At 39.9% G+C, this 72,089-nt stretch overlaps 1 protein-coding gene and 2 pseudogenes across 1 annotated transcript; 1 reads left to right on the top strand and 2 right to left on the bottom strand.

Annotated features, from left to right (window-relative positions):
- Positions 1 to 10,315: 10,315 nt before the first annotated feature.
- On the bottom strand, positions 10,316 to 10,938 carry LOC110286424 (ras-related protein Rab-7a pseudogene; annotated as a pseudogene).
- Positions 10,939 to 12,169: 1,231 nt separating this feature from the next.
- Cldn34 (claudin 34) lies at positions 12,170 to 49,564 on the bottom strand. Its single transcript, XM_021152666.2, has 2 exons — positions 49,450 to 49,564; positions 12,170 to 12,819 (listed from the first exon to the last, which is right to left on the bottom strand). Exons 1-2 carry the CDS (start codon positions 49,562 to 49,564, stop codon positions 12,170 to 12,172), a joined length of 765 nt encoding a protein of 254 aa, XP_021008325.2.
- LOC110287421 (cyclin-dependent kinase 4 pseudogene) lies at positions 41,708 to 42,618 on the top strand (annotated as a pseudogene).
- Positions 49,565 to 72,089: the final 22,525 nt, after the last annotated feature.

A 72,089-nucleotide genomic window follows, 5' to 3' on the forward strand; every position in this document is an offset into this window, starting at 1 on the left:
AACCTATAGAACTCCAAATAGACTGGACCAGAAAAGAAATTCCTCCTGTCACATAATAATGAAAACAACAAATGCACTAAACAAAGAAAGAATACTAAAAGCAGTAAGGGAAAAAGGTCAAGTAACATATAAAGGCAGACCTATCAAAAGTATATCAGACTTCTCATGAGAGACTACAAAAGCCAGAAGATCCTGGGCAGATGTCATTCAGACCCTAAGAGAACACAAATGCTAGCTCAGGCTACTATATCCAGCAAAACTCTCAATTACCATAGATAGATAAACCAAGACTTTCCATGACAAAACCAAATTTACACAATATCTTTCCACAAATCTAGCCCTACAAAGGATAATAAATGGAAAATTCCAACACAAGGAGGGAAACTACATCCTAGAAAAAGGAAGAAATTCATCTTCCAACAAACCCCAAAGTAGATAGCCACACAAACATAATTTCACCTCCAACAAGAAACATAACAGGAAGTAGCAATCACTTTTCCTTAATATCTCTTAATATTAATGGACTCAATTCTTCAATAAAAAGACATGGACTAATAGACTGAGTACATAGACAGGACCCAGCATTGAGCTGAATATAGGAAATGCACCTCAGTGACAAAGACAGGTACTACCTCAGAGTAAAAGGTTGGAAAGCAATTTTCCAAGCAAATGGTCCCAAGAAACAAGCTGGAATAGCCATTCTAATATCAAATAAAATCAACTTTCAACCAAAAATTATTTTAAAAGATAAGGAAAGACATTTCATACTGGTCAAAGGAAAAATCTACCACGATGAACTCTCAGTTCTGAACATCTATGCTCCAAATGCAAGGCCACCCACATTCATAAAAGAAACTTTACCAAAGCTCAAAGCACACATCGCACCCCACACAATAACAGTGAGAGACTTCAACACCCCACTCTCAGCAATGAAAATATCATAGAAACAAAACCATCAATGGAAAGAGAGGCCCATTGGACTTGCAAACTTTATATGCCCCAATATAGGGGAATGCCAGGGCCAAAAGAATGGGAATGGGTGGGTAGGGAAGTGGGGGGCGCTATGGGGGACTTTTGGGATAGCATTGGAAATGTAATTGAGGAAAATATGTAATAAAAATATTAAAAATCAAAAAAAAAAAAAAGGAATAGACAAACCCCTCAAACACCAGAAAGGCACCCAGGGGGTTGCCTGATAAAAATAAAAAAAAAAAAAAAAAGAAACAAAAACTAAACAGAGACACAGTAAAACTAACAGAAGTTATGAACCAAATGGATATAACAAATATTTATAGAACATTTCATCCTAAAGCAAAAGAATATAACTTCCTCTCAGCACTTCATGGTACCTTCTCCAAAACTGACCATATGGTTGGTCACAAAACAGGCCTCAACAGATACAAGAAGATTGAAATAATCCTATGCACCCTATCAGGTCACCACGAACTAAGGCTGGTCTTAATTACCAACAAAAACAATGGAAAGCACACATACACATGGAAGCTGAACTCAATGATAACTTTGTCAAGGGAGAAATAAAGAAATAAATTAAAGGCTTGATAGAATTTAAAGAAAATGAAGATACATCATACCCAAACTTATGGGACACAATGAAAGCAGTGGTAAGAAGAGAACTCATAGCTCTAAGTGCCTCCAAAAAGAAACTGGAGAGAGCTTACACTAACAGCTTGACAGCACACCTGAAAGCTCTAGAACAAAAAGAAGCAAATACACCCAAGAGGAGTAGATGTCAGGAAATAATCAAACCCAGGTCTTAAATTAACCAAATAGAAACAAAAAGAACTATACAAACAATCAACAAAACCAGGAGCTGGTTCTTTGAGAAAATCAACAAGATAGATAAACCCTTAGCCAGACTAACCAGAGGGCACAGAGTCAGTATCCAAATTAATAAAATCAGAAATGAAAAGAGAGACATAATAATGAAATATATCTTAAAATAATTATTCTGTCTGTTGAATAGTATCAGTTGAAAATATTAAAATCATGTTCTACAAAATAAGAAAGAAAGCCCTTTGCAAGTTAAGATGATAATCATAACTATATGTTTATGGTAATGACTAAAACAGGAACTAGATGATTAAAATATGTCTAAATTCTACTGTGATGTAAAACCTAAGACTTTCCAGGAAGGTATGATAGTTAACAGACCTACAGGTCAATATGTAAAATCCAAACACTTGCCTAGTCTTCATGTAAATTTATTATAGAAAAATGTACTATTTCATTTAGTAAAAGATGTATTTAAGCAAGTAACATTGGAAAAATTCCTTTTGGAAAAGGGTAGTTTCCTATATAAATGTTATAGTAAATTGAAGTGTAAACATATAAAACATTACATAATGAAATAATGTATTGGAGAATAATTTTCTTTTTTGGAGAATAATTTTCTAATCTTGGAATATGAAATTTCTTTATAATTATGACACAGAAAATAAATGCTAAGGGAATAAAACTGCCAACCAACAAATGAGCAAGTTTTCAAAAATAATAAAATAGGTAGTTTTCAAAAATAATAAAAGATATCAAATGAACAATAACCAATTTCAAATGGGTCAATATCTCCAGATACCATGGAAATGCAAATTAAAAGTGCTCTAAGTTGCCACCTCAGAATGGATGTCATCAGCAAATCTGAGGGCAAGTGTTAAAGAGGGTATAGAGAGAAAGGTAAACTTGCTCACTCTTTCTGAGGGTGCAAATTAATACAGCCAATGTGGAAATATGTTTATATATTTCTAAAGAAATTAAAGATAGAATAACCATGTGACCACACTATTTAATGTTTTCACATATACCCAGGAAACTCCACACCATATCATAGAGATATATGCACCTTGTCCCACATTTATTTACTATAGAAAAATACTAGAATCAACCTAGTTGTTCACCAACAGGTGAGTTGATATGAAAAAGCACATATGAGTACTGGTGAACACAGAGAAAAAGTAAGCTTTACAAATTCGCAGGAAAGTGGACAGTTTTAGAATGTATGACATTCAATGTTCTCCATCATGTTTGGAATCTAGACAGATTCAGAATGTATAATATTAAATGTTCTCCTTTGTGTGTGGGACCTAGCTGATAGCTTGTATTTGTGTGTAAATAAGTGTACAAGTGAGTGCAGAATAGCATGATGAGAGAGAACAAGAAAGGCAAATACAAGGGAATGAGGAAGTACTGGATACAGGTTACAGATGCAAGTTATGAAAGGATATAAAACTAATTGTTTTTCTAGATCTAATTCTGTCGTGGAATTTGGGGAGGGGGATGTTGGTGGTTAAAATTGAATGTGAAGCTCCAGATTGTCCACTCCAGATTCCAATTCTAATTGTATAGAACTTCATTGAGTTGCACATGCTTTGGATCCAGTTAATATTGAGCTATGATATGTTATTTGCAAGTTTTTATAATAAATTTTATTTGTGACACGCACACACACACACACACACACACACAAAAGGATTATTTCAATAACTCACTGAAAGAAATACAGGAAAACACAGGTAAACAGGTGAAGGAATTGAATAAAGCAATCCATGACCTAAAAGTGGAAGCAGAAACAATAAAGAAAACACAAATGGATGCAAACCTGGAAATGGAAAACTTAGGAAAGTGGCCAGGAATTACAGATGTAAGTATCACCAACAGAATACAAGATATAGAAGAGAGAAAATCAGGTGTAGAAGATACCATAGAAGAGATTGACACAACTGACCTGAAAATGTCTTCAACAAAATCATAGAAGAAAACTTCCCCAACCTAAAGAAAGAGATGGCCATAAAGGTACAAGAAGCCTATAGAATACTAAATAAATGGGATCAGAAAAGAAAATCCTCTCGTCACATAATAATCAAAACACTAAACGCACAGAACAAAGAAAGAATATTAAAATCTGCAAGGGAAAGGGGACAAGTTACATACAAAGGTAGACCTATAAGATTTACACCAGACTTCTCAATGGAGACTATGAAAGCCAGAAGAGCCTGGTTGGAGGTCATGCAGACTCTAAGAGAACACAAATGCCAGCCCAGGCTACTATACCCAGCAAAACTCTCAATCAACATAGATGGAGAAACCAAAATATTCCAGGACAAAACCATATTCAAACAGTATCTATCTACCAATCCAGCCCTACAGAGGATCCTATAAGGAAAACTCCAACACAAGGAAGGTACTTGCACCAAAGAAAGGACAAGATATTAAGCATCTCACAAGAGAGCCAAAAGGAGAGAACCACAAGCACATACAGCCACCTACAAAACAAACATATCAGGAACCAACAGTCATCTCTCTTTAATATCTCTGAATATTAATGGACTCAACTCACCTATAAAAAGACATAAGTTAACAGACTGGATATGCAAACAAGATCCAGCATTTTGCTAAATTCAATAACAAAGACAGGCACTATCTTAGAGTAAAAGGATGGAAAAAGGTCTTCCAAGCAAATGGTCCCAGGAAACAATCAGGAGTTGTCATCCTAATAGCCAATAAAATAGACTTTCAACCAAAAGTTATCAAGTGTGATGAAGGACACTTCATATTCATCAAGGGGAAAATCCACCAAGAGAAACTCTCAATTCTGAACATCTATGCCCCAGATGCAAGAGCACCCATATTCATAAATGTAACTTCACTAAAGCTCAAAACACACATTGAACCACAAGCAATAATAGTGGAGAGACTTCAACACCCCACTCTCACCAATGGACAGTTCATTGAAACAGAAACTAAACAGAGACACAGAGAAACTAAGAGGAGTTATGAACCAAATGGATTTAACAGATATCTACAGAACATTTCACCCTAAAACAAAAGAATACACCTTCTTCTTAGCAGCTCATGGTACCTTATCCAAATTTGACCATATAATTGGTCACAAAACAACCCTCAACCAATATAAGAAGATTGAAATAATACCATGCATCTCATCAGATCACCATGGCCTAAGGCTGGTCTTCAAGAACAGCAAAAACTACAGAAAGCCCATATACATGTGGAAACTGAAAAACTTCTTAGTCAATGATAACTTGGTCAGATAAATAAAGAAAGAAATTAAATACTTCCAGGAATTTAATGAAAATGTTGACACATCATACCCAAATTTATGGGACACAATGAAAGCAGCGCTAAGAGGAAAATTCATAGCACTAAGTGCCCTGGTAAAGAAACTGGAGAGATCCTACACTAACAACTTAACAGCTTATCTGAGAGCTCTAGAACAAACAGAAGCAAACTCACCCAAGAGGAGTAGAAGGCAGGAAATAGTCAAACTCAGGACTGAACTCAACCAAATCGAAACAAAGAGAACAATACAAAGAGTCAACAAAACCAGAAGCTGGTTCTTTGAGAGAATCAACAAGATAGATAATCCCCTAGCCAAATGAAATAAAGGGCCCAGAGGCAGTATCAAATTTAATAACATCATAAATGAAAAGTGAGACAGAACAACAGAAACAGAGGAAATTAAAAAAATAATCAGACCCTACTATAAAAGCCTATAGTCAACACAACTGGAAAATCTAGATGAAATGGATGGTTTTCTAGATAGATGCCACATACCAAAGTTAAATCAAGAGCAGGTAAACTATTGAAACAGGCCCATATCACACAAGGAAATTGAAGAAGTCATTAAAAACCTCACAACCAAAAACAAACAAACAAACAAACAAACAAACAAAAAAACCCAGGGCCAGAGTGGTTTAGTGCAGAATTCTACCAGGCCTTCAAAGAAGACCTGATACCAATTTTCCTCAAACTATTCCATGAAATATAAAGGGAAGGAACACTACCTAACTTATTCTACGAAGCCACAATTACTCTGATACCTAAACCACACGAGGACCCAACCAAAAAAGAGAACTTCAGACCAATATCGCTTATGAATATCGATGCAAAAATACTCAATAAAATTCTTTCAAACTGAATCCAAGAACACATTAAAACCTCATTCACCACGATCAAGTAGGCTTCATCCCAGAGATGTAAGGTTGATTTAATATACAAAAATCCATTAACATAATCCACTATATAAACAAACTCAAAGAAAAATATCACATGATCATCTCCTTAGATGCAGAAAAAGCATATGACAAAATACAACACCCCTTCATGTTAAACGTACTGGAGAGAACAGGAATTCAAGGTCTATACCTAAACACAATAAAAGCAATTTACTACAAACCAACAGCCAATATCAAATTAAATGGAAACATACTTGAAGTAACCCACTGAAATCAGGAACAAGACAAGGATGCCCACTCTCCCCATATCTATTCAATATAGTACTCAAAGTGCTAACTAGGCAAAAGAGAGAGAGAGAGAGAGAGAGAGAGAGAGAGAGAGAGAGAGAGAGAGAGAGAGAGAGAGAGAGAGAGAGAGAGAGAGATCAAGGGGATACAAATTGGCAAAAAAGAAATAAAGGTATCACTATTTGCAGATGATATGATAGCATACAAAAGCTACCACAAAAATTCTACCAGAGAACTTCTCCAGCTGATAAACAACTTCAGCAAGTGGCCAGATATAAAATTAACTCAAATGAATCAGTAGCCTTCCTTTATAAAAATGATAAACAGGATGAGAAAGATATTAGAGAAACAACTCCCTTCACAATAGCCACAAATAGTATAAAATATCTCGGGTAACTCTAACCAAACAAGTGAAAGACCTGTATGACAATAACTTCAAGTCTCTCAAGAAAGAAATTGAAGAAGATCTCAGAAAATGGAGAGATCCCCCATGCTCATGGATTGGCAGAATTAACATAGTAAAAGTGGCCATCCTACCAAAGGCAATCTGTAGATTTAATGCAATCCCCTTCAAAATTCCAACACAATACTTCAAAGACATGGAAAGAGCAATTCTCAAATTCATCTGTAAAGGCAGAAAACCTAGAATAGTGAAAACAATTCTTAACAATAAAAGAACAGTTGGATAAATCACCATCCCTGACCTCAAGCTTTACTACAGAGCAATAGTGATGAAAACTGCATGGTATTGGTACAGAGACAGATATGTTGATCAATGGAATGGAATTGAAGACCCAGAAATAAAACCACACACTTATGGACACTTGATCTTTGACAAAGAATCCAAAAATATACAATGAAAAAAAAAGAAAGCATGTTCAATAAATGGTGCTGGTCTAACTGGTTGTCTGTATGTAGAAAAATTAATATAGACCCATATTTGTCACCTGGCACAAATCTCAAGTCCAAGTGGATTGAGGACCTCAACATAAAACGAGATAAACTATCTCTAGTAGAAAGAAAGTGGGAAAGAGCCTTGAACTCATTGAAACAGGGGGAAATTTCCTAAATAGAACTCCAGTAGCTCATGCTCTAAGATCAAGAATTGATAAATGTGACCTCATGAAAGTGGAAACATTTTGTAAGGCAAAGGACATAGTCAATAAGACAAATTGGCAACCTACAGATTGGGGAAAAAAAACTTCATTAACCACACATCCAATAGAGGGCTAATATCCAAAATATATAAAGAACTCAAAAAACTAATCACCAAAAAACCAAACAATCCCCCCCCAAAATGGGGTATAGAACTAAAGTGAGATTTCACAACTGGGGAATCTCAAATGGCCGAGAAGCACCTAAAGAAATGTTCAAAGTTCTTAGTGATCAGAGAAATGCAAATCAAAATGACCCTGAGATTCCACCTTTCACCAATCCAAATGGCTAAGATCAAAACCACAGGTGACAACACATGTTGGAGAGGATGTGGAGAAAGAGGAACAGTCCTCGATTGCTGCTGGGATTGCAAACTGGTACAACCACTCTGGAAATCAATCTGAAAGTTCCTCAGAAATTGGAAATAGATCTACCCTGAAGACCCAGCTATACCACTCTTGGCAATATACCCCATAGATTCCATACCACACCACAGGAGCACATGTTTCCACTATGTTCAAAGCGGCCTTATTTGTGATAGCCAGAAGCTGGAAACAACCCAGATGTCACACAACAGAAGAATGGATACAGAAAATGTGGTCCATTTACCCAATGGAATTACTACTCAGCTATTAAGAATGAGAACATCCTGAGTTTTGCTGGCAAATGGATGGAACTAGAAAATATCATCCTGAGTGAGGTAACTCAGACCCCAAAGGACATGCATGGTATGTACTCACTAATAAGTGGGTATTAGCTAAAAGAAAAAAAAAGTACAGAATTCCCAAGACACAGTCCACAGAACTCTAAAAGGTCAACAAGTTGAAGTCCCCAAGTAAGGATGCCTCAGTCCCATTTGGGAGAGAGAAGAAAGCAATCACAAATGGGGAGGGAGGGAGGAACCTGGGAGGCAAATTGGATGGGGGTGGGAATGAGAGGGGAGGGGAACCTGATCAGGTAAGGGAAAAGGACTGAAGCCCTGAGCAATCTTGGTAGATAGGAAGTTGGGGGGACCATCCAGAATGTTCCAGAGAACTGGGAGGTGAGAGATTCTCAGGTCTCAAAGGGAGGGACCATACTGCCCGACAGTATGGAGAGGGAACATATAGATCCTACTTCCAGCTGGAAGACAGGGCATCAAATGAGGGAGAGGGGGGCCATCTCACAGTCACAACTCTGACCCATAATTGTTCCTGTCTGAAATACAGGGATGGAAAAGGAGAGGAGCCTGAGGAAAAGAAGGTCCAGCAATGGGCCCAAAGTGGGATCCAGCTCAAGGGGAGGTCCCAAGGCCTGACACTATTACTGAAGCTATGGCAAGCTCACAAAAAGGGACCTAGCATGACCACACTCCAGAACCCAACATGCAGCTGAAAGAGTCAGATGCAGATATTTGCAGCTGACCCCTGTTGTTGAATTAGGGAAGGCAAGAATATGAGGAGCAGGGCAACCTTGTAAAAGGACCAGCAGTCTCAATTAATCTGGACCCCCAAGATCTCTCAAACACTAGACCACCAAACAGGAAGCATACACCAGCTGATATGAGGCCCCCAACACACATACAGTAGAGGACTGCTGGGTCTGTGTACATTCAGAGATGATGCACCTAACCCTCAGGAGACTGGAGGCCACAGAGAGTTTAGAGGTCAGGTGGGGTGGGGGTGGGGACATCCATGTGGAGACAGAGAGGTGGGGAGGAGGTATGGGATGTGGAACAGGATGGAAAGGATGGACAGGGGAAGGAATGAAATGTGGAGTGTAAAAAAATAATTAATTAATTAATTAATTAAAAGAACTCACACTACCTAAGTTTAAAACTGAACCTCTAAATTGATTTTAATATACCAAGGGCTATTGTGAGGAGGAAGTGAGGTAAAAGGACATGGAATATAACAAGTTCATAAGTATTAATTTTGATACCTATCTGATGAGATTCAGACTTGTTTGTCAGAATCACCAGTATAGAAAAATGAATGATATATTATCCCTTCCTAATTACTTTTTGTATTATTTATCTAGAGAATAATTATCTTAAGTGCAGTCAACCAAGAGGTCATGTGTTTATGTACAGGCACCACATGCCATAACTACCAAGTGAATATAAAATGAAATAATAAAATTTGCCTCCATGTGGTGAAAAACAGTAGTACATAATTTTTTGTATCTACAGAATACTGCTATTAGTTGGACTTCCAAATTTGAGTCTCTAGCACTCTGTAATCCAGACAAGGTTTAACCCTACATCTTGCATGCCTTCATTAAAGGACTTAAACACACAATCCAGGAATTCCTTATGCAAATTTATACATTTTTAATTGGTTGCACATATTAACATTATAAGATTCTTTTCTAAGAAACATTACATAATAAATGGATGCTGTTACAAAAAAGTTCTAATTAGTTAAAATTAACAATTATTAACAGATACATACAAAATAGCCTGTTCAGAATGGAGCGTGGGCACCAGCCTTCCCACAGGATCTTCAAGGAGGGGTAGGGGTAAATAAAACACAAGATTCTTCAAAAATCAGAGAAGAAGATACATATGAACTGTAAACTATTCCTTCAGCCTCCAGAGGACAAAACAGTAATCCTTCCATGCCCACTGCACCTCAGGATGCCCAGGGTCTCCATCATATGCCATAAAAAGGATTCATGGTGAGCAGCTCTCTCTCTCTCTCTCTCTCTCTCTGTGTGTGTGTGTGTGTGTGTGTGTGTGTGTGTGTGTGTGTGTGTGTGTGTGTGTGTGTGTGTGTGTGTGAGTTAGATAACTGTGTTTGGCAGAGTTTCTTTTGGCAGCTGTTGTTCTGTTTGGAGAAGGGAGGGATGCAGATTGAAGGCCTAGGCGTGTGTTCTTGGCCTGTAAAGAACTTTATGCTCTGTGCTCACTGCCCCTTCAATAACTTCAGCTCTTCAAAGGCCTTGGCTTGGTCATTCTTGTCCAGCTTGATGGATTCAGGGAATTCATTGTACAGCTCCACTTCTGATTACTGCTTAAGGATATTCTGAGCAATTGTCTGAAAGGCCTGCTCCACATTGGCACTGGTCTTGAAGTCTTGAATGTTGTTTGCTTGTTTTTGTAGCACCAAGCCTGTGCTCTCTTTGTGGCCACTTGCCTTGTCTTTGAGGCTGATCTTGTTTCCAAACACAACAAAAGGGAAGTTCTTGGGATCCCAGGGGCTGGCCTGAATAAGAAGTTTGTCTCTCTAGCTGTCAAGGGTTGTGAATGTGTTGGAGGCAGTCACATCAAACACCAGAATGCGTCAATCTGAACCTCTGTAGAAGGCCACACCAAGAAATTGGAACCATTTTTTACCAGAACTGCCCCAGATATGCATGGTAACCATTCTGTAATCCACCATCACCTCCTTGGTGAGAAAGTATGTGGCTATGTGGCTTTGTACTGGCTACTGAGCTTATTCACATGCTGGTTCATGAGATATGCCTTTCCAATACCATAATCTCCCAGAATCATGCCCTTCAGCAGCACTTTCTTCCTAGAGGTCATTCTTTAAGTGTGGGGTCCACAGCAGCAAGCAGAGACACAGAAATCTAACTCCAGTTCCAGTGAGCTCCTTGGAGCTTCCCAGTCCCAACAATAGACAATGCCACTCCATCAGGCTTTATCATTAGTCTTTTAATTATCTTGGAGTTTAAGTGTATTAGGGACTTCAGGGAAACTGATTAGGGTCCTTACGAGTAATTGTGACAGAAATGGCTGTTAGTGAGTGCTCAGGAATGGAAAAATTCGAGAATTTAGAAAGAATTTTTTGGATGATGAATGGGTCTATACACAGACTATAGGGTGATGTTGTCTGAGTCTCCAGTCAACTCTAGACCATTATAGGATAGAGCACTGAAAGACAAGAACATCATAAGAATCACTGGATTATCAATGAGATTTAATGGGCCTGAACTTTAGACATGATATCCCTATTAGAAGATAAATAGGGCAACAATGTAGAACAAGAAATGAATGAGTGAAAGGATATTTGTTTATCATATATAAAGTTTTAATAGTTACTCATGAAGCTTTTATGGTTAAGGAATAAAATGAAGTCATAATCTAAGGCATTTTTTCAATGCACGTGTGAATATTAGGTAGTTGAATTACAGCGAAGTGGGAAAATCTCTGCTATTGATTTCATGTTATCAGATAATATTCTTGATTTTCAGTTAGTGGTACCTAGTGGCCTGCTAGCATGATAGGTCTGTTAGGTCAGACACAGAGGGAAATGATTGCTTATTAAAGGAAATATAGACATATTCAGACTCTTGAGTTTCATAATATCCAGGGGATGTTTCTAACACTGATCTGTCAACTTGATACATTTGGTAAACTTCATATGTCAGAGATGCTATTATTATGACATGGTAAATATGTCAGCTTTTGATTTTAGACTTGAAATCAGAGGATAATATGAAAGATTAATGTGATCTAACATTCATTTTCATATATGCTATGTTTATTAATTATTTTCCTCCACTGAAATCAATTAAAACTGAAATTTCATAGGATCAATTGACAAGTGGGTAAGTTTATTTTAATGTAAGTCCATAATCTGACCATTGAAGTAATAAAACAAATGCGACAGAAAAGATAATAAAGAGGCATTTGCCATTTTCTGTCACAGGCCATTTGGGCATTGTTGAGTCCCTTAGTTTTCAGATAATCTCAAAAATCCTTGCTGTAACAACATGAAGTTTTGGATTTTTTTCAAGGTGGTGCACATTCACTTTCAGATTTTATGAAGGACTTGTATGTTTAAGGGAAAGGAGTAAGAGATGAAAATCACACCACTACACAAGAACAGGATGGCTGCTAGAAATGCCAGTATCATAGCAATGCCAACCTGCTGAGTATGTGGGTAAAAGGGCATATGGAAAGATGGTGGAAAAGCAATCCCCTCCTTGTTTATGATGGAGAAATAATTGCACAAGACAGCAAGGAAGACAAAGCTACTGCCAATGATGTTCAGAACTGCTGAAAGGCCAAAGGCATTGTAGGTGACACTCTTCTCTTGTCTTCCCGTGTACACATTTCTAAGAGCATAAACAGCAGCCGCTTTTGCAACCAGCAAGAAAAGGCTGGTAATCAACATCAGGTGCTGAGAAACACGAATATCCAAAGGAATGAAGGTGTCATGGTAGCTGTAATGGTAACACATTCTAATATTGCTGACGTTGTCATAGTGGTAGATGCAGGTTTTCCACACTCCAACAAAGGCCATACTAGGATAAGAGATCACAGGTTCCTTTGCATACCACACTCGCCATTGTGGGAGGCCCATGGAGGTGATGCAAATAATCCATCCTATGGTGGACATAGCAAAACCTCCTACCTGGCGACTGGAACCTTTGTTGAACAATATCATGATGACAGTGAACACTGGACACCTGCAAAGAAATACAAGATAAAATAAGGACAGGCTCCTCAAGCCTGGGGCATTGTCAGTTGGGTGACTAGTAACAGGAAGGAATAAGTGTTTATGTTTGAGAAAATGGGCCTTTGTTCTAGAAATTGCTATTGGGAATGTGGCCTGAGCAAATTATGAGAAGATCCTTCTAGGAATATTTACTATGGCTTGACAGTAAATTCTAACAGCTCCATTTCTGACTGCTGGTTCAAATAGACAATGAAATTTGAATATAGATATTCAGCTGCAAAGATGATCACCAATTTGTAATATTGGGAAGTGTCAAGACTAGTATAACTTATGTTTTAAGTTCCAGGCCAGCCAGAGCTTCATAGTGATATATATATATCACCATATATTAATATATATTAATATATAATATATATTAATATAATATATTAATATAATAATATATATTAATAAATGATGGATTAGTTAATAATTAATTCATTAACAAAAAATAATAGAAGATTCTGGTAAACAAATACAATTTACTGCTCAGTGTATATTATCTTGGAGCAAGCCGGAGCAAGCCAATTCACTAGAATACTTACCACATGTCAAAAGAGATGAGAATTTAGGAACCTAAGAAAATGTTCACCTTGAAGCAAATCTAGAATACATAGAAACCAGTATGTGGTTAGAGCTCCATCTTCCCTCCAGTCTGCATATACACCTGCAGCAGTGATGAATCAGCACACTGTGCCCCACCCCACAGCTCTGCCTGCCTCCCAAGAGGCTGACTCTACAGGTTATACACATGCTCCACTCCAAACCCCCACTCCTGCTGTAACCCCAGCAAGCCTAGCATCCCTGGGCTCTGTTGGAGCTCCATCTTCCTTCCATCCTCACCTACACCTGGAGGAGTCTTGGATCAGCACAGTGCACCCCATCCCACAGTTCTGCCTACCTCCCAGGAGGGCTGCTCTAACCTGACACACACAACTTCAACTGCCTCCTAGGAGTCCTGCTCCAACCTAGGATACCCAGGCTAACCAACACCAGAGACAACCAGAAGGTGAAAGGCACATGCAAGAACATAATCAATAGTAGCCAATACAATATGGCACCATTAAAACCCAGCACTCCTAGAATATCCAGTAAGCCCTGGATATTCTAACACAGCTGAAGAGCAAGACTGTAACCTTAAATCCCATCTCATGAAGATGATAGAGGCCTTTAAAGAGGATATAAATAATTCCCTAAAGAAATACAGGAAAATTCAATCAAACAGGCAAGGGAGATGAATAAAATGGTCCAATACCTAAAAAGTAAATAGAAGCAGTAAAGAAAACACAAATGGAGGCAACCATGGGGTGGAAAGCCTAGGGAAGAGAACAGGAACTACAGATGCAAGGCATCACCAAGAGAATACAAGAGTTGGAAGAGAGAATCTCAGGTGTAGAAGATACCATAGAAGAAATGAATACATCAATCAAAGAAGATACCAAATGTGAAAAGTTCTTAACTCCCTTCTCTGATCTCTGATTGGGTTAAAGACTAGATAGTTATAGTCTCACAAATTCAACCTAAGTTGTTTAGCATTTAAGAAGATGTCCTAGGTTTGAAAAGATGTTTTTTTTTTTATTAGACATTTTTTTTTATTTGCGTTTCAAATGTTATCCCCATTCCTGGTTTCCCCTCCGAAAACCCCCTATCCCATCTCCCCTCCCCCTGCTTCTATGAGGGTGTTCCCTCCACCCATTCACCCACACCTGATTCCCCATCCTGACATTCCCCTACACTGGGGCATCGAGCCTTCACAGGACCAAGGGCCTCTCCTCCCATTGATAACCGACAAGGCCATCCTCTGCTACATATGGAGCCATAGGTGGCTCCATGTGTACTCTTTGGTTGGTGGTTTAGTCCCTGGAAGCTCTGGAGGGTCTGGTTGGGAGGTATCGTTGTTCCTTCTATGGGGCTGCAAAACCCTTCAGCTCCTTGGGTCCTTTTTCTAACTCCTCCATTGGGGACCCCATGCTCAGTCCAATGGTTGGCTTTGAGCATCCACCTCTGTATTAGTCAGGCTCTGGCAGAGCCTCTCAGGAGACAGCTATATCAGGCTCCTGTCAGCAAAAAGGATGTTTTAGGATGAAAATATAAGTTAGGATAGAAAATGATTTAGACACAAAACTCTAAACTCACCAAGAGAGGATGGATGATAGAATACTTTATTTAAGCTGCCAAATATAAGTGGACTGGACATTGTGAATGTATATCATATCTTATCATTTTCAAATCTTTCAAAATTATTATAATTGTTTTCAATTTATATTTGAAAGGAAAGGAGCCTTTTATTGAACTAAAATGGAGAATTGTATAGAGAAAAAACTAATCATAAAAGACTGGCCTGGGTAACACTTAATGATTCACTGGCAACTGAAAATCAAATGAAAGAGCTATAACCCTACTCATTTGTCACACTGACCTCATCACTGCTTGGAAAACTCTCCTAGGAATTCAAACTTTGTAGTTTAGATTAGATCATTTAATTGTACATAAGAATCTCAAGGAAAACATTCCTAATAAAGGGGGATACTTTAAGAATATACTGATCCATGGTTTCCAACTGGAAACTTGAAAATGGTTGTTATTATTTTTTCTACTTGTTTTAAAGGACATTTCAACTTTCAAAAATTAAATGAGTCAGATGTAGTGGTGCACAACTATAAACACTTGAGAGGCAGAGGTCATAGGATCATGGCTTGAGTCCAGCCTGGGATAGTGAATATTGAAGTATTGTAAGACATATTTCAAAATTAAAAACAATGGCAACAACAATAAAGCCAAATGAAGGCTTACTATATAGCTCAACTGGTTGACCTTTATATGCAAAGACTTTAGATTTTTATAACACTGTAAAAATAGTAAATTATGCTTAGTATATTCATAAAATAGAAATTTGATACTGTATTCACTTCAAAGTAAATAAACAATTGGCAATATTGCCAAAATACAATGCTCATTAATATAAAAAAAAATGGTCCTAACTCAAAACAGTCTGGAAATTTAGGACACTATGAAAAGATCAAACCTAAGAATAAGAGGAATAGAAGAGGATGAAGATTCAATTTCGAAAGGGCCAGAAAACATCTTTAAAAAAAATCATAGGAGAAAATGTTCCTAACCTAAATAAAGAGATGGCAATAAATGTACAAGAAGCTTACAGAACATCAAATAGATTGGACTAGAAGAGGAAATCCTCTTGCCACATAATAATTAAAACACTAAATGTACAGAAGAAAGAAAGAATATTAAGACCTGCAAGGTAAAACTATCAAGTGATATATAAAGGCAGACCTATCTGAATTACACCTGACTTCTCAACAGAGACTCTAAAAGCGAGAAGATCTTGGACAGATATCTTGCAGACCCTAAGAGACTGCAGATGCCAACCCAACTACTATACTCAGCAAGCCTCTCAATCAACATAGATGGAGAAACCAAGATATTCCATGACAAAACCAAATTTAAACAATGTATTTCTACTAATCTAGCCCTACAGAGGATACTAGAAAGAAAGCTCCAACACAAGGAAGATAACTACACTCAAGAAGACACAAGTAATTGATCATCTCACAGTAAAACCAAAAAAGAGAATCAAACACACACACGCAGCAGGCATACACATGCACAGCCATCAGTGGGAGGAGAGGCCCTTGGTCTGTGAAGGTTCTATGCCCCAGTATAGGGGAATGCCAGGGCCAGGAGGTGGGAGTGGGTAGGTTGGGGAGCAGGGCGAGAGGGAAGGGGATAGGTGATTTTTGGAGAGGCAACTAGGAAAGGGGATAACATGTAAATGATGAAATGTAAATAAAGAAGATATCTAATTGAAAGAAAGAGAGAGAGAGAGAGAGAGAGAGAGAGAGAGAGAGAGAGAGAGAGAGAGAGAGAGAGAACTCTCTACTCAATGATCCTTTGGTCAGAGAAGAAATAAAGAAAATGAAGACTTTCTAGAATTCAATGAAAATGAAGGCACAACATGCCCAAATTTATGGGACACAATGAAAGCAGTGCTAAGAGGAAAAGTCAGAGAACCAAGTGCCCTCATAAAGAAATTGGAGAGATCTCATAGTAGCAAATTAACAGCACACCTTAAAGCTCTAGAACCAAAAGAAGCAAACATACCCAAGAGAAATATTATGGGAGAAAATAGTCAAACTTGGGGCTGAAACAAACCAATTAGATACAAAGAGAACAACACAAAGAATCAACAAAATAAGCCAGGCGTTAATCCCAGCACTCGGGAGGCAGATGCAGGCTGATTTCTGAGTTCAAGGCCAGCCTGGTCTACAAAGTGAGTTCCAGGACAGTCAGGGCTATACAGAGAAACGCTGTCTCGAAAAACCAAAAAAAAAAAGAAAAAAAAAAAAGAAAAGAAAAGAAAAGAAAAAGAAAAAAAAAAGAATCAACAAACCAAGAGCTGTTTTTTTGACAAAAATCAACAAGATAGACAAACCCTTAGCTAAACTAACTAAAGGCAGAGACATCCAAATTAACAATATCAGAAATGAAAATGGAGACATTACAATAGAAACTGAGGAAATTTAAAAAGTCATTAGGTCTTACTTCAAAAGCTGTACTCCACAAAACTGGAAAATCTAAATGAAATGGATATATTTCCAGACAGATACCACATACAAAAATTAAATCAAGATGAGGCAAACTATCTGAACAATCCCATAACCCCCCAAGGAAATAGAAGAAACCATTAAAATCCACCCCCCCAAAAAAAGCCCAGGGCCATATGGTTTAAGTACAGAATTCTACCAGACTCCAAAGAATAATACAAATACAAATAGAAACAGAAGGAATGCTACTTAATGCATTCTATGGTGCCACAGTTACCCTGACACCTAAACCATAGAAACACTCAACAAAAAGAGAATTTCAGACCAATTTCTCTCAAACCAAATCCAAGGACACATAAAAAACATCATTCATCACAATCAAGTAGGCTTCATCCAAGGGAAGCAGGCATGGTTCAATATACAAAAATCCATCAACATAATCTACTACATAAACAAACTGAAAGAGAAAAAAAATCACATGATTATTTCATTAGATGCTGAAAAATCCTTTGACAAAATCAAACACACATTCATGTTAAAATTTTGGAGAGATCAAAATTTTGGTTTCAAAGCACATACATAAACATAATAAAAGCAATATATAGCAAAGCAACAGCCAACATCAAATTAAATGGAGAAAAACTTGTAGCAATCCCACTAAAATCAGAGACTCTCTATTTATTCAATATAGTACTTGAAGTTCTAGCTAGAGCAATAAGACATCAAAAGGAGATCAAGGAGACATAAGAAAAGGAAGAGTCGGCCTTAGGCGAGAACTTGGCAGACATCCCACAATCCCCAGAGGACTCTCCACGAAGCAGGCGCCCTAGCACACCCAGGATCTTGGGATCACTGGTGAGTGGAATGCAACATCTGTTCCAAAGCAAGGGGAGGGGCCTGTGCCAGCAGGAACAGGGACACAGGAAATCCACCCAACCAGTGACTAGGTTCATTCAGGTCGGCACCAGTCCCAGGCCACCTTGGGCATGAACTTAGTGGATGGTCCCCAGAGGACTCTCTATGCTGCATGCGTCCTAGAACACCCAGGATCTTAGGATCAGTGAGGAGAGTCAGCCTCCTAAGAGGGTTCTGACCCCAGGACTCAGGTGAGAGCGCCTGTATCTTTTATCCCAGGTCTCTCAGAGACCAGTCCACTCAGGAGACCACACAGGCCTGCCACAAACACAACTGAGCTTCTTGGACAAGATCCCTTCAGGCCTTCATCTTCAGCCAGAAGGCAGATCTGAGCGTCAGACCTCTGTGCACCTTCCTTGCAAGAGAGCTTGCCTGCAGAGAGTGCTCTTACCACTGGGATTCAGGACAGAGTTGTACTCCCAGGAGTGCTGACAGAGGCTAACTGAATCACAGGAGGATCAAGCTTCAGCCAGAGACAGCTAGAACATCTTACAGCACAGATTACCAGATGACAAAAGGCAAACGTAAGAATTTACTAACAGAAACCAAGACCACTCAGCATCATCAGAAACCAATACTACCATCACAGCAGGTCCTGGATACCCCAACACACCGAAAAGAAAGATTCGGATTTAAAATCATATCTCATGATGCTGGTAGAGAACTTTTAAAAGGGCATTAATAAATCACTTAAAGAAATACAGGAGAACATTGCTAAAAAGGTATAAGTCCTTAAAGAGGAAAAACAAAAATTTCTTAAAGAATTACAGGAAAACACAACCAAACCATCCAGTGATGGAATTGAACAAAAGCATCTAAGATCTAAAAATGGAAGTAGAAACAATAAAGAAAACCCAAAGAGAAACAATTCTGGAGATAGAAATCCTAGGAAAGAAATCAGGAACCATAGATGTGAGCATCAGCAACAGAATACAAGAGATGAAAGAGAGAATCTCAGTTGCAGAAGATTCCATAGAAAACATGGACACAACATTCAAAGAAAATGCAAAATGCAAAAAGACCCTAACTCAAAACATCCAGTAAATCTAGGATACAATGAGAAGACCGAACTAAGATATAGATGAGAATGAAGATTTTCAACTTAAAGGGCCAGCAAATACCTTCAACAAAATTATAGAAGAAAACTTCCCTAAACTAAAGAAAGAGATGCCCATGAACATACAAGAAGCCTACAGAACTCCAAATAGACTGGACCAGAAAAGAAATTCCTCCCAACACATAATAATGCACTAAATAAAGACAGAATATTAAAAGCAATAAGGGAAAAAATGGACAAGTAACATATAAAGGCAGACCTAACAGAATTACACCAGAATTCTCACCAGAGACTATGAAAGCCAGAAGATCCTGGACAGATGTTATACAGACCCTAAGAGAACACAAATACCAGCCCAGGCTACTATACCCAGAAAAATTCTCAATTACCATAGATGGAGAAAGAAAAGTATTCCATGACAAAACCAAATTCACACATGATCTTTCCATGAATCCAGCCCTTCAAAGGATAATAAAGGGAGAACTCCAATACAAGGAGGGAAATTATGTCTTAGAAAAAGCAAGAAAGTAATCCTTCAACAAACCTAAAAGAAGACAGCCACAAGAACAGAATCCCAACTCTAACAACAAAAATAGCAGGAAGCAACAATTACTTTTCCTTAATATCTCTAAATATCAATGGACTCAATTCCCCAATAAAAAGACATAGACTAACAGACTGGCTACATAAACAGGACCCAACATTTCCTGCTTACAGGAAACCCACATCAGGGACAAAGACAGACACTACCTCAGGGTAAAAGGTTGGAAAACAATTTTCCAAGCAAATGGTCCGAAGAAACAAACTAGAGTAGCAATTCGAATATCGAATAAAATGGATTTCCAGCCAAAAGTTATCAAAAAAGACAAGGAGGGGCACTCAAAGGTAAAATCTTCCAAGATGAACTCTCAATTCTGAATATCTATGCTACAATTGCAAGGGCATCCACATGCATTAAGGAAACTATAGTAAACCTCAAAGCACACACTACATCTCACACAAAAATAGTAGAAGACTTCAGCACCCCACTCTCATCAATGGACAGATCCTGGAAACAAAAATTAAACAGAGACAAATTGAAACTAACAGAAGTTATGAAACAAATGGATTTAACAGATATCTATACAACATTTTTATCATAAAACAAAAGGATATACCTTCTTCTCAGCATCTCATGGTATTTTCTACAAAACAGACCATAAAATTGGTCACAAAACAAGCCTCAACAGATACAAAAATATTGAAATTATCCTGTGCATCCTGTCAGATCACCACGGACTAAGGCTGATCATCAATAACAACATAAATAATAGAAAGCCAACATTCACATGGAAATTGAACAACACTCTGAGACTCAATGATAGATTGATCAAGGAAGAAAAGAAGAAAGAAATTAGAGTTTAACAAAAATGAAGCCATAACATACCCAAACTTATGGGACACAATGAAAGCACTCCTAAAAGGAAAGCTCATTGCTCTGAGTGCAGCCAAAAAGAAACTAGAGAGAACATACACTAGCAGCTTGACAGCACATCTAAAAGCTCTGGAACAAAAGGAGGCAAATTCACTCAAGAGGAGTAGACAGCAGGAAATAATCAAACTCAGGGCTGAAATCAACAAGTGGAAACAAAAGAAACTATACAAAGAATCAACCAAAACAGGAGCTTTTTTTTTTTGTTTTTTTTTTTTTGTTTGTTTGTTTTTTGTTTTTTGGTTTTTGGTTTTTTGAGAAAATCAACAAGATAGATAAACCCTTAGCCAGACTAACTAAAGGGCACAGGGACAGCATCCTAATTAACAAAAAAAGAAATGAAAAGGGATCATAACAACAGACCCTGAGGAAATCCAAAACACCATCAGATCCTACTACAAAAGGCTATACTCAATAAAACTAGAAAACCTGGATGAAATGGACACCTTCCTAGACAGATACCAGGTACCAAAATTAAATCAGGATCAGATTAACGATCTAAACAGTCCCATTTCCCCTAAAGAAATAGAAGCAGTCATCAATAGTCTCCCAACCAGAAAAAGCAGATGACCAGATGGGTTTAGTCCAGAGTTCTATCAGACCTTCAAACTATTCCACAAAATAGAAACAGAAGGTACTCCACCCAATTGGTTCTATGAAGTCACAATTACTCTGATACTTAAAACACCTAAAGACCCAAAAAAGAAAGAGAACTTCAGAGCAATTTCCCTTATAAATATCAATGCAAAAATAATAAAATCCTTGCAAACCAAATCCAAGAACACATCATAACGATCATCCATCATGACCAAGTAGGCTTCATCCCAGGGATGCAGGGATGGTTTAATATATGGAAATCCATCAACGTAATCCACTATATAAACAAACTCAAAGACAAAATCACATGATCATCTCGTTAGATGCTGCGAAAGCACTTCACAAAATCCAACCCATTCATGATAAAAGTCTTAGAAGGATCAGGAATTCAAGGCCCGTACCTAAACATAATGAAAGCAATCTACAGCAAACCAGTAGCCAACATCAAACTAAATGGAGAGAAACTCAAAGCAATCCCACTAAAATCAGGAACTAGACAAGGCTGCCCACTTTCTCCCTACTTATTCAATATAGTACTTGAAGTCCTAATCAGAGCATTTTGACAACAAATGGAGATCAATGGGACACAAATTGGAAAGGAAGAAGTCAAAATATCACTATTTGCAGATGATATGATAGTATATATAAGTGACCCTAAAAATTCCACCAGAGAACTCCTAAACCTGATAAACAGCTTCAGTGCAGTAACTGAATATAAAATCTACTCAAACAAATCAGTGGCCTTTCTCTACACAAAGGATAAACAGGCTAAGAAAAAACTTAGGGAAACAACACCCTTCACAATAGTCACAAATAATATAAAATACCTTGGTGTGACTCTAACTAAGGAAGTGAAAGATGTGTATGATAGGAACTTCAAGTCTCTGAAGAAAGAAATTGAAAAAGATCTCATAAGGTGGTAAGATGTCCCATGCTCATGGATTGGCAGGATTAATATAGTCAAAATGTAGATTGCCAAATGCAACCTTCAGGTTCAATGCAATCCTCATCAAAATTCCAACTAAATTCTTCACTGAGTTAGAAAGGGCAATTTGCAAGTTTATCTGGAATAACAAACACCCAGGAGACCTGACCTCAAGGTGTACTACCAAGCAATTGTGATAAAAAAAACTGCATAGTACTACTACAGCAACAGACAGGTAGAACGATGGAATAGAATTGAAGACCTAGAAATGAACCCACACACCTATGGTCACTTGATCTTTGACAAAGGAGCTAAAATCATCCAGTGGAAAAAACAGATTTTTCAACAAATGGTGCTGGCACAACTGGTGTATCATGTAGAAGAGTGCAAATTGATCCATTCTTATTGCCTTGTACTAAGGTCAAATCTAAGTGGATCAAGGAACTCCACATAAAACCAGAGACACTGAAATTATAGAGGAGAAAGTAGGGAAAAGCCTCGAAGATATGGGCACAGGGAAAAAAAATCCTGAGAAGAACAGCAATGGATTGCACTGTAAGATCAAGAATCGACAAATGGGGAGCATCTGCGGGTGATATTTTGGATCCCGGACTCCACCGAGACTACTCTGCACAGGTGAAAGTGTGGACTACAGAAGCTAATAGCTTTTTGGACAGGTGGGAGCAACAGAGCTTCTGAGGCAGCCCCCTATTCGGGCTCCAGACATCCAGGCACCTTCCCTGCCAGAGGATAGGTGTCCGCCCGGCCCGGAAGGGCTTTGCCTGAGCATCTGCAGGAGACGTCTTGGATCCCGGACTCCACCAAGACTACTCTGCACAGGTGAGAGTGTGGACTACAAAAGCTAACAGCTTCTGGGACAGGTCCTGTTTTGGGCCTTCATCTTCTGCCAGGAGGCAAGTCTGAATGCCAGATATCTGTGCACCTTCCCTGAAAGAGGAGAGCCTGCCTGCAGAGAGTGCTCTGACCACTGAAATTCAGGAGAGAGCTAGTTCCCCCAGTCTGCTGGTAGACAATAACAGAATCAGGAGAGGAATAAGCTCTAACCAGAGACAACTATAACAACTGACTCCAGAGATTACCACATGGTGAAAGGCAGACGTAAGAATCTTACTAACAAAAACCAAGACCACTCAACATAATCAGAACCCAATACTCCCACTTCAGACAGTCCAGGGCACCCCAACACACCTGAAAAGCTAGACCCAGATTTAAAGGCATATCTCATGATGATGGTAGAAGACATCGAGAAGGTCTTGAATAACTCACTTAAAGATATACAGGAGAACACTGCTAAAGAGTTTCAAGTCCTTATAGAAAAAGAGGAAAACACATCCAAACAGATAATGGAAATGAACAAAACCATACTAGACCTAAAAAGGGAACTAGACACAATAAAGAAAACCCAAAATGAGGCAATGCTGGAGATAGAAACTCTAGGAAAGAAATCTAGAACCATAGATGTGAGCATCAGCAACAGAATACAAGAGATGGAAGAGAGAATCTCAGGTGCAGAAGATTCCATAGAGAACATCGGCACAACAATCAAAGAAAATGCAAAAAGATCCTAACTCAAAACATCCAGGAAATCCAGGACACAATGAGAAGACCAAACCTACAGATAATAGGAGTAAATGAGAATCAAGATTCTCAACTTAAAGGGCCAGTAAATATCTTCAACAAAATTATAGAAGAAAACTTCCCAAACCTAAAGAAAGAGATGCCCATGAACATACAAGAAGCTTACAGAACTCCAAATAGACTGGACCAGAAAAGAAATTCCTCCCGACAAATAATAATCAGAACAAAAAATGCACTAAATAAAAATAGAATATTAAAAGCATTAAGGGAAAAAGGTCAAGTAACATATAAAGGCAAGCCTATCAGAATTACACCAGATTTTTCACCAGAGACTATGAAAGCCAGAAGATCCTGGACAGATGTAATACAGGCATTAAGAGAACACAAATTCCAGCCCAGGCTACTATACCCAGCCAAACTTTCAAGTACTGTAGATGGAGAAACCAAAGTATTCCACGACCGAACCAAATTGACACATTATCTTTCCATGAATCCAGCCCTTCAAAGGATAACAGAAAAGAACCAATAGAAGGACGGAAACCACGTCCTAGAAAAAACAAGAAAGTAATCCTTCAACTAACCTAAAAGAAGACAGCCACAAGAACAGAATGCCAATGTTAACAACAAAAAATAATAGGAAGCAACGATTACTTTTCATTAATATACTTAATATCAACGGATTCAACTCCCCAATAAAAAGACATAGACTAACAGACTGGCTACACAAACAGGACCCAACATTTTGCTGCTTACAGGAAACCCATATCAGGGAAAAACCCATATCAGACACTACCTCAGAATGAAAGGCTGGAAAACAATTTTCCAAGCAAATGGTCTGAAGAAACAAGCTGGAGTAGCCATTCTAATATCTAATAAAATCGACTTCCAACCCAAAGTCATCAAAAAAGACAAGGAGGGGCACTTCATACTTATCAAAGGTAAAATCTTCCAAGAGAAACTTTCAATTCTGAATATCTATGCTCCAAATACAAGGGCAGCCACATTCATTAAAGAAACTTTAGTAAAGCTCAAAGCACACATTGCACCTCACACAATAATAGTGGGAGACTTCAACACACCACTTTCGCCAATGGGCAGATCTTGAAAACAGAAACTAAACAGGGACACAGTGAAACTAACAGAAGTTATGAAACAAATGGATCTAACAGATATCTACAGAACATTTTATCCTAAAACAAAAGTATATACCTTCTTCTCAGCACCTCATGGTACCTTCTTCAAAATTGACCACATAATTGGTCACAAAACAAGCCTCAACAGATACAAAAATATTGAAATTGTCCCATGCATCCTATCAGATCACCATGGATTAAGGCTGAACTTCAATAACAAAATAAATAATAGAAAGCCAACATTCACGTGGAAACTGAACAACACTCTTCTTAATGATACCTTAATCAAGGAAGGAATAAAGAAAGAAATTAAAGACTTTTTGGAGTTTCATGAAAACGAAGCCACAACATGCCCAAACTTATGGGACACAATGAAAGCATTTCTAAGAGGGAAACTCATAACTCTGAGTGCCTCCAAAAAAAAAACTAGAGAGAGCACACATTAGCATCTTGACAGCACACCTAAAAGCTCTAGAACAAAAGTAAGCAAATTCACCCAAGAGGAGTAGACAGCAGGAAATAATCAAACTCAGGTCTGAAATCAACCAAGTGTAAACAAGAACTACTCTAAGAATCAACCAAACGAGGAGCTGGTTCTTTGAGAAAATCAACAAGATAGTTAAACCCTTAGCCAGACTCACTAGAGGGCACAGGAAAAGCATCCTAATGAAGACAATCAGAAATGAAAAGGGAGACATAACAACAGATCTTGAAGAAATCCAAAACACCATCAGATTCTTCTACAAAAGGCTATACTCAACAAAACTGGAGAACCTGAATGAAATGGACAAGTTTCTAGACAGATACCAGGTACTAAATTAAACCAAGATCAGGTTAATGATCTAAACAGTCCTATATCCCCTAAAGAAATAGAAGCAGTCATTAATAGTCTCCCAACCAAAAAAAGCCCAGGACCAGATGGGTTTAGTGCAGAGTTCTATCAGACCTTCAAAGAAGATCTAATCCCAGTTCTTCACAAACTATTCCACAAAATAGAAGCAGAATATACTCTACCCATCTCATTCTATAAAGCCACAATTACCCTGATACCTAAACCACAAAAAGACCCAACAATGATAGAGAACTTCAGACCAATTTCCCTTAAAATATCGATGCAAAAATCCTCAATAAAGTTCTTGCTAACCAAATCCAAGAACACATCAAAACAATCATCCATCTTGACTAAGTAGGTTTCATCCCAGGGATGCAGGGATGGTTCAATATACAGAAATCCATCAACGTAATCCAGTATATAAACAAACTCAAAGACAAAAAACCACATGCTCATCTCGTTAGATGCGGAGAAAGCATTTGACAAAATCCAACACCAATTCATGATAAAAAGTCTTAGAAAGATCAAGAATTCAAGGCCCATACCTAAACATGATAAAAGCAATCTACAGCAATCCAGTAGCCAACATCAAAGTAAATGGTGAGAAGCTTGAAGCAATCCCACTAAATTCAGGGACTAGACAAGGTTGCCCACTTTCTTCCTACCTATTCAACATTTTACTTGAAGTCCTAGCCAGAGCAATTAGACAACAAAAGGAGATCAAGGGGATACAAATTGGAAAGGAAGAAGTCAAAATATCACTTTTGGCAGATGATATGATAGTATATATAAGTGACCCTAAAATTTCCACCAGAGAACTCCTAAGCCTGATAAACACCTTCAATGAAGTAGCTGGATATAAAATTAACTCAAACACGTTAATGGCCTTTCTTTACACAAAGGATAAACAGGCTGAGAAAGAAATTAGAGAAACAACACCCTTCTCAAGAGTCACAAATAATATAAAATATCTTGGTGTGACTCCAACTAAGGAAGTGAAAGATCTGTATGATAAGAACATCAAGCATCTGAAGAAAGAAATTAAAGAAGATCTCAGAAGGTGGAAAGATCTCCCATGCTCATGGATTGGCAGGATCAATATAGTAAAAAATGGCTATCTTGCCAAAAACAATGTACAGATTCAATGCAATCCCCATCAAAATTCCAACTCAATTCTTCAAGGAATTAGAAAGGGCAATCTGTAAATTCATCTGGAATAACAAAAAAACTAGGATAGCAAAATCTCTTCTCAAGGATAAAAGAACCTCTGGTGAAATCACCATGCCTGACCTAAAGCTGTACTACAGAGCAATTGTGATTAAAAAAAAAAAAAAAACTGCATGGTACTGGTATAGCAACAGTCAAGTAGACCGATGGAATAGAATTGAAGACCCAGAAATGAACTCACACACATGTGTTCACTTGATCTTTGACAAGGGAGCTAAAACCATCCAGTGGAAAAAACATAGGTTTTTTTCAACAAATGGTGCGGGCACAACTGGTAGTTAACATGTAGAAGAGTGCGAATTGATCCATTCCTATCTCCGTGTACTAAGGTCAAATCTAAGTGGTTCAAGGAACTCCACATAAAACCAGAGACATTGAAACTTATAGAGGAGAAAGTAGGGAAAAGCCTCGAAGATATGGGCACAGGGAAAAAAAATTCCTGAGAAGAACAGCAATGCCTTGTGCTGTAAGATCAAGAATCAACAAATGGGACCTCATAAAATTGCATAGCTTCTGTAAAGCAAAAGACACTGTCAATAAGATAAAAAGGCCACCAACAGATTGGGAAAAGATCTTTACCAATCCTAAATCTAACAGGAGGCTAATATCCAAGGTATGCAAAGAACTTAAGAAGCTGGACTCCAGAAAATCAAATAACCCCATTAACAAATGGGGTATAGAGCTAAACAAAGAATTCTCAACTGAGGAATACCGAATGACTGAGAAGCACCTGATAAAGTGTTCAACATCCCTAATCATCCGGGAAATGCAAATCAAAACACCTTGAGATTCCAGCTCACACCAGTCAGAATGGTTAAGATCAACAACACTGGTGACAGCAGATGCTGTCAAGGATGTGGAGAAAGAGGAACACTCCTCCATTGTTGGTGGGATTTCAAGCTTGTACAACCACTCTGGAAATCAGTCTGGCGGTTCCTCAGAAAATTGGACATAGTACTACCGGAGGAACCCACAATACCTCTTCTGCGCATATATCCAGAAGATGTTCCAACCGGTAAGAAGGACACATGCTCCACTATGTTCTTAGCAGCCTTATTTATAATAGCCAGAAGCTGGAAAGAACTCAGATGTCCCTCAACAGAGGAATGCATACAGAAAATGTGGTAGATTTACACAATGGAGTACTACTCAGCTATTACAAAGAATGAATTTATGAAATTCCTAGGCAAATGGATGGACCTGGAGGGCATCATCCTGAGTTAGGTTAGGTTAGAAAAACAAAGAGCAAAGTGTGGACACTTTGCCCCTTCTTGGAATTGGGAATGAAACACCCATGGAAGGAGTTACAGAGACAAAGTTTGGAGCTGTGACGAAAGGATGGACCATCTAGAGACTGCCATATCCGGGGATCCACTCCATAATCAGCCTCCAAATGCTGACACCATTGCATACATTAGCAAGATTTTGCTGAAAGGACCCTTGATATGGCTGTCTCTTGTGAGGCTATGCCTGGACCTAGCAAACACAGACATGGATGCTTACAGTCAGTTATTGGATGGATCACAGGGCCCCCAATGGAGGAGCTAGAGAAAGTACCCAAGGAGCTAAAGGGATCTGCAACCCTATAGGTGGAACAACAATATGGACTAACCTGTGCCCCCTGGAGCTCGTGTCTCTAGCTGCATATGTATCAAAAGATGGTCTAGTCGGCCATCAGTGGAAAGAGAGGCCCATTGGTCTTGCAAACTTTATATACCTCAGTACAGGGGAATGCCAGGGCCAAGAAGTGGGAGTAGGTGGGTAGAGGAGTGAGGGGGGTATTGGGGACTTTTGGGATAGCATTGGAAATGTAAATGGAGAAAATATCTAATAATAATAATAATAATACAAAATAAAAATAAAAAATAAGAAAAATGGAAAAAAAGAAAAACAAACAGAAGAAAGAAGGAAGAGGAAGAAGAAGAAGAAGAGAAGGAGGAGGAGGAGGAAGAGTTTTGCCATATTTAGAAGTAGATGCTAGCAGAGATGTCATCAACACACTAGGAAAAATCCTGGTTAATTCATCAATATGTGCACACAACCCATGTGTATGGAACAGCTAATGAGTTTATAGCTGGGACAAAATGGAAAACCCAAAATACATCAATGAAGCACATGTGGTCACCATTGTATGTTCCCACATATTACACTGCCACATCACATTATGTAGAATTATATCGAAAGGAACTTCTCCAAACTGCTTAATTTAAAGTGGAATTCAAAAATGTATCATTTGCCTAATCCTTTTTCTATTTGACAAAAAGAGAAAGAGATGAAAGCTGAAAATTATTTCAGAGAAGGAAGAAAATAATTGGTAGCAATATAGTGTTTTCTTTACCTTTTTCCTTGTATTTAAGACAGTTTCACTATGCAGCTCATGGTCAACTTGAAGTTCTGATTCTCTAACCTCTGACCCCAGGGGCATGAGATTTCAGGCACATATCACCATACACTTCCTAAGCACCCATTGAAATCTAATGTAGTGAATGTATCTGACTGTATCATTGAAAAATGTTTTATATTGTTTCTTTAATGTTTTATTTTTATAATTTATTTATTTATTTTTTAAGATGACTCCTTATGCTCATTTATTTTTTTTGTTTTTTGATTTTTAATATTTTTATTACATATTTTCCTCAATTACATTTCCAATGCTATCCCAAAAGTCCCCCATAGCGCCCCCCACTTCCCTACCCACCCATTCCCATTCTTTTGGCCCTGGCATTCCCCTATATTGGGGCATATAAAGTTTGCAAGTCCAATGGGCCTCTCTTTCCAATGATGGCCGACTAGGCCATCTTTCGATACATATGCAGCTAGAGACAAGAGCTCCGGGGTTCTGGTTAGTACATCGTGTTGTTCCAACAATAGGGTTGCAGATCCCTTTAGCTCCTTGGGTACTTTCTCTAGCTTCTCCATTGGGAGCCCTGTGATACATCCAATAGCTGACTGTGAACATTCACTCCTGTGTTTGCTAGGCCCCAGCATCGTCTCACAAGAGACAGCTATATTTGGGTCCTTTCAGCAAAATCTTGCTAGTGTATGCAATGGTGTCAGCGTTTAGAAGCTGATTATGGGATGGATCCCTGGATATGGCAGTCTCTAAATGGTCCATCCTTTCATCACAGCTACGAACTTTGTCTCTGTAACTCCTTCCCTGGGTGTTTTGTTCCCAATTCTAAGAAGGTGCACAGTGTCCACACTTTGGTCTTCATTCTTCTTGAGTTTCATGCGTTTAGCAAATTGTATCTTATATCTTGGGTATCCTAAGTTTTGGGCTAATATCCACTTATCAGTGAATACATATTGTGTGAGTTCTTTTGTGATTGTGTTACTTCACTCAAGATGATGCCCTCCAGGTCCATCCATTTGGCTATGAATTTCATAAATTCATTCTTTTTAATAGCTGAGTAGTACTCCATTGTGTAAATGTACCATAATTTCTGTATCCATTCCTCTGTTGAGGGACATCTGGGTTCTTTCCAGCTTCTGGCTATTATAAATAGGGCTGCTATGAACATAGTGGAGCATGTGTCCTTCTTACCGGTTGGGACATCTTCTGGATATATGCCCAGGAGAGGTATTGCTGGATCCTCCGGTAGTACTATGTCCAATTTTCTGAGGAACCACCAGACTGATTTCCAGAGTGGTTGTACAAGCTTGCAATCCCACCAACAATGGAGGAGTGTTCCTCTTTCTCCACATCCTCGCTAGCATCTGCTGTCACCTGAATTTTTGATCTTAGCCATTCTGACTGGTGTGAGGTGGAATCTCAGGGTTGTTTTGATTTGCATTTCCCTGATGATTAAGGATGTTGAACATTTTTTCAGGTGTTTCTCTGACATTCGGTATTCCTCAGGTGAGAATTCTTTGTTCAGTTCTGAGCCCCATTTTTTAATGGGGTTATTTGACTTTCTGGAGTCCACCTTCTTGAGTTCTTTATATATATTGGATATTAGTCCCTTATCTGATTTAGGATAGGTGAAGATCCTTTCCCAATCTGTTGGTGGTTTTTTTGTCTTATTGATGGTGTCTTTAGCCTTGCAGAAGCTTTGTAGATTCATGAGGTCCCACTTGTCAATTCTCGATCTTACAGCACAAGCCATTACTGTTCTATTCAGGAATTTTTCCCCTGTGCCCATATCTTCAAGACTTTTCCCAACTTTCTCCTCTATAAGTTTCAGTGTCTCTGGTTTTATGAGAAGTTCCTTGATCCACTTAGACTTGACCTTAGTACAAGGAGATAGGAATGGATCGATTCGCATTCTTCTACATGTTAACAACCAGTTGTGCCAGCACAATTTGTTGAAAATGCTGTCTTTCTTCCACTGGATGTTTTTAGCTCCCTTGTCGAAGATCAAGTGACCGTAGGTGTGTGGGTTCATTTCTGGGTCTTCAATTCTATTCCATTGGTCTATTTGTCTGTCACTATATCAGTACCATGCAGTTTTTATCACAATTGCTCTGTAGTAGAGCTTTAGATCCGGCATGGTTATTCCACCAGAGGTTCTTTTATCCTTGAGAAGAGTTTTTGCTATCCTAGGTTTTTTGTTATTCCAGATGAATTTGCAGATTGCACTTTCTAATTCGTTGAAGAATTGATTTGGAATTTTGATGGGGATTGCATTGAATCTGTAGATTGCTTTTGGCAAGATAGCTATTTTTACAATGTTGATCCTGCCAATCCATGAGCATGGGAGATCTTTCCATCTTCTGAGATCTTCTAGAATTTCTTTCTTCAGAGACTTGAAGTTTTTATCATACAGATCTTTCACTTCCTTAGTTAGAGTCACGCCAAGATATTTTATATTATTTGTGACTATTGAGAAGGGTGTTGTTTCCCTAATTTCTTTCTCAGCCTGTTTATTCTTTGTGTAGAGAAAGGCCATTGATTTGTTTGAGTTAATTTTATATCCAGCTACTTCACCGAAGCTGTTTATCAGGCTTAGGAGTTCTCTGGTGGAATTTTTAGGGTCACTTATATATACTATCATATCATCTGCAAAAAGTGATATTTTGACTTCATCTTTTCCAATTTGTATCCCTTTGATCTCCTTTTGTTGTCGAATTGCTCTGGCTAGGACTTCAAGTACTATGTTGAATAGGTATGGAGAAAGTGGACAGCCTTGTCTAGTCCCTGATTTTAGAGGGATTGCTTCAAGCTTCTCACCATTTACTTTGATGTTGGCTACTGGTTTGCTGTAGATTGCTTTTATCATGTTTAGGTATGGGCCTTGAATTCCTGATCTTTCCAAGACTTTTATCATGAATGGGTGTTGGATCTTGTCAAATGCTTTTTCCGCATCTAACGAGATGACCATGTGGTTTTTGTCTTTGAGTTTGTTTATATACTGGATTACATTGATGGATTTCCGTATATTGAACCATCCCTGCATCCCTGGGATGAAACCTACTTGGTCAGGATGGATGATTGTTTTGATGTGTTCTTGGATTCGGTTAGCAAGAACTTTATTGAGGATTTTTGCATCAATATTCATAAGGGATATTGGTCTGAAGTTTTCTATCTTTGTTGGGTCTTTTTGTGGTTTAGGTATCAGAGTAATTGTGGCTTCATAGAATGAGTTGGGTAGAGTACCTTCTGTTTCTATTTTGTGGAATAGTTTGTGAAGAACTGGGATTAGATCTTCTTTGAAGGTCTGATAGAACTCTGCACTAAACCCATCTGGTCCTGGGCTTTTTTTAGTTGGGAGACTATTAATGACTGCTTCGATTTCTTTGGGGGATATAGGGCTGTTTAGATCATTAACCTGATCTTGATTCAACTTTGGTACCTGGTATCTGTCTAGGAACTTCTCCATTTCATCCAGGTTCTCCAGTTTTGTTGAGTATAGCCTTTGGTAGAAGGATCTGATGGTGTTTTGGATGTCTTCATGATCTGTTGTTATGTCTCCTTTTTCATTTCTGATTTTGTTAATTAGGATGCTTTCCCTGTGCCCTCTAGTGAGTCTGGCTAAGGGTTTATCTATCTTGTTGATTTTCTCAAAGAACCAGCTCCTTGATTGGTTGATTCTTTGAATAGTTTTTCTTGTTTCCACTTGGTTGATTTCACCCCTGAGTTTGATTATTTCCTGCCGTCTACTCCTCTTGGGTGAATTTGCTTCCTTTTGTTCTAGTGCTTTTAGGTGTGTTGTCAAGCTGCTAATGTGTGCTCTCTCTAGTTTCCTTTTGGAGGCACTCAGAGCTATGAGTTTTCCTCTTAGAAATGCTTTCATTGCGTCCCATAAGTTTGGGTATGTTGTGGCTTCATTTTCATTGAACTCTAAAAAGTCCTTAATTTCTTTCTTTATTCCTTCCTTGACCAAGGTATCATTGAGAAGAGTGTTGTTCAGTTTCCACGTGAAGTTTGGCTTTCTATTATTTATTTTGTTATTGAAGATCAGCTTTAGTCCATGGTGATCTGATAGGATGCATGGGACAATTTCAATATTTTTGTATCTGTTGAGGCCTGTTTTGTGACCAATTATGTGGTCAATTTTGGAGAAGGTGCCATGAGGTGCTGAGAAGAAGGTATATCCTTTTGTTTTAGGATAGAATGTTCTGTAGATATCTGCCAGATCCTTTTGATTCATAATTTCTCTTAGTTTCTCTGTGTCCCTGTTTAGTTTCTGTTTCCATGATCTGTCCATTGGTGAAAGTGGTGTGTTGAAGTCTCCCACTATTATTGTATGAGGTGCAATATGTGCTTTGAGATTTACTAAAGTCTCTTTAATGAATGTGGCTGCCTTTGTATTTGGAGCATAGATATTCAGGATTGATAGTTCCTCTTGGAGGATTTTACCTTTGATGAGTATGAAGTGTCCCTCCCTGTCTTTTTTAATGACTTTGGGTTGGAAGTCAATCTTATCAGATATTAGAATGGCTACTCCAGCTTGTTTCTTCATACCATTTGCTTGGAAAATTGTTTTCCAGCCTTTCATTCTGAGGTAGTGTCTATCTTTTTCTCTGAGATGAGTTTCCTGTAAGCAGCAAAATGTTGGGTCTTGTTTGTGTAGCCAGTTTGTTAGTCTATGTCTTTTTATCGGGGAGTTGAGTCCATTGATATTAAGAGATATTAAGGAAAAGTAATTGTTGTTTCCTGTTATATTTGTTGTTAAAGTTGGCATTCTGTTCTTGTGGCTGTCTTCTTTTAGGTTTGTTGAGGGATTACCTTCTTGTTGTTTCTAGGGTGTGGTTCCTGTCCTTGTATTGGTTTTTTTCTGTTATTATCCTTTGAAGGGCTGGATTCATGGAAAGATCATGTGTGAATTTGGTTTTGTCATGGAATACTTTTCTTTCTCCATCTATGTTAATTGAGAGTTTGGCTGGGTATAGTAGCCTGGGCTGGAATTTGTGTTCTTTTAGTGTCTGTATAACATCCGTCCAGGATCTTCTGGCTTTCATAGTCTCTGGTGAAAAATCTGGTGTAATTCTGATAGTCTTGCCTTTATATGTTACTTGGCCTTTTTCTCTTACTGCTTTTAGTATTCTATCTTTATTTAGAGCATTTGTTGTTCTGATTATTATGTGTCGGGAGGTATTTCTTTTCTGGTCCAGTCTATTTGGAGTTCTGTAGGCTTCTTGTATGTTCATGGGCATCTCTTTCTTTAGATTTGGGAAGTTTTCTTCTATAATTTTGTTGAAGATGTTTGCTGGTCCTTTGAGTTGAAAATCTTCATTCTCATCCACTCCTATTATCCGTAGGTTTGGTCTTCTCATTGTGTCCTGTATTTCTTGGATGTTTTGAGTTAGGATCTTTTTGCATTTTACATTTTCCTTGATTGTTGTGCCGATGTTCTCTATGGAATCTTCTGCACCTGAGATTCTCTCTTCCATCTCTTGTATTCTGTTGCTGATGCTCGTATCTATGGTTCCAGGTTTCTTTCCTAGGGTTTCTATTTCCAGTGTTGCCTCATTTTGGGTTTTCTTTATTGTGTCTACTTCCCTTTTCAGGTCTAGTATGGTTTTGTTCATTTCCATCATCTGTTTGGATGTGTTTTCCTGTTTTTCTTTAAGGACTTCTACCTGTTTGATTGTGTTATCCTGTTTTTCTTTAAGGACTTGTAACTCTTTCGCCATGTTCTCCTGTAATTCTTTAAGTGAGTTATTAAAGTCCTTCTTGATGTCCTCTACCATCATCATGAGATATGCTTTTAGATCCGTGTCTAGCTTTTCCGGTGTGTTGGGGTGCCCTGGACTGGGCGAAGTGGGGGTGCTGGGTTCTGATGATGGTGAGTGGTCTTGGTTTCTGTTAGTAAGATTATTACGTTTACCTTTCGCCATCTGGTAATCTCTGGGGTTAGTTGTTATCGTTGTCACTGTTTAAAGATTAGAGCAGAAGCTGTGTTCCACTCACCAGCAGTCTCAAAATCCTGTGGCGGGGGTCGTGGGTAGCTGGCGGTACCCCGGTGCTGGTCCAGCCGGAAGATGCCTGTGGTCCTACTCAGGCCAGTTTTCTGCTTCCCTAACTAATGCAGTCTCTGGTCCTGCGTGCAATTGGATTGGAGCAGAAGCTGTGTTCCACTCACCAGAAGTCTTAAGATCCTGTGGCGGGTGTTGTGGGTAGCTGGCGAGTGTCAGCCGACCCTGCGCCCTAGCTACCCTGGTGCTTTTCTGACCGTAAGAGGCTTGTGGCCCTACTGAGGCCGGATTTCTGCCTCCCCAACCAAAGCAGTCTCAGGTCCCGCGTGATTGGACTGGAGCAGAAGCTGTGTTCCACTCACCAGCAGTCTCAAAATCCTGTGGCGGGGATTGTGGGTAGCTGGCGGGTGTCAGGCGACCCTGCGCTCAAGCTACCCCTGTGCTGATCCAGCCGGATGAGGCCTGTGGCCCTACTCAGGCCGGTTTCTGCTTCCCTAACTAATGCAGTCTCAGGCCCCATGCGCAATTGGATTGGAGCAGAAGCTGTGTTCCACTCACCAGAAGTCTTAAGATCCTGTGGCGGGTGTTGTGGGTAGCTGGCGAGTGTCAGCCGACCCTGCGCCCTAGCTGCCCCGGTGCTTTTCTCTATTTTTATAATTTAATGTTTTAATGTTCAGTCTATATTTCTGTGCTAACTAATGGTTGCCTTTTTAAACAGAAAAACAACACTGGCATGAAGTTTTCTCTAGTGTGTACACTATTACGTGAAGGTTTAGACAGCCACAAACACCCTGGACAGATTCCCCGGAAAATATGAAGGGCAACTATATGAAGAACTTAGTTAGACACAGTGTCTTTCTGAGACCTGGGTTCCAAACACAGTAGCTTGTTCTCTCGTATTAAAAGAACACATCTTTAATTGTGAGGGTGTTCATGGTAGATCAGCAGGGCCAAGTCACTTTCTCAGGCCATACAACTATGAAGTGAAAAGTACTTGCCATCAGACTAGTTTCTCAGGGTTTGAAAGGATTTGCAATCGGACATGTGATTTGCTTCAACCAATAGAAAGTTTCCAGGTATGAAATTTTCAGATCTATGACAAATATCTTTATGGTTGGGCTTGTGCTCTGTTTTACCTGCTAAAAACATGCCTAATTCACACAACTGTTTCTAACAACAATATGAGGCCACATGGCATAGAGTGCAGCTTGTACCACCTGCTGGGCCCACGAACTCATAAGTTAATACCTTATACTGTGCACTGCTGATAACATAATTATTACACATCACAGATTTAGACAATTACTTAATACAATCTGTGCCCCCTCACCATTGTCCTATTGCAAATAATAAATATATGATCAATAGCAGAGATTGCTTAAATAATTTAAGTCTCTCTCTTATAGTAAGGCTCTTCCTCTTCCTCCTGCTCTTTCTTCTTTCCCTTTTTTGACCCCTTTCTCCTCTTCTCATCACCGTCTTTTACCCCAACGTTTTCACCTCTTTCTACACTGCATCTTGTTGTATGGCCCAGGCTGGTTCTGAATTCTCATCAATGGTCTTCTAGTATTTCAGATGTGTGCTAACATGCCTGGTTTAGGTTATCCTTTTGGTGGAAAAGAATAGGAGATAATTAGCTTGGTTTAAAATAAAAACAAACTTTTCCTCAGCAGGTTTTTGGACAATTAGCTTCCCATTTTGTAATGTGACCCATGCCCATAGGAAGGACTGACCACATGGAAGGAAGAGGAAGCTGTGGTGGCAGAGCAAGGACTTTGCAAGGTAAAAACTAGATTCATTTAACAAGAATCAACACTTTTGTGAAGGCTTTCATCCAACCAGTATTGGTAGGCTGTCAACAGGCCATTTGTGTTCTCCAGTCTTGAACCTTGTCAGCCTTGACTCAACTGTTTTGAGGGAGGCATCATCTTCACCAAAGCCTCTGGCACCAACTTTGGCTCCTCTGGCTCAAGAAGGAGACAGCATAAGCCTGTATACCTACACATGAATGTAATTGTGCATGTATGTTTCGGGAAGGCTGCAGTTACTGATGAAAAAGGAAACTCTCAGTACCTGGTCCAAACTCAGGAGAAAATGAAACATAAATGATCTCTTGATAGGCCATGTAGTGATATATAAACTTCAGGGCTTCTGGGAACTTCCTCACTGTTCTCAATGTATTTGGTTACAGAACCATCTTTTTCCGAGGAACTACACAAGGTCTATACACATTTAAAATTAGGTCATAACCAAGCCATTGGTGGTTGAACTTTTTTATGCACTTCTGTGAATGTATATATCCTTTTTGGCAAAGTATCTCATAAAATCCTCTGTCCACTTTTTAAATTGAGCTGCTTGTTTTCCTACTTGGGTTTTGGGAGTGCTTTAGGTATCCAATAAACAAAGCCTTTATCAAATGCATGTAGCCATGAAGAAGGTGTGCTAATCCATGTTGGTGATCCCAGCACTCAGGAGGTGGAAACAGGAAGATCAGATCAAGACCTAGTTTGGTCACACAGGAAGACTGATGTGAAGCTAGGCTACATGAGACCCTTCTTATTAAAATAAGCAAACAAATCAAACACATGTCTTTCACATTTTTTCTCAGTTTCTATTTTGTCAACTGGAAATTAATAGGATGCCAATGTTTTCCTAGTGGGTAAGACTCTATTTAGCATCTTCCATTTTAATTGATTAGAGGGGCATAGAACTTTGAAATTCTGTTTCAAATGTAGGTGCTAGTCAGTCCCTAGGACCTTTGACAAACTAGTGTGCTAACTTGTTTTTATATCAGATTGACATAAGCTATGATCATCTGAGAAGAGGAAACGTCAACCGAAGAAATAAATACCTCAATCAGACTGGCCTGTAGGCAAGCCTGCTAATGATTTTATTGGTTAATGACTGAAGTGAAAGAGCCACGGAGGAGGGGTAATGTTGCCCCTGGGCTGGTGTAAGAAAGCAGGTTAAGCAAGCCATGAGAAGGAGCAAGCCAGTAAACAACACTCCTCCATGGGGATTGCATTAGTTTCTGACTCCAGGGTCCTTCCTTGAGTTCCTGCCCTGACTTCCCTAGATGATGGACTACAAATGTAAGATAAAATAACCTGCCTGCAAGTTGCCTTTGGCTGTGGTGTTTTCTCCCAATAATAGAAAAGTAACCAATACTACAAGAGGGGGTCTTACATGCACTTGTGTGCTATGGTAATAGCAGGGAGGTAAATGCCACCAACTATGATAAAGGATCACATAAACAAAATAATGTTTCAAGGAAGGTAACTTCAAAATATTCCATTTGGTTCAGGAAACCAAGAATAAATGGACACACTTTTTCTTTTCCTTTCTTTTGTTTTTCTGTGATAGGATCTCAGAATATATAGAACGGAGTGGCCAAGAACTTACTATGTAGACCAAGCTAGCCTCAGAACTCATGGATATCCACTGCATCAGCTTCCCAAGTATTAGAATTAAAGGCATTTACCACCAGAACTGGCATGGGCATACTTTTAACCAAGTGTGTTACTTGGCTGGAAAGTATTGTTTAAACTGTGACAAAGGGGGAAAAAAACCTTTATTTTGCATGTGTCTCAATATGTACTGGAGCTATTTAACAATTGTAATTGAATGTACTTAAAACATTGGTTGTTCATTTCACAGTTGGTTTTTAACCACTATGAAATCATTCATGTTTCTCACACATTAATAAGTTACCATCATCACTGATTTTTGCTCAGAGAACAACTTGATTGACACAATGAATGCTCACACAGTTGAATAAAAAAAGGACAAAACAGCTCATGCCTGGCTGAACACAGAGGTGTAGCCAATGTTAGCTTCTTCATGAGTTCTTTCTTCCACCCTTCTCCACCTTTTTTCTACCCTTTTAATTCCCTAACACTAGAGAGGAGAGAAAAAAATAGAAAGGCAAGGAGATGAGGTTATCATTAGACTACTTCCTGCTGACTAGGGACGTTGAGTTCCTTGGGGCAAGTTTGATTTTCACCATTTAATTTTTTTTCTTCTTCTTCCTTCTTTTCACATGACCACTTAAGAAAATTGTGACCAACAATAACCCACAGCAACCAAACAACAGCCCACCCCACCTCTCAGGGCCCTAGCATTTACGTATTCTAAAAAGTCCTCAGAATACAAAGCATCACAAAATCACAGTAACGATCTGCAGCTGGCAAAAATCACACCCCTGCTAAATAAAGCAAGACAAACAAGACAAATCATAGTTAGCTGCTGTGGTCAGTGAAGCAACTCTTTATCCCACACCTAGGATTTAAACAAAACATATTCTTATAATATTCTGGGTTTTATTTTTAAAGAAATCAAAATTCTCATTACACAAGGGTCTCTCCTCTTCTTCACCTTAGGGATGTGTTGTGTATCTAGACATAGGAAGAATGACAGTCCTATGTCAGCAAAGGACTGCTCATATATTGTACTGTTGATTCATCTCTCACCCATCCTAGGGATCTTGCCAGCAGTCAGCAGAGAGCTCATATCCTGGGTAATCCATGTAATAATAAACACTGCTGAGCAATCCAACAGAAACACAAAGCTAAACTACCACACATTGACGGGATGTTACCACCTTTCTAGTACTTTCTAGTAACTTGAGATGGTGTCTCTCTAGGAAATTAACACATAGGCTGGAGTTCTCTCAGGTACTCCCAGACATAGAGTCACGTATCTTTGGGGACCAGCCTTGCTTCTTTATTCCTTTTACCCACATCTTTGTTCCACATGAAAAAAGCATAACCATTCCAGATTGTAATCTAAACAAATGCACTATTTCTGATTGTCACAAAGAATTCCTGTACAGAGTCCACCTTAGTTGCCTCAAGATTAAAAATACTTTTTAAAAGTTTTAAGAGTTATTTATCTTTATTCCATCTCTGTAAATATTTTGCCAACATCTTGTGTACCTTATGAATGCCTAGTGCCTGCTGATAGCAGAAAGAAGTTTTGGATCTCTCCTAGCCAGTGTTATATGCTGTGAAGAGACACCATGAACAAGGCAACTCTCAAAGTATTTCATTGGGACTTGCTTACAGTTTTGGGGATTTAGTTGATTATCATCATGGAAGAAAGCATGACACCATACAGGAAGACATTGTGCTAGAGGAGTAGCCAAGAGCTAATGTGATGAGGCAAAATAATGTAGAGGTTCCTCCATCTTATATTCTTGATAATGCCATTTCAAGTTTAACTGGAATTTCATCTCCTTGATGGAGAATACCATGGAAAACTATCCAACTCTACTCAAGAAGCCAAAGGCTCTAGTTAACTTAGTTTCTGTTAAAACGTCCTCTTTGTATGAATCTCCTCCCCCAAATAACTGCTTATCTAAGTTTCTGTTAAAATGACTTGCTTCAAACTGCTTCCTTCTTCAAAGCCCCAACATATGGTTGCCAAACAGATTGCCAGATTGTGGTTTCTGCCTTTAAAAATGCTATGTTCTGAACACTCATGGCTATACCCACAGAAATCTCAGTGAGCATGCTTCTCTCGTGTTAGAGAAGATTGCAAAGTTAGCTAAGCAATTAGAGAGTTTGTGAATAGAGGTAGAAGTGCTCGGGAACCAAAAAGAGCCGGTGGGGGTATAACTGCTTATATTCTCACACTCATGGTGCTCCCCATGTTGCTATTGAGGCATGATAGGAAGACAGGAACTATTATGGGAACATGAGAAGAGGGAGCCATCCCTAACCCAAGAATCTAGTTGAAGCCTTTGCTAGCAGAGAAGCAAGAATTCCAGCATAATTAACATCTGCTTCAGATGTCTCTCCTTTCCCAGATACATACCTGCCATTTTCTAGGAATCTCACCACAGATCTCATTTATAGGCAAAGGCCATGTGCTCAAAGCCCTGTGAACCTTCATGGTTCCCTGCTTTACCTTATCAAGTGATCATACTATTCAAGGCAGCTCTAGCAGCACCCTATGCACTCACACACTAAGACAGAGAGAGACAGAGACAGAGACACACACAGAAAGAGACAACAAATCAATAAACCAAAAAGAGTAAGATCTAGGTATCTATGGTCTGGTCCGAAGCATCGAGCTGCCCGGGACCAATACCCGGCACCAAGGAACTGGCTCCTGGACCCAGATAAAGGACCCCCTCCACCCCTCTTGGCCAGGCGTAAGATCCCCTGCTTCGAGAATGGCTACCAGTCGATATGAACCTGTGGCTGAAATTGGTGTCAGTGCCTATGAGAGACAGTGCACAAAGCCTGAGATTCCTACAGTGGCCACTTTGTGACCCTCAAGAGTGTGAGAGTTCCTAATGGAGGAGCAGCTGGGGGAGAGGTCTTCCCATCAGCACAGTTCGTGAGGTGGACTTGTGAAGGACGCTGGAGACCTTGGACATCCCAATGTTGTACACTGGTGGATGTCTGTGCTACTTTCCAAACTGATCAAGACATCAAGGTCACCCTAGTGTTTGAGCATATATACTAGGACCTAAGGACGTACCTAGACAAAGCACCTCCGCCAGGCTTGCCAGTTGAGACCATTAAGGATCTGATGTGTCCATTTCTAAGTGGCCTAGATTTTCTTCATACAACCTGCATTGTTCAGCAGGACCTGAAGCCAGAGAACATTCTAGTGACAAGTAATGGGACAGTCAAGCTGGCTGACTTTGGCCTAGCCAGAATCTACAGCTACCAGATGGCCTCATGCCTGTGGCTTTTAGGCTCTGGTACCCGGCTCCTGAATTCTTCTACTGTCTGCATATGCAACACCTGTGGACATGTGGCGCATTAGCTGTATCTTCACAGAGATGCTTCGCTGGATGCCTCTCTTCTGTGGAAACTCTGAAGCTGACCAGTTGGGGAAAATCTTTGATCTCATTGGTTTCCTCCAGAAGACAACTGGCCTCCAGAGGTGTCTCAACCTCACAGAGCCTTTGCCCCCAGAGGGCCTCGGTCAGTGCAGTCAGTGGTACCAGAGATGGAGGAATCAGGAGCGCAGCTTCTGCTGGAAATGCTGACCTTTGACCCACATGAGCAAATCTCTGCCTTCTGAGCCCTGCAGCGCTCCTACCTGCACAAGGAGGAAAGTGACATGGAATGAGAAGAGTCTTTCTCAGTCTCTGTGGAGAGAGCCCTGCTGAAGCGGCAGCCTCTGCCTTCCCCTGAGGCTGCGGAGAGTCCTCCAGTTTTTGCAGAGAGTATTTTAAGCCTTAAATGACAACTCCCCACCTCTCCTTACAAGGTTTAACCCCCCATTCCTCTATACTAAAGGGAAGGCATATCTGTCTTCTTCCCTCCCTGATTTATATTGGGATCTTTTTTGTACAGGAAAACAAGACAAAGAAAAATAAAAAATTTTAAAAAAAGAGTAAGGTCTACCTAGTCAGGTTTGTCCCCACAACAACCCCACTTCTTGACAGCAAATTCTGTCTTAGTTCATTTCCTGGCTGGGGTGATAAAATCCTCTGATAATAGGAACTTAAGGATGAAAAAGGTTGTTTGACTCACAATCCCAGTGTTTGGCACTTGAGGTAACTAGTCACATTACATCCACTCCACTAGGGAAAAATGAATTTTTCCTTTGCAAGTGAATGTCAGTTGATGATAGCTTCATGGTTAGAGATAAGAACCTCTTCCCCCCTCTCAACACTGGGACCCCATATGGTTTGGACCTCTGCAGATCTTATAATGCTTAGTTACTCTTGCAAATGCAGAACAAAAGAGTTTCTACTATTCACTGTCTATATATCACTGAGTATTGTCTGTTGAAGCAATCTACCTTGAAAGAGGGGTTTTATCATTAATTTTTTTAATTAGGTATTTTCTTCATTTACATTCCAAATGCTATCGCAATATCATTAATGTTTTATTTTTATTTCTTCAAATGCTTCTAATATGTAAGTGTTCATATGAAAAATATATGTTTCATCCAATAAAATTTGAACATTGGGTTTTTGAGTATATTAAGAGATTATTGCCAGCTATGCTGGTGCAGACCTATATAATCCCAGCACTTGAGAGCCTGAGGCAGAAGGATCACAAGTCCAAAGGCAACTTGGGTGTCATAGTGAGAGTCTGTCTCTTTTTTAAAAAATCAAATAAAAAGAAGAGGTTAGAAGGAAATGGTCAGCCTTTTTGGTGTTAAGGTGGCAACATGGCTATGGAGGCAGAGTCCCTTCACACTTACAAAATGCATAGTGTCCCTTCTGCTATAGCTCTGAGCTATCCTATGGATGCAAGTCTTACGTAATAAGGCCAACAGGTGACCAAGGACATCAACAAATTGAGGTGTAATTGCCAGGATAGGAGTTGTAACAAGGACACTAACTTTGTGGGAAACATGATCCCAAATCACCATGGAAATAGTCAAATCTTCCAAGATGAATGTGTTCCCAAGGAAAAAGAAGGGAAACACGTTCCCACTAAATAAAAGTAAGAGATCCTTAGCTACATCAATGTCCAGAAAAGCTTGAGACCAGTACCGGGTATTGAACAATTTAAATATTCAAAGGGATGAAGAAGTTGTATTAGGGATATTGGTGACATACTTGGATATAGCTGAAGAAGCTGTTATAGTGGTAGATGTAGATTCTCCATATTCCTACAAAAGCAATGCTGGGCTTGGAGTTCATGGATTCTTGAAAGTACCATACTCATCACTGAGGAAGACCCATGGAGACACTGCAGAGAATGTATGCTAGGATGGCTGGAGCAGATCCTTTTATCTGGAGATTGGTATCTTTTCTGAGTTACATCATGGTTACAGTGAACACTGGGAAACTGCAAAGAAATGCAGGAAAACATGAGAATGAGCTCTTTAGGCCTGGGACAGTGCCCCCTGGGGAAGCTGTAACTATAATTTTTCTATACCTATATTTAATGATGGTTCTTAAACACTTTAACCTCCACCAGAAGTAGTAGAAAAGAAAGGATATGGGAGGAGTGGACCTCTTTAGAAATGGTTCTTTGGATCAACTCCCATCTATGTTATCTGGAAATTGACAGTTCAGTTCACAGGTCAGCAGCAGCAGTTCCATACACTCACAAACACTTCACAGATACACCAACAGCCCAGTTCAGTAGAGTCGGGAAAGCAAAAATGATTCAGCAGGCATGGCACTACCTAGCAGACAGCCAGGCCTCAGCCTTGGCACAAATCAACAGGAGGACCTGGAGGGACATCAGGAAAAGTTCTTAACTATGCCTCTCTCAGTGAAGTGAAGAGCAACAAAGATTCTAGACCAACAATCATTGCACAGCTAGCTTTTAAAGCAAGCCTAGCTCAATCTCCTTCACTGTCCATTGAGTCTTTTATACTCCCTCCAAATATCACGTGTCCTCCATGGGTCTAGCCTCAGCACACATGTCTGTCTTAGCTGACATCACTCTGCCAATCAGCCCGAGTCTGCAGAAATGGCAAGAAACTGCAGCACACCACTAGAAGTTTTTTTTACTGCATTTCTCTCTATGAAGTCCCAACAAATGGAGCTCAACTATGCAATGTAAGTTGAACCAATACATGCATGTTGTCAGTGAAGAATCCTTCATCACATGTCCTTCCACGTGCTTGCTTTAGCAGAATATCCTTTCTCCCATGTCTGCTTCGTGTGTTTGCCTTAGCAAATAACCATCCAACACAACTGACTTTCCACAGAAACCTTAAGTTTCCACTTCAGGAAGCATATCAGGAAGGAAGGGTTATAATGAGAAAATGTGGTTTGAGCAAACTAAGAGAAGGACAATATTTACTTGCAGGGAGATAACCAACACACCCTCTAACATTGGCCACAAACATTTAGAAAATAGTATGGTCACCACAGCACTATTTTTCATACTGAAAATGAGAGACCACTCTCCAGAGATGTATGCCAACATTATGGATGCAAGTGGAGTCATGCATTCAAATTATAATTTTTGGAGCTCACTGCCTTTCACTTAGTTTTTTTTGTTTTTTGGGTTTTTTTTTTGGTGGTGGTGGGGGGCTCGCCTAGAACTGTGTCCTCAGGATGGCCTTTAATTAGCACTCTTGCTTCATCTCCTTCCCTTCCCTCCCATTCCCTAGTGCTGGCATTAAAGGCATGAGACATATCAAATCACAAGCATCATTTTCCCCAAGTTCACCCATTTTGTATCACATGCCAGAAGTTTGTTCTTTTTCACACTATTTTTTCAGGGTATAGATGAAACAGGCTTTCTCTTCTCACTCATCAAGTTTGGACGTCTGGATTAGCTCCAGGTTTTATCTATCATGAATAATACGATATACATGAACATACATATATAAAACCTTGTAATGATCGTGTTTCTCTTGAGTCTATCTTATAAGAGAAGAACTAAAGAAATGACATGGTATCTAGTTCATTTACTAAACTTTTTCACCCAGTGGTTGCACAATTTAATATTTCCAGTAGCAAGACAAGAAGACTCAATCTTGTTCATATCTCAGTACATCGGCTATTTCAAGAAAACAACAATATACCCATACCAATAAATTATGAATGATTTAAAAACTGCCAATTAATAGAGTATAAACTTTTGGTCCAATTAACTTAATACTTAGTATACATTTTCTTGAAACAGCCTGTTCACTGGGCTACCTAACACATCTCAAATGTAAGACAATCTAGGAGCAGAGCTGGGATTTAGGAAGATAATGTTCAGCTATAGGCAAATGTAAAATACAGAGAAAAGTGTAAGTACATGCTTATTATAATGGTTAGTTTGATTGTCCACTTAACCAATTTAGAATCACCCAACTGGAAAGGGAATCTCTGTGAGGAAGTATATTTATTTGTGTTGATTAGGTTGCTTATTGGCATACTTGTAAAGGATTGTATTATTATCTTAATTAACTTGGATGACCAACCCATTATGGATGTCATCAGTTCTTAGGAATGGATTCTGAACTGTATCAGTAGAGAAAGTTATCTGAGTGCTAGTATGAACGCAAGAATTCATTGAGTGGGGACATAATGTAATTGTTTCAAGTCCCTGACCTCTTGACTTTCCCACAGTGATGGAACTTCACCCAGCATAACTAAATTTCTATTTTTGTTTGCTTGTTTGTTTGTTTAAATTTTTATTAGATATTTTCTTCATTTACATTTCAAATGCTATCCCGAAAGTCCCCCATACCCTGCCCCCCCCACTCCCCTACCCACCCACTCCCACTTCTTGGCCCTGGTGTTCCCCTGCACTGGGGCATATAAATAACTATATTTCTAAATATGTTGCTTTTGTGGTATTATTTTTATCATTGCAATAGTAAGAGAGCTAAGACATATAGTATAATTGTTAGGTTTCTAAATTTTGTCTATTATGAGATATGTGATATAGATATAAACAAACAAACAAAAAACAAGGATCAGTTGAATCCTGGGATTGGGATTAAGGACAATTGTATTTCCTTTTTGCTTTAAGGCTAAAAATCCACCACACTTGGGTTGTTTTATTTTGTTTGTTTTGTGCTTTTGTTTTTCTGGGGCTGGGTTACACGGTATAGGTCAGAATTTTTTCAAAATCAATACATAGTCCACATTGACCTCAAACTCAAAGAAATTTATGTGCCTCAGATTCCCTTATGTTGGGATTATGGCTATGCACTTATATTTGGTGTTCTGGATAGTTCTATATCAACTTGACACAAGCTAAAGTCATCTGAGAAGAAAGAACTGCAATTAAGAAAATGTCTTCATGGTATCTGGCTATAGGCAAGCCTATAGGGCATTTTCTTACTTACTGATTGTTGTGGGAGGGCTCAGCCCATTGTTGATGATAACATCCTTGAGCAGGTGGCCCCGGGTTCTATAAGAAAACAGGCTGAACAAGCCATGATGAGCAAGCCAGTAAGCAGCACTCTTCCATGGCCTCTGTATCGGCTTCTGCCTCCAGGTTCCTGTCCTGCTTGAATGCTTGTCCTGACTTCCTTTGATGATGGACTACAGTGTGGAAAAATAAACCAAATGAGCCTGTTTCTCCACCAGTTGCTTTTGGTCATGGTGTTTCATCATAGTAGTAGTAATCAAGATCTGTTCTCCAGTAGTGGAGACTGAAGCTAGGGCACCATGCATATTAGGCAAGCACTCTACAACTGAACTATTTCCCAACAATCTTTACATTTATGTTTTGAGACAGGTCTTGAATGGTGCCCAGGCTGGCTCTGATATACCCAGTTGCCTGGAACAAGCTCTCTTTGCTATGCTTTGCTTGTTTGGTCTAACAGTGGACTCATTGTGGAGATTAGGCTGGCCTCATCCTGGAGCTCAGACTGGATTTCAAGCCCTATTCCCTTTTCCTTTGCTTTTATGTACCTGGCCACTATGGTACAGCTATGGTAACAGTATTTAGAAGGAAATGAACACAAATGTTTATTAAATTCACAGGCTGCCTCTGTCATCCAGGGGCAGGTGAGGGAAGAAGTGCAGACTGTTCCTGGGGCAAAAATTCCTATCGAAGAGTTCATTCTGTAACGAACTGGCATCAGCAGATGTGTCTCAGGCTTGGTCCTACTTCTAAAACCTCTAACAGAACCAAAAATTCCAGGAATCAAATGGCCTCTCAGAAAGGAGGAGGGATGGTGGTTAGATAAATCACAAGGGAGCAAAAGAAAGTCCTCCACTGTATGTAAATGGAACTAGAAGAACCTATAGGGATACTTAGAACATGGTAGCATAATGGTGATGACAAAAAAAGAAAATAGTATAATCTTGGGTGCATTTTTAATCCAGTTACATATATTCTTTCTGGAAGGGGGTCTGAGCTTTGAAGCCAGAAATGACAGCCTGAGCAGGTAGTCCAGAGCAGAACATCACTTATTGGGACAGTAGTAGAACAGTTAAAGATCTAAATTCAAAATTCAAGTGTGGCTTCTACTGAATATATTAACTCTTTCACATAATGCTGTTTTTCAACAAAACAACAAAGATTGAACCCCAGCAACTTAAAGTTCCTTTGTTGGCTAGCTTCTATGGCTGTTGCCAAAATATACCAGAGAATGACTTAATGGGGTCCAGAATTATTAACTTTGGTTTAGTTTCAGAGATTTGAAATCATAGTCCTTGGCTGCTTGGATACAGAATATGCAGTGAGGCAGACTATGACTATGACTGACTGTGACTGTGACTGTGACTGTGACTGTGACTGTGACTGTGACTGTGACTGTGACTGTGACTGTGACTGTGACTGTGATTGTGACTATGACTAGACTATGACTATGACTATGACTATGACTATGACTATGACTGACTATGACTATGACTATGACTATGACTATGACTATGACTATGACTATGACTATGATGACTATGACTATGGTGGGGTCAGGTGACAAAGGCAACTCAAGCCATAGTGATCAGGATTCAAAGACAGAGAAAAGAATATAGATGAGTAAGTAATATCTCCAAAACATATGACCTAGGATCTACTTCCTTCTCAAACATACGAGCACCAACAACTAGAGACCAATGCTTTAATACAAGAGCCCTTTGCAGGGACAGGCCACTTCCAGACTATACAACCATATTAAACTGGGGGATACTATAAAGGTGATAGACTATTGTTCCCATTTATAGATTTGGTAAGGAGAAAATGTCTCACATGGGTAGCACATAGAGGAAGCTTGAGGACAAATGAAGTACACTGGTCAGAAAGGTCAAATACCACATAATTCAACTAAAGAGGTTCCTGATCAAGTCAACTCTGCCAAGACAGAAAACAGAATGGTTACGGGTATTAGAATCCATGGAGAAACAGGAGAGGGCATTCAATGAGAAAAGTGTTTCAATTAGAGAAGATGGGCAATGGTTACAGTTCCATATCACTGTGAATGTAGTCATAGCCATAGAACCATACACTAAGAAAGGTAAATGGTAAACAGTGATATGTATATTTAGTCACATTGATCAGAGTGTACAACAAAGATGGATCTACTAACCAATGATGCTGTCCTCATAATAACCAGGGACCAGTGATGTAGCAGAGTGTGCCTCTAACTGAGCCAGGAGTACTGATGAGGACTCAGCTCTCGTCGAGTGTCCTTGGAGTCTCATTACTGCCTTCACACTGACCTGTGAGCTCTTGACCTCCTTCACAATTCTAAGAATTCTATTGTGTCATCAAATTCCAATTCTTAATGAGCTTATCTCCCCATTTTCAGCCACTAGTGTATGAGTGCTGTGATGCTATGAGGGGCTAATCATGCCAGGTCCTTGGGTTTTTGTGTCATATGATTACTTATATAGCTTTTTCAGGGTGAGGTATTTTTACTAGCAGGCTAGCCTGCTCATACTCAAGACCAGCTTGGCTGATTTAAACCTGTCTGTCATCCCTTTCTTCACTCCTCCTCTTTAAGGCATATTTTTAAACACCTGTCACTGGAGGTGAGGACCTGTTAGAAATGTCACTGCCATGTAGGCAGGTGCTAGCAGAGGTGACATCAACACTCTTGGAATGAGATTAGTTAATTAATTAGAGATATGTAGCACATTTTATTATGCATTAGCCAGTTGAAGACCACTGAGGTTTTTTACATTTCCTACTTATTGTGAAGAGAGCAGCAATGAACATGGCTGAGCGAGTATCTTGTAGGATGTCAAGCTATTCAGACATATAACAAGAAATGGTACCGTTGTACCACGTGGTAGACTTTAAGAATTCATACTGATTTCAACAGTAGCTACATCAGTTTTCTTTTCTTTTTTTCTTTCTTAGATTTCTTTATTTAAATGCATTTTATTATCAAATATTAATAATATTGAGTATTTTGAGAATAAAAACATATAAAAATTTTGTTTAATTTTTATATTCATAGCCTTTCATACCCTAAAAATATCATTAATGAACATTTACCACTATCCATAACTGAGGATCCTATATCTAATGTTGAATACTAAATTGTTTCAAAACATACAAAATATTCTTTTGGAATTAAGCATAGTGAGAGAGTATTTAAAATGCATTATACATCGGTGTACATTGTCTATAAGTTTACATTAAAAAGATTATCAATGTTTCTAGGAGAGAAATTATTTTATCAGAAAGTATATTTTAAAAATTTCAAAATTGCAAAACCTTTTTAAAGGTAAACATTAAGAAAATGCTAATTTCAAGCACAGTGAGAAAACTTGTCAATAATATTTCCATGATGTCTGTAGAACATGATTTTAATATTTTCAACTGTTAATATTCAACAAACAGAATAGTTATTTTAAGAAATATTTCAGTGTTATACCTACCTTTTCATTTCTGATTTTATTAATTTGGATACTGTCTCTGTGCCCTCTGGTTAGTCTGGCTAATGGTTTATCTATCTTGTTGATTTTCTCAAAGAACCAGCTCCTGGTTTTGTTGATTCTTTGTATAGTTCTTTTTGTTTCTATTTGGTTGGTTACAGACATGGGTTTGATCATTTCCTGCCATCTACTCCTCTTGGGTATATTTTCTTCTTTTTGTTCTAGAGCTTTCAGGTGTGCTGTCAAGCTGCTAGTGTAAGCTCTCTTCAGTTTCTTTTTGGAGGCACTTAGAGCTATGCTCTTAGCACTGCTTTCTTTGTGTCCCATAAGTTTTGGTATGATTTGTCTTCATTTTCACTAAATTCTAAAAAGCATTTAATTTTTTTCTTTATTTTTTCCTTGACCACGTTATTATTGAGTAGAGCGTTGTTCAGCTTCCATGTGTATGTGTACTTTCTGTGTTTTTTTTTTTTTTTTTTTTTTTTTTTTTTTTTTTTTTTTTAGTATTTAAACCAATCTTAGACCATGGTGATCAGATAGGGTACATGGGATTATTTCAATCTTCTTGTATCTGTTGAGGCCTGTTTTGTGACTGACTATATGGCCAATTTTTGAGATGGTACCATGAGGTGCTGAGAAGAAAGTATATTCTTTTGATTTAGGATGAAATGTTCTATAAATACCTGTTAGATCCATTTGGTTCATAACTTCTGTTAATTTCACTGTGTCTCTGTTTAGTTTCTGTTTCCCTGATCTGTCCATTGATGAGAGTGGGGTGTTGAAGTCCCCCACAATTATTCTGTGAGGTGCAATGTGTGCTTTTAGCTTTAGTAAAGTTTCTTTTATGAATGCGGGTGTCCTTGCATTTGGAGCATAGATGTTCAGAATTGAGAGTTCTTCTTGGTAAAATATTCCTTCTATGAGTAGGAAGTGTCCTTTCTTATCTTTTTTGATAACTTTTGGTTGAAAGTTGATTTTACTCGATATTAGAATGGCTACTCTAGCTTGTTTTTTGAGACTATTTGCATGGAAAATTGTTTTCCAGCCCTTTACTCTGAGGTAGTGTCTGTCTTTGACACTGAGGTGCATTTCCTGTATGCAGTAAAATGCTGGGTCTTATTTACATATCCAGTCTCTTTTTCTATGTCTTTTTATTGGGGAATTGAGTCCATTGATGTTAAGAGATATTAACGAACAGTGATACCGGTTACTTTTTATGTTATTTCTATGTTTGTGTGGCTCTCTTCTTTTGCATTTGTTTCTTGCTTTTTCTAGAGTGTAGTTTCCCTCCTTTTGTTGGTGTCTTCCCTCTATTATCCATTGTAGTGCTGGATTTATGGAAAGATATTGTGTAAATTTGGTTTTGTCTTGGAATATCTTGTTTTCTCTGTCTATGGTAATTGAGAGTTTTTCTGGGTATAATAGCCTGAGCTGGTATTTGTGTTCTCTTAGGGTCTGCATAACATCTCTCCAGGATCTTCTGGCTTTCATAGTCTCTGGTGAGAAGTCTGGTGTAATTCTAATAGGCCTGCCTTTATATGTTATTTGACTTTTTTCCCTTACTGCTTTTAATATTCTATCTTTATTTAGTGCATTTGTTGTTCTGATTATTATGTGTCAGGAGGAATTTCTTTTCTGATCCAGTCTATTTGGAGTTCTGTCAGCTTCTTGTATGTTCATGGGCATCTCTTTCTTTAGATTTGGGAAGTTTTCTTCTATAATTTTGTTGAAGATATTTACTGGCCCTTTAAGTTGATAATCTTGATTCTCATCTACTCCTGTTATCTGTAGGTTTGGTCTTCTCATTGTGTCCTAGATTTCCTGGATGTTTTGAGTTAGGATCTTTTTGCATTTTTCATTTTCTTTGATTGTTGTGCCAATGTTCTCTATGGAATCTTCTACACCTGAGATTCTCTCTTCTATCTCTTGTATTCTGTTGGTGATACTTGCATCTATTGCTCTTGATCTCTTTCTTGGGTCTTCTGTCTCCCTTTGTGATTTCTTTACTGTTTCTATTTCCACTTTTAGATGTTAGACGGATTTGTTCATTTCCTTCACCCATTTGATTGTGTTTCCTGTAACTCTTTAAGAGATTTTTGTGTTTCCTCTTTAAGGGATTCTAGTTGTTTACCTGTGTCCACCTGTGTTTCTTTAAGGGAGTTATTTATGTCCTTAAAGTCCTCTATCATCATCATGAGATGTCACTTTAGATCCATGTCTTGCTTTTCTGGTGTGATTGTATATCCAGGACTTGCTATGGTAGGAGAATTGGGTTCTGATGATGCCAAGTAACCTTGGTTTCTATTGCTTTTGCTCTTATGCTTGCCTCTAGCCATCTGATTATCTCTAGAGCTACCTGACCCCACTATATCCTTCCTTTGATCCTGGTTGTATCAGAACTCCTCAGAGTTCAGCTGTCTCTGTGATCCTGTGATTCTAGGATTCTATGATCCTGAAATCCTGGGTGTGTCAGAGCTCCTGGAAGTCAAACTGCCTCTGGGACTCTGACATCCTATGATCATGTGATTCTCTGATCCTGGGCATGTTTGAGCGCCTGGGATTGGAGCTTCTTCTGGGTGTTGTGGGAATGGCTGCAGAGTTCACACACAAGTTCTGCTCAGGGCACAAGTCCAGACCAGAGCTACACCAGTTTTCATTCTCACCAATAATTCTCACCAATAGAGAATGAGTGTTCCCTCTTCCCCATATCCCCCCTATAATACCTCCAGCATTTGTTTTCATTTGCTCTTGACCTTAATCACTCTGGGTAAGATAAAAATCTCAGCATAATTTTAATTTCTATATCTCTAATTGCTAAGGATGATGAACACTTTTAAAAAATTATTTCTTGGCCATTTTAGTTTCTTCATTTGAGAATACTCTGTTCAGATCCATAGCTGATCTTTTAATTGTGTGATTTGTTTTCTTGGGTCTTTTATTTTTGAGGCTTTTAAACATTTGGATATGAATCTTTGACCACATCTATAGCTAGAAAAGATTATCTCCCATTCTGTGAGCTTCCTCATTATTCAGCTGTTGTTGTTGGTTTTTTTTTCTTTAGTGGTGAATAAGCTTCTTAGTTTTACAAGTCCTACTTCTCAATTGTTGGCCTTAATTATTAGGCAAATGCAGTCCTATTCAGAAAGTCCTTTCCTACACAGATATCATGAAGTCTACTGCCTGTGTTTTCTTCTAACAGTTCCAGGGTTTCAGATTTTAGGTTTGTGCCTTTGATCCATTTTGGAGTTAGTTTTTGTGTAAGGTAATAAATATGGGCCTACTTTCATTGTTCTTCATCTGGGCATCCAGTTTTTCCAGAACCATTTATTTGTTTTTCTTTTTATTTTTATTAGGTATTTTCCTCATTTACATTTCCAATGCTATCCCAAAAGTCCCCCATACCCTCCCACCCACTCCCCTACCCACCCACTCCCACTTTTTGGCCCTGGCGTTCCCCTGTACTGGGGCATATAAAGCCAGAACCATTTATTGAAGAAACTTTCTTTTCTACAGTTTAAGTTTTTGGGAACCTTTGTCAATTTCTAAGTGGCTAAAGTTAGATGTACTTATGTTTCAATCTTTAATTCTATTCCATTGGTATAAATGCCTGTTTCTGTGCCAGAACCACATTGTCTTTATTGCCATGACTCTGTAATATATCTTAAGATCAGGAATTGTAAATTCTCCAGAACTGGTCCTTTTTTTAATTTTAAATTTTTATTTAACATCATTTTTGCATAAACTGTCTTTTTCATTAATTAATTTATTTATTTATTCAGTTTACATATCAATATCAACCCTCCCTCTCCTCTTTGCCTAGAATTGTTTGGCTATCTAAGGAATTTTGTGCTTTCATATGAGTTTTAAGATAGTTTTTCTATTTTATATAGACTTAAATAAGAATTTTGATTGGAATGGCAATGAATCAGTACATTGCTTTTTATAAAGTGATTCTTGTCACAATAATTCTACCAATCCATAAGCACGACATATCTTTTGACTTTCTAGTGTCTTTCTCTTTTTCTTCAGTACTTTAAAGTATTTAGTGTGGAAGTCCTTCACTTCCTTGTTGTGATGCTTTGAATAAGAAAGCCCTCCCATAGGCTCATATATTTGAATGCTTAGCCACAAGGGAGTGGAACCCTTTAATAAAATTAGAACGATTAAGAGTTGTGGCCTTTAGCAAACACATAAGTGGATGCTCACAGTCAGCTATTGGATGGATCACAGGGCCCCCAATGGAGGAGCTAGAGAAAGTATCCAAGGAGCTAAAGAGATCTGCAACCCTGTAGGTGCAACAACATTATGAACTAACCAGTACCCCGGAGCTCTTGACTCTAGCTGCATATGTATCAAAAGATGGCCTAGTCAGCCATCACTGGAAAAAGAGGCCCATTGGACATGTAAACTTTATATGCCCCAGTACAGGGGAACGCCAGGGCCAAAAAGTGGGAATGGATGGGTAGGGGAGTTGGGGGGAGGGTATGGGGGACTTTTTGGATACAATTGGAAATGTAGTTGAGGAAAATACGTAATAAAAAAAGTATTTAAAAAAAAGAGTTGTGGCCTTATTGGGGGAAGTGTGTCACTAGGGGTGGACTTTAAGGTTTCAAAAGCCCATGACAGTCAGGTCCAGCCCCTCCTCCACTTCTCTGCCTATAGATAAGGATGTAACTTTCAGCTACTGCTCCAATGTCTGCCTGCATACCATCATGCTATAATAATGGATTAAACTTCTAAAACTAAAGACAAGCCCACAATTAAATGCTTTCCTTTTTCTAAGAGTTGCCTTGGCCATAGCATCTCTTCACAGCAATATAACAGTGACTAAGACACTTGGTTAGGTTTATTCCTAGATATTTTATTTTCTTTAAGCTATTATTAATATGTATATTTTATCTCTTTTTCTGCATGTTGTGAAAGAAAGATGAAATTTCAAGACCTGTAAGTCATATAAAGTACTCAGAAATTGCTGGTTGTTTGTGAGCCTAGAGGCTGCCTGGGGCTGAGAACAAAGAAGAACAAACCTGGGCATGCCCTGTCGTTAAAGCATTCCTGGGAACAGCTTGACCATAAAAATAAAGAGGAATGTGAGGACATAACAGGACTATCTGAACTGAGTCAACAACCATCTGGCCCGGCACCTCCCTCTGCCCATTGCTCTTTGACGCAGTTTAAAGTCATAAATTAACCAGATACTCTGCTAGCATTGATAAACATCCAACTCACAGAACCCTGACACCCTGACCTGCACGTATTCTTTTGCTGACATGTAATCTTTCTGCTGATGTTTGAATAAGCCAATAGTGTGTTGCTATGCTGAATTCCCCACCCCTAAACACTTTACCCCATAAAAACCCCTAGCTTTCAAGTCTCGGGGTCAAATCCACTGTCTCCTGTGTGAGATACGTTTCGACCCGGAGCTCTGCCATTAAACTGCCTCGTGTGTTTGCAGCAAGAAGGATTCTCGTGTTTCTTTGGGTGCACTCTCTCCCAAGACTAGAGTGGGGGTCCCCAAAAGGGGGTCTTACATCTGTTGGTGTATAGGAATGCTATTGATTTGTGCAAGTGAAAGAAAGATGAAATTTCAAAACCTGTAAGTCATATAAAGTACTCAGAAATTGCTGGTTGTTTGTGAGCCTAGAGGCTGCCTGGGGCTGAGAAAAAAGAAAAACAAACCTGGGTATGCCCCGTAGTTAAAACATTCCTGGGAACATCTTGACCATAAGATAAAGGGGAATGTGAAGACATAACAGGGCTAAGTGAACTGAGTCAACAACTCACAGAACTCTGACACCCTGCACGTACATGTATGTAATCTTTCTGCTGATGTTTGAATAAGCCAATAGTGTGTCGCTGTGCTGAATTCCACACCCCCTAAGCCCCTAACCCCATAAAAACCCCTAGCTTTCCAGCCTCGTGGCCAAGATCTGTTATCTCCTGTGTGGGATGCATGTCGGTCCGGAGCTCCGTAATTAAACATCCTCATGTAAAAACATCAAGAGATGGTCATTCGTGATTTTTTCGGTGCACGCCGAATCGGGAATTGGGTGGGGGGTTCCCCACTAGGTCTAACACAAGTTGACTCTGTATCCTGCCACATTGTTCAATTTCCTTATCATTTCTAGAAGTTTTCTGGTAGACTTTTTTGGAGGGGTTTCTAATATATAGTATCATGTTAACTGCAAATATGGTTAATTTGATTTTTTCTTCTCATATTTATATTACCTTGATTTCCTTTTCTTGTCTTATTGTTCCAGCTAGTATGTTGATTACAATATTGAAAAAGGGATGGAGAGAGTAGACATCTCTGTGGCATTCCTCACTTCAGTGGGATTCCTTCAAGTTTTTCTTCATTTAGGATGATGTTGGCCATGGGTTTCTCATATATAGCTTTTATTATGATGAGATATGTTCCCTATGTTGTGTATATAAAAGATAAAGAGAGGAAGAACATGTTTTGGTGGAGCTGTACTCAGGTATTGGGGAAGAGGGTGTCTTCTCGGGACCATGCTGAAGTATCCCCTCTCCCTGAGGGACCAGGCACACAGTGGTATAGTATAGAATAGAGTTTATTCAGAGCATGGGAAGGGGAGTTGAGAGGGAGAGAGAGAGAGAGAGAGAAAGAGAGAGAGAACTCGCATACGCGGGCATGTATGCGCACACAAGAGGGCAGATAGTCACATTGCAGGAAGGCAAAGTCTCAGCAGACAGAGTCCCTGACAGGGCACAGGGCTAGACCTGCTTTTCACATGGCAAACTAGGAGCAGAGCCAATGGTGAGAGAATGATGGAGGAGTGAGGGGAAGCCTACACTACAGATCGATAGCAAGAAAGTTATTTTAAAGTGCCAGTTTAGTGGCCATGTAGAGATAGACCAGGACATCCAAGTAAGTAGGAACAAGGCAGCAAAGACAAATCCATGGGTGAAAATAAGGTTATTAAGTAACCCTATCAGCATCCTGAGGATATTATTAATAACCGGAGAGACTTCTAGCCAGGCCAGACCACCAGATTGTCATGTGATGGGCTGGGGGCTAAGGTCTGGGCCACTGTCCTGAGCTACAGAAAGCCTGGGATTTCTCAGCAGCAAGAAAGAAACTGTCTCAAAGAGAGGAAATCTCACCCAAGGGAAAAAGTCCTAGAATGAGGCTTGGTGAAAAAACTAAATGTCTCCATCTTCAAGGACAGCACAGGTGTAGCTCCAAGCTCAAGAACTCTCCCCTGGGGCCATGGGGATGCTTACTCTTACCAGTGGGGGGAGTGGGTTTACCAGTTCTCCAATAACACTCACTAATCCTACATTCTCAAGGATTTTCATCATTACAGTATGTTGAATTTTTATCAAAGGCTTTTTATTAATTTATTTTAATGATCATGTGACTTTTAAGTCCATTAATGTGCTTTATTACATTTATTAACTTGTATGTATTGAACCATCCCTGCATTTCAGGGCCTGGGAGAACATTCCCATGAGCAGCAGTGCCGCAGCTTACCAAAATTTCCCCATACAGGCCACCACTTGCTACAATCTCTGACCCGCAGAGACAAGAGCAGCAGAGACACCAAGACAAGTTCACATAGCTTCTGCAGCTTCCTTCGCTTTACTTGCAGCTTTTTTTTTTTTTTTTACTTAGGGCAAGGGCTATATTTATACAGTAGTGGCAACTGACCTCATCTCGCCGCTCCACACCACCTCATCCAATCAGAATCACACAAGCTCCAGGCACGAGCTCTGGTCGATCACAGATAGGCTGACAAATCCAGATCATGAGGAATAATCTAACTTGGCAGGCAGCTTACGCATGGAGTTTCACTGCACCTGTTCGGGCAAGGCAGTAAACATGTGGGTTTCATGGGGCCTGACAATGGGCCAGGGCGCCATCTTGGCCCATGGGGCCACACCCGCTTCCCACACAGCAGTACTGGAAGAGAACTAGTTATGCACAAGAAAGTTGACCTTGGTTCCTGAGAGTTTTGTCTGAGCAAATTGGGAGGATCCTTTGGCAATATTCACTGATAGCTTGAAAACATGCACACCCACTGTTAGTTAAGATACACAATGACTTAATATCTGACAATTAGATAAGTAATTCATGCTACTTCTATACCACAGAGCTATATGTCAGCATTAATTATACAAGTAGAGTCATATTTACAACATGATATTTTGGGTTTAGAACTTTACAGCTTGCATTAGGTTTTGTTTTGTTTTCCTTTTTCAGACAAGGTACATCTATATTTCGGGCTGAACTGGAGCTGTATTCTCATGCTGGTTTTGAACTTGTAATAATCCCCTGCCTCTCCCTGTCAAATTCTGAGATTAGAATCCTGAGCCACTACATCCAACTACTAAAATAAATGGTTTTATAGCCTAACCATACTGCACCATATGTGATTTTTTTTTCTTTCATTATAACTAGTGTTTCAAGGCATGGATTTCTACAGTTAGCCTGCTCACTAATAATTTTTAAACATCCAGATTAGCTCTAAGCTTTACAAAACATGAAAAAAGGCGTGCATAAAAATTTGTGTTGATACATAATTTCATTTCTCTTTGGTAAATCCCAAGTTGTTGAATTGGGTCACACCATGTATAGTCCATTAAACTGATTCACAAAGTAGTTGCACTATTTTGCACTGTTGTCTGCAAGATATGAAGGTTCTAGCTTCTTTGTGACTTTTTTCTACATTAACTCTTTTAAACATTGTTTTGTTTGTTGTGGCTTTTATTTGTTTGTTTGTTTGTTTTGAGAAATGGATCCTCACCAAGTTGCCCAGACTGGCCTAGAAATCACTATGTAACTCAGGCTGGCCTCAAATTTGCAATCCTTCAGATTTTGTCCCTCGAGTATCTATCTAGAAATATAGTTTTGTACTGCTCTGATAGAGCATTTTTAATACATAGTCTTGTTGTATGCCTCCTCACACCAGACCTGGACTTCCTTGTGTAGTCTAATCTGGCCAAAAATTCACAATCTTTATGCCTTATTATTCAGAGTGCTAAAATCACAGGCATGAAACACCATGTCCAGTTATTTTTAGTCTTTCTAATGTTAGCCATTGTCACTATGATTATACATACCCTAAAGGAAGGTGTTTCCAATAATGTGAATATAAACAGCATGGTATAAAATAGTTTGTATAATAAAATCACAGATGTAAACTGAACAGCTACTCTCAACGTCATTAAGATAAATTTTAAAAGGGATGGAGAAAATTTTAGTTTCTTTTTAAAACTTATTAGAGCTGTGATGTATTTCATACACTGGATACACATAAAATCTAGGAATAAAACTAAATAAGTGATCATGGAGCAAACATCCACCTGTCTCCATTCTTCACTCGATCTTAGCCAAAAGGCCAAGAAGCGATGCACTGTCTCCATTCTTAAAACATATAATGCTTAGGTTAAGATGGTTTTGTTACTGACTCTAATGCAGAAAATCTTAGGGAACAATATTAAGAGTGTACAGAAAGGTACACTCCTAATAATTAAGTTAGGAACATTTTATGGTCAAGGAACAAAAACAATGACAGCACTGGGTGATATGACTCTCACTGAGGTTGAACTGGTGATGATTGGTTTCTTATATTCATTTTTGCCATCAGTCAGCTTCCTGATATGACTTAAGAAATATTGATGAGTAAAGAAGATATGACTGATTTTTATATAAAATTTTAAGTTTGTGATTCTTTTAAGATTCTTGTCAGAGTACTTTTAAAGATAGATAATAAAATAATTAATCCTTTCTTGTAACCAGAAATTGCTGCCTGCCAGTAAGAGGAACTGGCTGAGAAAACTATCTTGCTTGCTTACAATTTTAAAATCTATAACAAATTGTTTAGCTAGGAATGCACATAGCTTCTTAAGAATAATTTGTTTTCTTTACCTGTACTATGTAATGTTATTTCTTGTAAAGGGAACATACTGCTTTTTTCATACTCATTCACAAGAAGAAAACTAAAACATAATCACATGGTTATTTTATACTGCTTGAAAGACTTTACTAGGATATATAAGCCATAGGAAAAAGAATAAAGTTGTTGGAACACTGTTCCTTCCACTCATTAACTATATGTGTGTATGTATGGTTTGTGTGAGAGTATTTTGGAATACCTTCCTATACCAAAAACACTAGAACATAGGGGTAAAGGTTCTATCTAGGCATCAGCTCAATCTATCCATATTCACACAATGAATTGTGCAAGTGTTGTCCTCAGCAATAGGGCCTTGCTGTCAGTTTGTGGAGAGCAATCTATTGTCTTGGCAACAGCCTGGGTTGTTTGGGGATGTCCATTGGCCAACAACTCAATTGGATGTGTAATGGTTTGTATATTCTTGGACCAGAGAGTGGCACTGAAAGATCCTGGCAGAATGGAGGCCCAATGAAAGATCCTGACAGAATGTAAAAGGACACAGAAGCCCTGAAATTGGCAAGATAGACATCAGTGTTAGCAGAATTAGCTTCACTGGTTTAGAAAAATAGAGGTGCACAATGCTCTGGCCACTCCTTGAACCTGTGTGTCTGCCAATGTTCTGACCAGGTGTGTGCCCATTGCTGCACCTTCATTAGACTCTTTCCTTGTACCCCTCCCATACCCATTTCTTGAGAATAGACATTGTTTAGATCTGGAAATCCCCTACTCTCCTCCTCCTCCTTCCCCCCCTGAGGGCCTATAAAAAGTGGGACCTCTTTCCCCTCGAGGTTGACTCCTCTACCCCTGCGTGGGATATGAGTCGTCCCCAGAGCTCTGGCTTTCCCGGAATAAAGCCTCATGTGGTTTGCAACAAGCTCGGTCTGTCATGAGTTCTTGGGTGTCCGCTATTGTCCTGAGGCCTGAGCAAGGGGCTCCTTTTGGAGTCTTTCATTTGGGGGCTCATCTGGGATTGGCATGACCACCCACGTCTCTGAAGACCCACTTGGAGGTGAAATTTTTTGTCTAAAAATATTTCTGTAAACCGGCTAGGTTCTGTGCTGAAAGTTGCATCCGTGATGTTTCGTGAGAAACGGAGACGTTTGCCCCGGGATGAGGCACTGAGTGTGAACAGCAGACGTGCTGGAATCACCGGCTGCTGCTCGCTCTGGGGGACGCCCTGAGCGAGGGGAAGGACTCAAGGAGTCCGTCTGGGGCGGGGAGTGTACTCCCTCGACCATCTGCATTTCTGAAGCCCTGAGCGAGGGGAAGGACTCCAGGAGTCCGTCTGAGGCGGGGAGTGTACTCCCTCGACCATCTGCATTTCTGAATTGGTTTTGTCTGTTTGATGGAAAACAGGCATCTGTCAGTGTGTGTTTGTTGTGTCTGTTTTCAGGTATTTGTCAGTGTGTGTGTGTGTGTGTGTGTGTGTGTGTGTGTGTGTGTGTGTGTGTGTGTTTTGTGTCTGTTTTCTGTGATGTTGGACGGACTGTAACGACCCCCCCTAAGTTTGACTTTAGACCACTGGACTGAAGTTAGATCAAGGGCCCATAATCTTTCAGTAGAAATTAAGAAGGGACCTTGGCAGACTTTCTGCGTCTTTTAATGTAAAATGGTCACTGGAGGGGACTTTTGGTTTGACTCTTATCTTTGAAGTTAAAGCTATTGTTTTTCAGAGCGGACCTGGGTTCCACCCGGATCAACAGCCTTACCTCATTCAGAATCCACGCCTCTCAGAGCCCTCCCCTGGCTGCTCCCATGCAGACGAGTGGATCAACATAGTGTCTTCACTTCCTGCCCTAAGAAGCAGTCCCTGCACCCGCCTCTGAGATTGCTAAAGGCACAGTCTGAGGACCAAGGACCTGCAGCTGGGACCTGGAACCAAGCCCAGAGTCCCCCAGCAGATGAAGCTCCTGATCACACCACTTCTGCCTTTTCCTTTGTGAGCTGTGGGCAACCGGCCCACAGACAGGCAGTCTCTGCAGACCCTCCAATATTGGCCTTTCTCATTGGCTGATCTGTACAATTGGAACGCTGGGTTCCCTCTGGACCGGCCAGATTAGAACTGCAACATGGCTCAAGGTAAGGAGAGGTTGACAGTTTACCGGCTGGGCTCTAGTCTAAAGGGAACGATGAGACACCCCACCAATTTGGCTAAGGTAAGAAAAGTGATGCAGGGCCCTACAGAGCTCCCGTCTGTTTTTCTAGAAAGATTGATAGAAGCTTATAGATACTACACTCCTTTTAACCCGACCTCTGAGGGTCAACAAGCCGTGGTTGCTATGGCTTTTAAGGATTACATGCTATGGCTTTACAAGATTTAGTTAAGGAGGCAGAGAAGGTGTATCACAAGAGAGAAACAGAGGGAACGTGAAGGAAGGAACAGGCCAGAGAATAGACAGATAGGGTACCTGGGCAACAAGGAACCCAGACCTGAAGGAAGATTTTAGAGAAGGACCAATGTGAAGGGCCCCTAAGGTCCTGACTCTGAAAGATGATGAATAGGGGAGACGGGGCTCGGACCCCCCTCCCCAAGCCTAGGGTAACCCTGATGGTGGAAGAGACTCCCATGGACTTTTTAATTGACACAGGGGCAGAACATTCTGTGTTGAAACATCCACTGAGAAAATTTTTTAAAAAATTAAAAGAACCATAGTGATTGGAGCCACTAGTCAGAAACAATACCCCTGGACCACTGCATGCACTATAGATCTGGGGAAAGGCCAAGTGAGTCATTCCTTCTTGGTCATTCCTGAGTGTCCCACACCGCTTCTAGGAAGAGATCTTCTGACTAAATTAAAGGCCCAGATCAGATTTACCCAAGAAGGGCCGAGGGTAACTTGGGAATCTCCCACCTCCGTAGTCTTAGCCCTGCAGCTTGAGGAAGAATAAGATTGATTGACTGCTTTCCCTAGATCATGGGCAGAGACTGGAGGCATGGGAATGGCTGTCAGAGTTCCCCCTGTGGTTGTGGGACTGAAGACGGATACAACCCCTATAGGAGTACGACAATATCCAATGAGCCATGAAGCAAAAGATGGAATCAGGCCACATATTCAGAGACTATTACAATTAGGTATTTTGGTACCTTGCCAGTCACCCTGGAATACTCCTTTACTGCCGGTAAAAAAAACCTGGCACGAGTGGCTACTGACCAGTCCAAGACCTGAGAGAGGTCAATAAGAGGGTCCAAGATATTCACCCAACTGTTCCTAATCCCTATAACCTCCTCAGCTCACTCCCTCTGGAGTGAAAATGATACATAAAACTCCCAGATAACTCTGCTTCAATATGTTGATGACTTGCTCCTTGCTGCAACCACGGAGAGAGAATGCTGGCAGGGGACCAAGAGATTGCTAGCAGAACTGGGTGAGTTGGGTTACCGGGCCTCTGCTAAAAAAGCCCAGCTATGTCAGAAGGAAGTAGTCTACTTGGGATATACCCTCCGGGATGGAAAACGGTGGCTGACAGAGGCTAAAAAAGGACTGTGACTCAAATACCAACACTGGCTACTCCAAGACAGGTGAGAGAATTCTTGGGCACCGCTGAGTTCTGCAGACTTTGGATACCTGGGTTTGCAACACTGGCTGCCCCCCTGTATCCCCTGACCAAGGAAATTGGGGAATTCAGATGGACATCAGAACATCAGAAAGCTTTTAAAAATATTAAAAAGGCCCTGCTGACTGCGCCAGCCTTGGCATTGCCAGATCTAACCAAGCCCTTCATCCTCTATGTTGATGAGAGGGCAGGGGTGGCCAGAGGAGTTCTTACTCAGGCTCTAGAGCCGTGGAAGAGGCCGGTGGCATATTTGTCTAAGAAGCTGGACCCAGTGGCCAGCGGATGGCCCACATGCTTAAAGGCCGTTGCTGCAGTAGCCCTACTCGTTAAGGATGCTGACAAATTAACTCTGGGAAAGCAAATAACTGTGGTAGCCCCCCACTCTCTTGAAAGCATTATCTGCCAGCCCCCAGACCGATGGATGACAAATGCCCGGATGACTCACTACCAGAGTCTGCTGCTGACTGAATGGGTCGTGTTTGCTCCTCCTGCTATTCTCAACCCTGCCTGCAAAGTGATCTACATGACCAGCCGTGGCCAGGTGTTCCAAACTGGTACACAGACAGAAGCAGTTTCCTAGTAGAAGTTTTTGAAGATACCTTTTCAGGATGGGTGGAGGCCTACCCAACAAAAGAGAAACTGCCAATGTTGTGGTTAAGAAAATCCTAGAAGAAATTTTTCCACGGTTTAGAATACCTAAGTTAATAGGGTCTGACAATAGACCCACCTTTGTTGCCCAGGTAAGTCAGGGACTGGCCATGCAACTGGGGATTGATTAGAAATTACATTGTGCTTATAAACCCCAGAGTTCAGGACAGGTAGAAAGGATAAATAGAACTCTAAAAAAAAATTGACTAAATTAATCTTAGAGACCAGTGGGAATTATTGGACAGCCCTCCTTCCCTTTGCCTTGTTTCGCGTCAGGAACACACTGGGAACATTTAAGCTCACTCCATATGAAATCCTGTAGGGGGGGGGGCTCCCCCGCTCACTGAAGTAGAGTGTTAGATCCTTTAAAAATTAACCCTGGTTCTTCATTGTTTACATGCATGAAAGCCCTAGAAGTGGTCAGAAACACCGCCTGAGAGCAGCTCAAAGAGGCGTACGAACCAGGAGACTTGATGATACCACACCAGTTCCAGGTGTGAGATGCAGTTCTCGTCTGACAACATCGAGCTGAGAATCTAAAACCTTGTTAAAAAGGCTCTTGCATCGTACTGCTGACTACCCCCACTGCTGTCAAAGTAGAAGGCATCTCTGCTTAGATTCATGAGTCTCACATAAAGGGAGCTCCTGAAGAATAAATCCCCTTGGTTGACCACCCTCATTTCTACTCTGATAGACCCTCTAATAATTTTGCTCTTACTGCTGTCGTGTGGCCCGATAGTTCTTAATAAATTGGTGACCTTTATTAGAGAGAAGATTGGTGCCGTCCAGCTGTCAGTACTAAGATAACAATACCAGTCTGTGCAAAACCTTAAAAAAGAGGTTGCAGTTTAGTTCTAAGATTAGAACTAGTAACTAGAAGAAGTGGGAATGAAAAATCCTGGCAGAATGGAGGCCCAATGAAAGATCCTGGCAGAATGTAAAAGGACACAGAAGCCTTGAAATTGGCAAGATAGACGTCAGTGTTAGCAGAATTAGCTTCACTGGTTTAGAAAAATAGAGGTGCACAATGCTCTGGCCACTCCTTGAACCTGTGTGTCTGCCAATGTTCTGACCAGGTGTGTGCCCATTGCTGCACCTTCATTAGACTCTTTCCTTGTACCCCTCCCATACCCATTTCTTGAGAATAGACATTGTTTAGATCTGGAAATCCCCTACTCTCCTCCTCCTCCTTCCCCCCCTGAGGGCCTATAAAAAGTGGGACCTCTTTCCCCTCGAGGTTGACTCCTCTACCCCTGCGTGGGATATGAGTCGTCCCCAGAGCTCTGGCTTTCCCGGAATAAAGCCTCATGTGGTTTGCAACAAGCTCGGTCTGTCGTGAGTTCTTGGGTGTCCGCTATTGTCCTGAGGCCTGAGCAAGGGGTTCCTTTCGGAGTCTTTCAGCACCATCTGGAGGTGTGGCCTGGTTAGAATAGGTGTGTCACTGTGGGTGTGGGCTTAAGACTCTCATCCTAGTTGTCTGGAAGTCAGTCTTCCACTAGCAGCCTTTGGATGAAGATGTAGAATTCTCGCTCTTTCGCCTGCTTGCTGTGTGGGACTGAGCAACTGCTAGATCCTTGGACTTCCATTCACAGCTACTACTGAACCATTGTTGGGAATTGGACTGCAGACTGTAAGTCATCAATAAATTCCTTTACTATAAAGAGACTATCTATAAGTTCTGTGACTCTAGAGAACCCTGACTAATACAGAAGTTGGTACTCGGGACTGGGGTATTGCTGTGATAGGCCTGGCCATGCTTTTATTTGAAAGAATGTGGATTTGGGGACTTTGGATTTGGAAAGCAGTGGAATGCTTTAAATGGGGCTTAATGAGTCATCCTCGTAGGAATATGGAAGACTTTGTTGCTGGGAGTGATTTGAACTGTGTTGGCCCAAGAAATTTCAAAGGAGAAGAATTTCAGAATGTGGCATAAAGATTGTTTTTGTGGTATTTTGGTGAAGAATGTGGCTACTTTTTGCCCTTGCCTGAAAAGTCTGCCTGAGGCTAAGGTGAAGAGACTCCAATTAATTGCACTGATAAGGGAAGTTTCAAAAAAGCTCAGCAAAGACTTTGTTCTCTAGTTAAGTCTTATGAAGAGAAGTTTAAACAAGCATAGCAAGCTTAGAAAGGAAAAATATAAAATATATGGTTCGAGTATTGAAGGGGTACCAAGAAGTGAAATGGAGCAAAATCCTGTGTTCTAGGAGATAACAGATTAAGGGAGTGGGACCTTGGGGCAAGATCCTACCCAGATCCAGGCATGGTGGTACACACCTTTAATCCCAGGAGACAGGCATGCTGATCTCTGTGTTCAAGGCCAATCTACAGATCAAGACTCAGGATAGCCAAACTTAGGCAGTGATTGATTTGGAAAACAGAGAGCCAGTGACAATGTAATAGTACAAGCTGGTCATGTTCTAATTCCTGCCAGCAGCAGAACTCAACAGCTTCAGCCATGTGGCTCTGGCTCTAGAGTTAAGAATGGAAGGAACTACTGGGACAATTGATGCTGGTTGACTGGAGCTAAGAAATTAACAGTGATTATAAAGAGACCAAAATCACTGGGGTGAAATCTTCTGGGAAGTGTTTTCTGGGGGCACAAAGAAGCTGTGTTCCAGAGATAGACAAGGTTGTACCTCATGCTGCAGCTGGACTTGGTAATGTGTAAGAATCACCCAGGTGGTACTGGTTTTGAAGGCATGAAGGTGTCATGAAGAACAGCTGAGGCTTGGCACTGTGAGAGGTCATGGAAGGCCATTGGAGAAGGTATAGCCTCAGCTGTAGTTGATGGCCCAGGACTGAAGGGGTCATGCAAAAGATTTGAGGTTTGGCACCATGAAGAGAGCCTGTGAGAGGCTATTGGTGAAGCCTAGTTGGAGTGTTCCACACTAGTAGAACACTCCATCATTGGAGATGTCAGTACCATGGGATGATCACCAAGAACAGAAGCCGTAGTGGAGTGGATCAACCTGAGCTTAGAGTGCTACAGAGGGCAGAGCTGGAGAAGTGATGCCAGCCCTTAGGAGAAGTCCAAAAGATCAAGTGGAATCTCAGACACTAAAACAAGAAGCTGTAACATTGAAATTGCCTTGGAGGCTCAAAGATGTTAAAGATGCCAGAGCCATGGGATACATGGTGAGAAAAGCTGCTAACAGGGAGTGGAACCAGCCCAGGAGAAAGCAGTTTGTTGCAGTCAACAAAGATGAAAAAGGAGTGGAAATCTGAAGACTGCTTTGACATCAGCCATGTAGATGCAAAGTTTGGAGTTTGCCCAGCTGGTTTCCTGCCTTGCTTTGGGGATTACAGTTAAGTGATTTGATGAATCTCAGGAGAGACCTTGAATTTTGGACTTTTAGCATTGTTGAGATTGCTATAGACTATGAGGACTTTGAAAGTTGGACTAAATGCATTTGCATTAGGCTATGTTTAAGTATGGTCCCCATAGATGCATGTATTTGAACAAGTCTATGAGGGACAGGGAATGGAATGTGATGGTTTGTATATTCTTGGACCAGGGAGTGACACCATCTGGAGGTGTGACCTGGCTGGAATAGGTGTGTCACTGTGGTTGTGGGCTTAAGACTCTCATCCTAGTTGCCTGGAAGTTAGTCTTCCACTAGCAGCCTTTGGATGAAGATGTAGAACTCTCAGCCCTGCTTGTGCCATGCCTACCTGGATACTGCCATGCTCCCACCTTGATGATAATGGACTGAACCTCTGAATCTGTAAGCCAGCCCCAATTAAATGTTGTTTTTATAAGACTTGTCTTGGTCATGGTGTCTGTTCACAGCAGTAAAACCCTAACTAATACAGGATGTAACCCAGTCCTGGTACTGTAAGCTTCATTTGATAACAAGAGATGGCCAGTTGGGACTCTGTCTCCATTATTTGAAGACTTCATTAAAATCACAATTGTATATTTTAGGAAGGTTCCACTGCACTAGGTTTCCATACTATCCTTCAAATACCCCTCAATTCTAGCTGTCACTCTTCTGAATACCAGGAACCTCAACCTGACTTTGCTTCCCCCTTCCCACTTGATCTTCGTGTTCCCTCCAAACTCGTAGTCCATGCATAAAATCTATTTCCCTCTCCTAGGGCAATCCATGTACTGCTTCCCATTCCCAGGTCTTTTCTGACTTACCTGATTCTCTGGGTCTGTACACTGTATATTGTTTATTATTTACTTAATGGATAATGACCACACATAAGCAACTGAATGCCATATTTATCTTTCTCTGTCTGAGTTACCTCACTCAGGATAATTTTTTCTAGTTCCATCCATTTGCCTGCAAATTTCATTATGCCATTTTCTTAAACAGCCAAGTAATATTCCATTGTAAATGTATCACATTTTCTTTATCCATTCTTCTATTAGGGGACATCTACATTGTTTCTTGTTTCTGGCTATTACAAACAAAGCTGCTATGAACATAGTTGAGCAAGTGTTCTTGTGGTAAGGTGGAGCATTTTTGGGTATATTCCCAAGATGGTATAGGTGTATCTTGAGGTAGATCAATTCCCATTTTTTTAAGGAACTATCTCACCGATTTCCAAAGTGGATATACTAATTTGCACTCCCACCAGCAATGGATGAGCGTTTCCCTAATTCCACATCCTCAATAGCATGAAGGGTCACCTGTGTTATTGATCACCCTTTGGGTTGTGGATGTAACTGAATAGCTACTCTCAATGTCATTAAGATAATGACATTGCTGGGCTTGTGGTAGATTGACTTTCAGCTTTTGGGGAAAGCTCCACACTCATTTCCATAGTGACCATATGAATTTGCACCTCACCAGTAATAGATAAGTGCTCCCCTTTCCCTGCATTCAAAACAGCATGTGCTGTCATTTGTTCTATTATTCTTGGCCATTCTGACAGGCATAAAATGGAATGTCAAAGTAGTTTTGATTTGCAATTGCCTGATGGCTAAGCTAAGGATGTTGAACATTTCTTTAAGTTCTTCTTAGCCATTTGAGTTTCCTCTGTTGCAAATACTGTTTGAATCTGTACACCATTTTTTAAAAAATTGACACCTAGTTTCTTGAGTTCGTTATATATTTTGGATATTAGTCCTCTATCAGATTTGGAGTTGGTAAAAATAGTTTTCTATTCTGTAGGCTGCTGCTTTGTCCAAATGACATTGTCCTTTATCTTATAGAAACTTTTCATTTCATGAGGTCCAATTTATTGTTGATCTTAGTGCCTGTGTTAACACTGTTATGTTCAGGAAGACTTCTTCTGTGCCAGAGTTCTGGCTATTCCCCACTTTCTCTTCTATAAGGTTCAGTGTATCTGCTTTTATATTGGAGGTCTTTGATCTGTTTGGAGTTGAGTTTTGTGCAGGGTGATTGATAAGTATCAAACCATTTAGAGTCTCCTACATGAAGCTGTCCAGTTGGACCATGTTGTATTTTTCCAATGTGTATTTCTGGGTTCGTTATTTAAAACATCAGGTGTTCATAGGTATATGAATTTATGTCAGGGTCTTCAATTCCATTGATTGACATGTCTGGTTTTGAGCCAATACCATGCTTGTTTTGTTACTATATCTCTGTAGTAAAATTTAAAATAAGTGATGGTCAGACCTCCTGCACTTCTTTTATTATTCATTATTGTTTTAGTTATCCTATGTTCTTTATTTTTCCATATGAAGTAGAGAATGATTATTTCAAAATCTGTGAAGAATTGTTTTGGAATTTCAATAGCAATCACATTGAATCTGTAGATTGTTTTGGTATGATGGCCATTTTTACTATGTTAACACTATTGACCCATGAGCATGGGAGATCTTTATATCTTCTAATATCTTCTTCAATTTTCTTTTTTTTAATTTTTAATATTTTTATTACATATTTTCCTCAATTACATTTCCAATGCTATCCCAAAAGTCCCCCATAGCGCCCCCCACTTCCCTACCCACCCATTATAAGGAGCCACCTTCACATTCGCCATTACAAGATGGTGCTGATGACACTGGCACCTGTGTTCTAAGTAGTAAACAAGCAAGCTGCGCATGTGCCGGGGTAGCTTTCCACGCCATGTGCTCTGCCTTTCCCGTGACGACAACTCCGGCTGATGGGCTGCAGCCAATCAGGGAGTGACACGTCCGAGGCGGAGGACAGTCCTCCATAAAAGGGAGGGGGCTCCGCCATCTCTCTCTCTCTCTCTGGCTCTCTTCTCCACTGGCTCCTGATGGGGTAAGCAATAAAGCTTGTGCTGCAGAAGATTCCGGTTGCCCTAAGCGTGTTCTTACCACGGGGAACAAAAGCTCGCAATAAATGGCGCTGAAACCCGGAAGCTACTGCATCACGGGGAAGGAGAGGTTAATGAAGTGTTCCCGCAAAACAGACTGTTGAGAAGGATCCGGTGTGGGTTCAGAACTCTTCAGCTGGGGAACGTACACGCGTTACAGCTTTACAAGGTATGTCTAGTCTTGAACTTTCTCTAGTGTTAAAAGCCCTTTTATTTCTTTTCACATGTCAACAAGTGGTTAAGGCAGGGTGGAGAATTCTGGACAAAATTCAAGACAGTCTATCAGAAGTAAAGCGGGGAGAGAGAGCAGGAAAAAAGAGAAAACATGGTGCACCAAATAAGTATACAGGCCTTTCCACGGGTCTTGAACCCAAGGAAAAGTTAATGTCAGGGAAGAATACCTGGGGAGAGACTAGAAGGAAAGAGGAGAAAAAACAAAGGAAAAAAGAAAAGTTAATGTCAGGGAAAAATACCTGGGGAGAGATTAGAAGGAAAGAGGAGAAAAGAGCTGAGTTTAAAGAGCTAGTTCTTAGTAGCTGTGAATCAGATAAAGAAATTAGCCCTTCTGAGGAAACAGACTTGGAGGAGGGAGCAGCTCGTTATGAGAGAGAAATGCGAGCTTATAGGTCAAGAAAAAAGCCAAAAGCGGCTGGCAAAGGCCAGCTTGCTGCTCGGCCTCCAGGCAGTCGGCTTCAAGGTCATAGTGCACCTCCGCCCTATGCGGAGCCCCCGCCCTGCGTAGTGCGTCAGCCCTGGCAGAGAGGCAGTGCGCAGACTCGTTCATTTCAAGAGAGGCACAAAGGAAGATACAACAGGCATTTCCGGTCTTTGAAGGAGCTGAGGGTGGGCGTGTTCACGCTCCGGTAGATTATACACAGATTAAAGAACTTGCCGAATCGGTCCGTAAATATGGAGCCAATGCTAATTTTACCTTGGTGCAGTTAGACAGGCTTGCTGGCGAG

This window comes from Mus caroli, unplaced genomic scaffold (assembly GCF_978045245.1).
Source record: "Mus caroli unplaced genomic scaffold, Mus_caroli_1 scaffold_5, whole genome shotgun sequence".
NCBI lineage: Eukaryota > Metazoa > Chordata > Mammalia > Rodentia > Muridae > Mus > Mus caroli.

Bases quoted from the DNA above. Each gene is read 5' to 3' on its own strand.
- Cldn34 (XM_021152666.2), bottom strand. From the start codon at position 49,564: ATGAGACTCCAAGGACACTCGACGAGAGCTGAGTCCTCATCAGTACTC. The intron at 12,820-49,449 runs GTTAGTAGATCC...GCAGGTGTCCAG, and splicing joins TTATGAGGACAGCATCATTG to TGTTCACTGTCATCATGATA.